Here is a 58745-nt window from a genome sequence, read left to right on the forward strand (position 1 = left end):
TTTGCCATGGAACGTTTACCGTGAGATTTGTCACGAAACGTTACTGAGCAAACATAAAACATCATATTTTCCACTCCATCTGTAAATGATAAAAATTCTTGTTGGAATCAGTCAAGACAAAGCCCAATTAGCGTTCTTGAACAAGATTCAAGATTTTCAAGATTCAAGATTCAAGATTTTATTCATAACCTCAGACACATACTTGTGTACAAGAGGACAATATATACATACATATTAAGATAATACATAGCGAGACAGGACAAACGGAACACAAATACATAGTATATTTTAAAAGACAATTGGTATAATTAAATAAAGTATTTTATGATTTTCTTCACAAAAATTGATAAATTCCTTTGAACTTGTACGTTACAAATAGACAACAAGCCAGTGAACTTGTTCTTGCTTGGATTCATTACATAGTAATTTGGTATAAACTTTGATCTAAGAACAAGAAATAATGTTATTCGGACCTTTTGATTTCAATAACGACTCAAAAGACTCACAAATAATATAATCTATTACACAATTAACTTCACACCTATGAGACGGCTGACACTGTTATTGCATAAAGAAACATAATTATGACACATAAATTAATTTTATGTTCTTCTTTACTTGAAAAAATGATTCGTCAATTAGATATCTTCATATATAAATGTACAAATCACTTAGCCTAATTAAAGATTGGACCACCACAGACATTTTGGTAGACTGCGAAGAAACAAAGAATTGATTACGTAACTATTCATTGGTCGAACTGATGGCCCAAGGACGAATATAGTCCCCAGTGTAAACAGTGTATAACTTGCATGTTTTATTTGATATACCTTCCCAATTTATTTCTTGATATTAAATGCATGAAATATTAAGTTGGGGGATGTAATTACATGTCCAAAAAATTTTGGTGCTGAATCCATATGTTAAGTAGTGAGTTGGTCTAGTTCTAAAAGGTCAAATTTTATCACGTCTGAAGCTGTCAAACTGAATTTTCACCCCCTTAACACAGAATTGTCAATATTTTGAGTTAGAGCTGGTAGAAGTTTCTATAATTTTGATATTATTTGTCTCAGTGGTAGTACACTACACTGTAAAAAGCTTTTTGAGAAAGAGCAGGCGCGATTTTTTTAATTTGAATTTATTGTCTAAAAGAAATGCACTACGAAATAACTGTGTTCTCGGGCCTGATGAGTCAAAATTGCACACAAAACCCGCTATGTAACTTTAACAGTTAAGGTTCCAAATTGATGATAAGGAATTCAAAGTTTTTCGATTCTGGGTGTCTCAAAGGTTAAAAAATAGCAAATTGAAATAGTTTATAGTTGAAAGTGCGCCAAAGGACCTCCTACTCAAACTGCTTTCATTTGAAAATATCTTAACGTTTAAAAATTGAAGATTTAAGCTTTATGTGTCATATTATATTTTTTTTTGCACATTTATAAAATCGACAGCTTGAAGAAAGAATATGATTATGCAAATTTTGTCATCGCACATATGCAGCAAATAAATTATATAGTTCCGTTTTTTAAGTATATAACATATACAACATATACAAATAATAAAAAAATAGAAAAAAATAGAAAATAACCAAATAAATTTGGACTAATAAGATTATTTCTAATTAAAGGGGCAGAAGTAATTGCACAAGCATTATTTTGTATGTTCGTTGTAATTTACGAATATAATAACCTTGTGCTGTGACTGAGCTGGTTTACATTTTCCGACAACATATGTTAAATACTGGTCAACTGAGACAAATAGCTGTCACAAATAACACTTGAATGTTTTCATACATGCAAATATATATCAAAATGTCACTGAGTACAGCATATACTACATTTTGATTAATTTCCCTCATTTAATGATAATGAAAATAATAATCAATAGCTTATATTTCGATGTTGATTCAATGAATATAAATTACGTGACGGTGTGAATAATTCGGTGATACAAAATATATAATTTGCCAAATACATGGTTATTTTTAAATCTTCCCATGCATTAACACAGGACTTTGAGAGATTTATTGTTTATTTACATTGGTGAGGGTTTTTTTTAAATTAATTTAAGACATTATCTGAGGGAGATGCAGCCTTTATATAAGTGAAAATACATAATTGCTGATAGATGAATTTACAGATGTATTATTTGAATCATGCAAATATTTACTGCATGGTTTGATACTCGTGCAGTGTGGATTCAGTATAATGTATCCCCGTGCCTGTATAGTGTATGCCCTTATATTTTTACATTTAGTTTTTTTTTGCTTGCGAGAGAGCTGTCTACTTATTCTATTGTCATTGGTTTCTTGTACCGTGGAGAGTTGTCTCATTGGCAATCATACCACATCTTCTTTTTTATAAATACTGAAAAATTAGCTGCTTGTTGAATAGTATTTTGGAGCACAACTGAAACATTAGATGTTAGGTGATCGGTATCTCCCAATACTGCATGAACATCAACAAAACTGAAAAATAGGCTAATGGGTTGAATAGACCATCATTCAGGCTCCTGACCCAGACTGATTATCCAAAGTCACTGAGCACCAAAACTGAAATATTGGCTACTAGTGAGTTTTACCTTTGGGAACCGATTATGTTATTGCAGCAATACCGAAACATTGACTGCTGAACCTTCGGAGACCGATAACTTGACAGCAGCAGTACCGAAGCATTATCTTTTCACGGTGAACAGTGGTTTATCCAACAGTAACAATACTGACACATTCATTGCTGGACGATGATTGTTACCACCAGAGACTTGAAAATCAAAATGTAGCAACAATCCAACTTTGTCTGCTTGGCAAATGATATATCACTGGATATTATCCACCAGCACAAGTTAAGCCTCCATGATAGTAAAAAAGTAAGATAAATAGATTCATTAAGTAATGTGTAATTAATAACAATTATTTTTTAAAGCTAGTTTGTCTTATAAAAATAAAAGTTTATGTTTAAGTCTTTTTCCTGCGGAATTCAAAGTTTTCGATTGTCTTCGAGTTGCATTTCTTTTCATTGATATATAGTGAAGTGGTTTTGCCTCAGAAATTTCCGCCGTGTAGAACTTACAATATCTTTCAAACTTGGTTCGTTTATGGATATTAATTTTATTAGATTCTCTTCTTGTTTCGAATGCCAAGCAGTTGATTTGACCTGCATGATAGTTGACATTCCGATATTTCTGCGATATGATAAACCGATTATAAACACTTTCACTTTTTGTCGAGTTCCACTTTTCATGTAAATATCCTTTGTCAACCGTTTGATGAATAGCGTCTACAGTTTCTGTTAAATCAACTGTACTAAAATTAGACATTCTCGAAAATAACAATAGAAAATTGTCGTATGCCGGTCGACCAATCACAAGATCCGGCAAAGAATTCCACGGAAAAAAACGATTCGTGAAAAAATAATCCTCCGCATCAGTTCTAAACAGAGTCCCCCGATCTTTAGAGGCCTGTATCAATGAGCTAACTGAACTTGCTTCGTCAATTGTTAAATTTTCAATATTTATCCTCTTTCCAGTTAGCATAAAATGTGTTCCAGTAATCTTATCATATTTATTTATAAATTCCAAAGTTTGCTTTAAAGAAGATGTAAATAATATATCTGCATTCACATAACCAATAATAGACGCGTTATAGTGCCTAGCTATAGTGATATACATATGTTTAAGTATAGGAGTGTCTGATTTGGACACATGCTGTATAGGTAAAATATCCCATCCTCCCAATCTAAATTCCTTTGCCAGCATCGAATTATTTGTAAATAACACTGCCTTTATTTGGCAGTCTAGAGAAGGCCAATTTCTTTTTGTGTTATTATGAACAACCTCACGTTTCGTCGTAGGTTCAAAAGATGTGAAAATTACAAATCTGTTATTGCACATTAAATGAGTCGTTTTTACTTCTTGGTCATCAGTACCAAATGCTCCATTCGCAAAAAATAAATTAGCATCGTTGTTTCTCAAAAACTGTTTTAGTATGTCAACTCTGTTGATATTTTTACTATCACTCTTTCCGTTAATAACATCCATTTTTGAGTTATTATAATAATCCATATCTTTCCACTTTATATTGTCTAATTCCTTCAAAATAACAATGTTTAACACAATGAAAAGTACAACCACAATACTTGTTAATTTGTTCACATGAACTTTTCGCAGATTCCGTTGCCATGTGTCCACAGTACAGCACATTTCTTACTATTTTAGTATATCGCAACTCTAACGTATTTCACCGAGAGAAAACATCTTGACAGACAAAATAATTTGTCAGACTGAGATAAAAGGATTAAAATTAAACTCTTCCGTCTTACAATACAATTATAACTATTACGTTTTAGGATGTACACGGGATTAAAACTAAACCTATGTATGGTAAGCTAAGTGAAGCTGAATTCAGCAATATTATTGTTTTTAAAAACGAAGCTATATAATTATATATAAGGAGAAATTGAACAACTGCATCACTAATCAGAGAAACAAGACTGGTCGTATGCATGCATGCAGTTGTGACTATTTTAACTTTTCATGTCACGTGTGCCCAAGCTAAAGTGAAGCTACGTACACGCTGCCTTTACGCCATGCTCATAGTACTATCTCTGATCTCTTACACCAATGCAATAGATGTATGATTTCGACATTGCAATAGACAAACATGACACAATATCTTGTATATTGACCAAGCGGTCAATGACACTAGAAAGTCCCGCCTGACTTTAAACAATGCTTGGATGAACAAAAATTGATATTGAATCAAAGTACAAAACTCTGTATTTGTAAATTCAGTTGTTATAAAACACTTAGATTGTTTGTTTAACTTTACTATAATAGAATGTGAAAGTTGAAATTCTTTTTTTTGTAATAGTAGAAATGTAAGGATTTGAGATTATCCTATGTTGGAGTAGTAAAATGGAAAGAAAAGAAAAACATAAATCTCTTGTTACTCTCCCCTATCTATACTGATTTCCTTTGTGTACCAACTGTACACAACCAGTCAGGGGAAACGACTCTATTACTCTAATGGAAGCGCCATCTTGATGCTAAGAAATGTCTTTTTTCTGTTTACGAAAAGGTTGATTTAGCGGATCGTACATATCAGAATGACAAGTAAGTCAGCCACATAATATTTTGTGAACATGAGCTTTCGATCTATCTATATGACAATAATAATCGCACCGAAATAACTATCTAAATCAGACCATCAAAAAGTTGTGCTATAGAAAATAATTGAAAGGAAATCGCAAGGTACTTGCGATTTCAACTTTTTTCAAGAAAATGGCACATAAAGTTTAACTATTCATTTTATTTACATAATATCATGTACACATAGTGTTTAAAGTTGTACTTCTCGATATTGGAAGACGAAAATGAAATCAAACACCAAAATAACGAGTTTGCAGTTGCATGCTTACTTTGTTGTTGTTCTATTGTTATGCTAATCAAACACCACGTCAGAAAATATTTACCACACAGTCATGACGAATCCAAGATATAGTTCCTACTTCAAGTGTTGGCAGAATGTAAGTGAACAACATCCTAAAATTTTATATAATTTACATTGGTTGATATACATAATATAAACATGTATTTTTTTCACAAAAATGTACCATGTTTGTACTCTCAGTCATTGTTTAATTACTAGCGTAGGTCATTTTTAAATTGTTGTATTGCACATGGTAAGCATTTTTGCTAATTTTATAAAGGCAACCAAAGATGTGGTAGGATTGCCAATGAGACACCTCTCTACAATGACACAGAAACATTTCTATATCTCAATATACATGTAGTATTGTACATCCTACAACAATGACAAAAGCATCAACAAACGACATCCAATGAATTGCAGACTCCTGACTTGGGAAAGGCACATATACATACAGAATATGGCGGGTTAAACATGTTAGCTAGATACCAACCCTTTTATGGGAAAATTTTGGTTGATTTTATAGTGAATCACTGAAGCTGAAGCATGACTGGAGTACCCCCCCCCCCCCCCCCCTAAAGGAAAAGTTCTGGCTCAGCCACAGCTTGTTCTCTAATATTTGACCAGCATGCATTGATTTCTTTTATAGTACAAGTTTATACATATAGATCAAAATACTGGTTACAACAAATATAAATATGAACCAATTCAAGTACATCTTCTAATTGTGCACTCTACTTGAGTGACTCACCAGGTTTTTTAGAATGTTAAGGTTATTCAGTATATATAAAAAAAAAAAGGGAAGATGTGGTACATGTATGATTGCCAAGAAGACAACTCTCAACAAGAGACCAAAATTACACAGAAATTAACAACTATACATTGTAGGTCACTGTACAGCCTCCAACAATGAGCAAAGCCCATCCTGAAATGACAATGTAAAAAACTCAAAGAAAAAAATTATGGCCTTATTTATTCTAAAAAATGAACGAAAAACAAATAAATGTATGTAACACATAAACAAACGACAACCACTGAATTACAGGCTCCTGGCTTAATTGGGACAGACACTGTGGCACATACATGCATATAGTGGCTGGGTCAAACATGTTAGCGGGATCCCCCCCCCCTAACCTGGGACAATGGTATAAAATACCATTGCGTCTCATTATCACTATTTTGTATTTCATGCAATAAAACATTAAATAATATAGCTGCTTTGAAAGGAGTTTCCTCTTGGGTTACATGATCTTACATGTATGTGTGCAAAATGAAACATCTCTTATATTAATCATCTTTGCTGTTTTGACATACATGTTTGATATCATTGCACTAAGCTTTTTTTTCTTCAAACTTTAGATTTTGAGTGTTGCAGATGCTGTTCAGTTTGCAGAGGTATTTGAAATGGAAAGAGAGAGAAATATGAACATACATTGACTGCTTTGAATATAAGGTGTAAGTAAATTGTGTATGTACATGATATAATTATTAGAAATGATCAGCTTATCAGTGAGTATAAAAACATTTATTAGAGTTCAATATTTCAGTTAAAGTAATTTGGGTATAAAGCAAGGCAAGTGTAAAAGATGGTTTGTTAATAGTCATGATAGTACATTACTCATCTTAATTACAATATCATACTTCTAAAAAATCACAATTTTATTGGAGTGTTTTCTCCTGTTGAAAATACAATTGATATTAAAATGAATCATCAGTTACAAGAAAATCGTATCTTCAGAGGCAGATTTAGGGGGCAGTGGACTGACCCCCCCCCCCCCTTTTTGTGTGAAGAATTTAGTTGATTATACAAGGAATCACTGAATAATGACAAGAGAAGGCCCCCTCTGATGACTATTTCTGTATATGCTAATGATCTTTTAAACCTTATATAATAACATTTTGTTTTATTCTTGATTTATATTATCTGATTATCTATATGATTCTTCTCTTTTGTAGGTAAAAAAGAGTTACACGTGCCAAAAAATATGTTGAAAATTTGAAAACTGTTAACAAGAGCATCAACGAATAGAAAAAAGAACAATACCAGGTCTGGATATTAGTGGCAGCATGCAATTATTACCAGGAAAAAAATGTAGCTGTACAGAAGACACCCCAGATCATAAAATTGCATGTAAAAAAGGAAAGCATTCCTTTTCATAGAATCAAAGAACTCTTTTAACCAAGTCAAGATGTTATTAGACATGTTATCATATATATAGTACATTTGTATTTACAAATATAAGAAGTATGTGTGACTATGTCATGTTACATGTATGCTGAGAATATTTTAATGTCACAAGGATATGAAATGGATAAATGAAATATTGTCAACCATTTAAATAAAACAGACAGGCTCACATAAAAATCAACTGCCTATGTGAAAGTTTAAGTTGAATTTATTGTCTAGAATTAACATACCATATATCCAAAGCACAGAATTGCCTTTCTCAGAAATTTTATATGTTAAATAGAATGATATTTGTAGCTTTTATTTTCTTGGAACTGTTTCAATATAAAATAAGGGAGATGTGGTATGATTGTCAATGAGACATATTTCCACCAGAGACCAAACTAAATGTTAGAAAATACAGGTCACAGTTATGTTTGACATTGTGTAGCAATATATATGAAAGACACAAAGATTATAGTGTAAAAAAATTCAAACAAGATAAGGAACTATTAATGATTACTCTTAAACCTGGCAGCAAACTCACTGAAACTAAACATAAAAGCCAATTACAGTCAACTCATATTCACAAAAGGAACTATTTTCGGTCAACAGGGAATTCAAAATACCATCAAAGGCAATGAAGGTCAACATCTATGTAGGACTCAAATCTATAGCGGGTTCCAAATCTGTGGCAGATTCCTAATCTATGGCAAATGTGACGTTACAAACGCCAAACAACTCAAATCTATGGCAGATTTTTGTTTACTCCAAATCTATGGCAGATCTTGTGGAAAGGGTACCATATAACGTCACAATTGAATATACTGCCATATTACATTTTCGCCACAGATAACGATGGCGAAACCCATAGATTTGAACACCATTCAAGATAAAGATATTTCCCTGGCAACAATTTGCGGGTGGTTTAAAGGAAGATGTGACATATTATCCTGAAGATGGACCAAATGCGCTGTACTGGCCGAGTCCGGCGATGAATTATGGCACTGCTATTTTAAGTAACGCATATTTTAGAAAAAAGGATTTTTAGAGCCCTTTAGAGTTTGCTGTTCAGTGTGAGCAAAGGCCGTACCTTGACCTATGCTGGTTTACTTATAAATTGTAACTTTGATGGACAGTTGTCTCATTGGCACTCATACCACATCTTCCTATATCTAGTTTGTAGTAGTTTACTGTATACCGGGCTGGCAAAGTTACTATGATATATAAAATAACCAGATACAAATTTGATTTAAATCGTCAGCAAATAAAAAAAAAATAATGTATTAACGATATCGCTGAAATAAATATTATTTGAAAATTCAAACTGTTTAATTTTCTTGGCCGTTACTTTTTTAATTTTATTTTTTATAATTAGCGGCCTCCTGGTTTGTTATTATTCTGTCTTTGTTTTATTAGTTTGTTTAATGAATTCGTTAAACAGCTGGTACCATGCACAGATTAAAGGATGTTTATTTTTTACAGAGCACATCATTTTAATCTTGAAGTCTGTATTAAGGCATATGCTTTTATCATTTATGATGTTATTTTGGTTGACCATTATGGAATGTTTATTTCACAAATATTTACAGACATGCTCCTGTTGTCGTATTTTTCCACTTGCTTATGACAAGTCATTGGTAAACAATGTACTACATTGTTTTCCTTTTGCACAAAACTTGCCATATATTTGGAAACAACATAAATCCGCCATAGATTAGGAAATTACAAAACTTGCCATAGATTTGGGATGGCATGACGTCACATTTACCATAGATTAGGAATCTGCCATAGATTTGGAACCCACCATAGATTTGAGTCCTACATATTGACTTTAGGTTAATTTTAATCTACACTGCTACTTTTGCATAGGTACAAATCAAGTACTGTAAAATACAGATACATCTACCTAAATATTACAATAATTTTAAAGTAACACAATTGTACTGAAAATTAAAATTAGTACTACAGTTTTTTGTACAAATATAGTACCTATGCAAAAGTAGCTGTGTAGGTTTAATACACATGGTTACAGTTTTCAAGAACATATGGAATGGAATCGAATGTTACAGGAATATTCAGGCTGTCCAACACTTGAAAATTTGTTTTGTGCTTTGCAACATTACAAAATGCATACCCTACATAAAGTATTATTTGTGACTTCATATTTGAAAAAGTTCATCTAAATGATAGCAATAATGGAACTAAATTACTGCTACCTTATTGAATTTGTTATCCTTAATTTTGTGTATTTGTATATAAGGTGCACAAATTTCTCTGCTTTTAAAACTTCCTATATGAAGCCGTCCAGGTTTCTTACTATTGGAATTTTCTCATTATTATCTGGAAGACATCGCTTATTACCCTAGAGAACCTCATGTTTATCATTGAAGATGTGCTTCACAACGGTTACCTTGGGAGTGTACTTGCTCACAATATGCTATGCCCCAACAGGAAAAAATATATTCCATTAAAAAGTAGCAGTGATATTGTTGGCTTTTTTCAAATCAACCTCTACCCTTTTTATTGGGAAAATATGCATCTTTTTCATCAAATTGGGAAATTTAAAATAAACTGAATTTGACTGAAACTTCAATTTACAGACCCATTTTTAAGAGTCAAACCCTGCTTTAAAATAAGACCCCATTTTGTCAGTGATGACCCTAAAGTGTTCACGTATAGTCATTTTAAGCATGAACATTTTTTAAATGAGTGTTTTTCAGTTTGTATTCATGCAACTTCTTCTGAGACTGCACTGTTTAGGAAAAAGTTGTCTTTTTGGGAATAATTTTAAGCCATTTTTTTTTAAATTACGATTCTTCTCCAGGGGGAAAAGCCTTTATTCTCCATTAATTTAAGGCAAACAATATCAGTGAGGGACACTGAGTAGTTAGCTGGTTTGTATTCTGTAATTATTGCATGGAACACAAAAATATAAAAGAATGACAGGATATAAAGCAAAGTGGGGAATACAGATTAACAAACAATGTTGATAGTGCTCCTAACATGCATCTGCCTGCTGAGATAACACAATTAAGTCCATGCTAAAAAAACCTACAAATTATTTGACTGCCTATTTCCTCAAATAAAAAAAAAAGACACAATGAACCCAGTGAAATAATTGGCAGATCCAGGGTATTTTCCTAGGGTCAGAATTTCTTTTCAAAATGACTGGATCCTCGCCTGGAATATATCACAGCTTGGTGTCAAAGGGTGTTTTCCTAGGGTCGGAATTCCTTTTCAAAATGACTTGATCCTCGTCTGGAATATATCACAGCTTGGTGTCAAAGGGAAATGCTATCTTGTTTATCATATATTAAAATACAAGGAGAATAGATGATACAGTCTGTTTTTGTTAGATGTATTTCTATTTGTAACCATCTGATGATTTGAGTCTAATGGTTTTTTCTTATATTGGAATATTCTACCATAGCCCATCTAAGTGGAAGGTAGGCGCCCAATACCATGTTTAAACCCCTTATTCTGTATGTGTTTTCCCCAAGTCAGGAGCCTGTAATTCTGTGGTTTTCGTTAGTTTCTATATTTCATACTTGTTTTTCGTTCATTATTTTGTACATATCAGTGGCGGATCCAAGATTTTTCATAAGTGGGGGCCCACTAACTGACCTAAGAGGGGGTCCGCTACAGTCACACTTCAGTGATTCCCTATTTAAGCAACCAGCAATTTTTTTTCCCAAAAAAAAGGTGGGCGGGTCCCTGGCCCCCCTAAATCCGCCTCTGTATATTTACAACATTAGTTTTCTCCTTTTAATAGTTAGCTTTTGGGGTCATCAGACGTCGTTGCATGACCTATTTATAGTTATTAATTTCTTTTTCATATTGGTATCTTGTGGAGAGTTGTCTCATTGACAACCATGCCACTTGACTTTGTGTTTGTTAAGCCTACCTTTTGTATCAAAGGCGAGAAGGCGATCCTACATTCCTTCGTCGGCGGTGCTATGTCCACAAATGTCCACTCTTTGGTTAAAGTTTGTGGAATTTTAATAACTTTCTGAAACTGTTTTCGATTTCTACCAAACTTTGAAGGTAGCTTGTTTATGATGTAAAGAAAGTAACCATCCAGAATTAAATTTTGAAAAAAAGGTACGTATTCCTTATTTTACTTATGATTAAATGGACTTAGTTTTTCTGCCAGCTATCATTTCATTAACTCTGGATTTTTATGATCTTTTATGCCCTACCCACTATAGTAGTCTGTCCCGCTTCAGGTCAAAGTGTTTGGTCAAGGTAGATTTTTTATGAAGTTGAAGGCCTATCAATTTGAAACTTAGTTTATGATATGATCTTTTTAATATTAATGCCAAATTATAGTTTTAACTCCAAATTTCACAATCCATTGGACATATTAAATGATTGTGCGAGTGGGGCATCCGTGTACTTGGACACATTCTTTTTTTTTTTTAGTTTTTTTAATAACACTTAACTTACTATCCTGGATTCGTACATAACTTGGATAGACTCTAGATTATGACCAAATGCTAGTATCTAGAAGGATATTTTATGATAATTTATTTTCTGTTTTCCGTATATTAATTACTTTTAAATGGACTTTTTTCACATGACACAGGGTGCCTTAAAAGTTTGTTTTTATCAGATTCATCAAGGATTTGTATTGTAACTACACAAATCCATTAATTCATAATCACATATGGATTTTGACCACACATAGACAAAATCAAAAAATATATATACAGTATCTATAAAAGACTTCGATTTTTTAAAAATCTTTTTTCCTTATTTTTTGTTGAGCCATTTGAAAATACCTGTACCAAGTCAGGAATTTGACAGTTCTTGTCCATTCGTTTTTAGATGTGTTTTATTATTTGTTTTTGCCATATGGACTTTCCGAATTTATTTTCTTCTAAGTTCAGATTTTTTGTGATTTTACTTTCTACTACATTTTGTGCTTACACTCTTTTACAACAGAAGTAGGCGAGACACTGGGTCAAAAAGTTAAAAGAAAAATCAGAAAACTAGAATAAAATATACTACTTGTCTAGGGTACTGTCATAAGTACAATTACTACTGACAAGCCGCTTTTTCAGTGTTATAATTAAATAGCTTAATTATGCATTCATGTTTTAGAACAAGAAAACTCTATAAAAGATGAAAATGACACAAATTAAAATAATCATCACTGAGTAACAAAGTTAAGAATCATCGAATACTTCAAATAATACAAAGGCCTGCATGGTGACATGTGCACGTGTAAAGGAGCATTGCAGATAGTTTGCGTATTAACTGTCACTAGATTCGAAGAGTTATTGAGATTCGTTAATAATCTTCAAAAATGTGTGCAATATTGAAGGTTGCCATTTTACTAATCATATATAAATGAGGGGGAGGACAGGGGGTACCCTTCTCCCTCTTCCCACCCCTTTTCTCCTTTCTCCTTTCTCCTACCCCTCTTCTCCTTATTTTATTTTTTTTAATTTACCGGAAAAAAGAGATATTTTATTTTTTCATATTTTATTTTTTTTCTCCAACTTTTTCTCCTTTCTCCAAGCCTTCCTCTCCTTTCTCCTACCCCTACCCCCTTTCTCCCACGCTTTCTCCTCTTTCCTACCCCCTTTCTCCCTGTCTCCCTTACCCCTGTTCTCCCCCTCATAAATATCATGAGTCGAACAAGCCCATGGATGTAATTAATACGCGTTAGCTTGTTATCAAACTGTGTATTGACCTTTCAATTTTAGAATAATAGAGTTCAAATATATCAATATTCATGTTCTAAGTTATTGTCATTTTGACGTAAACGTTTTTAAACCAATGACACGATACGATTTATTTTTCGATTATCTCTGATATTTACTCATTTGATATGGTAAAGTCCCAACAGGTTCGAATAAGATCTTCCCAGCATATTAACATTGGTTTCCCTCCCCCTTACTTATATTCCCCTGACACAACCTTCATTATGTATGATAAAATCTTTGGGTTCAAAAAGTTTGTAAGCATTGTAAAATTGTTTCAACGGAGTTTCTCACAAAAATCAAAATACAGATGTCAGCAAAACATATCTGTGTCCAATATCAACAACAAGAACGATTTATTGAAAGATGAAATAAGATACTACGTGGATAAGAAAAACCCTCATGAATACAAATTATATGGTGTTGTAGCTGATGCTGCTTCGTTGACATTTCTTCAACGAAAGTCTAACAAACAACTGGGGGAACCATTTTCCTCGAATAGCAGTCTATGGCATTTCCCTTATTATAACTCGAATGATGAAATGCTGCTAAGAGATACATGCGATGTCAAATTGGCTATAAAAAGCATAGGAGATTACTCTTCAAATGTATATAGAAAAGGTTACGAAGCCCTTCAGCAATATGTCAATGGTGAAGTTTTAGACCAAGAGGTCATTCCTGCATTTACAGCGCTTGAAAGATTTTATAACAACAAAGGTACATGTATGTCATGTATATTTTAAAAGGCTTTTTTCATTTTACAGACTTTTGACTCCAGACAATATAATTATTCTACTCTTTGGTAATACATTTTGATACTCAGGCCAAGGAAAACCTCTGTGGAAAGTAATAAAATGCTGTTTAAAATTGGTGTAATTAAGAAAAAAAATATTTCCAATAATTTTGTGGTGTTTAGAAAACATTAAATTGGCATGGTTTATACATGTTATAAGAACTAGAAGTAAATTTTAAAAATACAAAAGAAAAGACACCTTTTAATGTTACTGTCATATTTAAATCATTTTGGCATTGCAGCAACATTAGACATGTTAGATGTGGGTTCACAACACATTTCATAATGTACATGTACATGTATGTAGATTTTTTAAAGAGCAAAAAAGAACAGCAAAAAGTACCATTTAGATTTGCAACTAAGAAATGTTCATTTGAAACAGAAAAAAATATATTGTACAGAGAACTATGTCATTACAATACACCTTATCGCTATTTCTCTGCCATTACTGATCATCACACAGTTTCCCGTAAAATTTTGACCTCATAAAAAAAATATCTGATGCCACAATGGAAAAATTATTGTTGTATGATTTAACAGTTCAAGCTACTGGGTCAGCCTGGAATATCGTTACATGTATTTAAAAAAAGATATATTCAAATGAGTTAGAATTGCAGATCTACTTATTGAACATGAATATGCAAGACAGTTTCTATTCTGTAAAACTTCTCAATGTCAGAAATTTATGTAAAAAAAATAAAATACAACTAAAGCGTGTCTAATTCGACTTATCATTAAGTAAAATAAATCAAACCTCAAACAGTAACATATTAGTAGGTGGCTATTTCGACCTAGGCCATATTGACTGGGCTGTCCCTGAAGTAATACCAGGGAAACCAGATCAAGAACAGCACATTCACTTTTAGAACTTCTTTATGATCATAATTTACACCAAATAGTTAACATACCAACACATAAAGAAAGAATCCTAGACTTAGTACTCGTCAATAATTCTTCTAACATTAACAAGGTCAGTACACTATCACCAATAGGCCTTAGTGGCCATGACATTGTCTATGTAGAATCTTACATCTTGTTAAGTAGGGTGAGAGAAAAAACCTAGCAAAATATTAAAATACAATAAAGCCAACTGGGGTAACCTGTAACATTAAGTTAGATCTAGAAAAAACATACAATGATCTACAAAACTTAGAGGACAAAACAAATGTAAATTTATATGTGGAACACATTTAAAACAAATCTTACACAATCAATGGAAAACAACATCCCACAGAAGTTCCTAACATACAAAAAAAGAATACCTTGGATTCATAACAACCTTTAATAATAAAATGATAAATTGAAAAAATAAATTATATTTATATCAAATGAAACAAAACACCAAGTATGCAGACAATAACAAACATCTGAAAAAAACAAGTACAAAAGGTAGCATATTGGGGTTGAATTGATAAAAATGGGATTTACCAATTAATGAACCGGACTAACCATGTAACAATCAGTCAAAACCAAAAAAACTGTTTTCCTTTATAAAATCACTGTGCACAGATAACACCAGTGTAGCAAAAGGCAGACATCCTCAACACACAGTTCCAATCAGTGTTTACAACCGAATCAAATAACTCCATTCCAGACAAAGGTCCTAGCTCTCACCCTGTGATAACACCACTTGAAATATCTTTACCTGAGGTCGAGAAACTTCTACACAACATAAACCCTCATAAGGCAACTGGCCCAGACAACATCAGTGGCAAAATATTAAAAGAACTCAAATGTCAAACAGCTTCAATTCTTACACTAATCTTTAAAACATCATTTGAAACTGGCATTACACCAACAGACTGGAAACATGCCAATGTAGCACAAGCATTTAACAAAGGGGAAAAATACAAGCCAGAAAAAAACAGCCCAATATTATTAACATGTATTTCCTGTAAACTTATGGAGCATATCATCACCAAACACATCATCAACCACCTTGAAAAGAACAATATACTGAATGACCTCCAGCATGGCTTCCGTCAGTCACGATCATGTGAGACCCAACTCATTTCATTCATACAAGAGCATGCAACAAATAACAACAATAACACACAAACAGACTTAATTATAATGGACTTTGCCAAAGCATTTGACAAAGTCCCTCATAAAAGTCTTCTATACAAACTTAACTATTATGGTATTAAAAAAGAAACACTAAACTGGGTCGCTGCCTTCTTAAATGACAGAACACAAACAGTTGTCCTGGATCATGCTGGATGGATAGTCATCTGACCTGACTCCAGTCACCTCAGGTGTACCTCAAGGCACAGTTCTGGACCCAGTATCATTCTTGGTCTACATCAACGCCCTACCAGAATACTTACAATCCAGTAAGCTCAGACTGTTTGCCAACGACAGTATCATCTACAAAACCATCAAATCTCAAAGTGACTGTGATGTACTCCAGTTAGATTTAGATGCAGCTGCTAAGTGGGAGCAAGACTGGTTGATGGCTTTCCATCCAGACAAATGTACAGTCCTTACAGTATCACAAACGAAAAAACAGTTTAAACATGACTATATCCTGCACAATCACAAACTTGAACTAGTCACTTCAGCTAAATATCTGGGCATTACACTAGATAAACAAGCAAACTTAAAATGGTAAAAACATACAGACAACATCATAGCTAATGGTAACAAATCAAAACCCAGGCATATATGGCACTAGTTCTTCCTAAGCTTGAATATTCATGTTGAACAAAGTTGAACAAACTTCTAAAATTGAGATGGTCCAAAGACGAGCTGCCAGATATGTCTGTTACAGGTACCATAACATCAGCAGTCCTACAGACATATTAAACTCACTAAACTGGCCCATACTACAGGAAAGAAGATTTCGCACAAGATTGATAATATTCTACAAAATATTACATCAAATTGTAGCAATCCCATCTGTTATCCTCATACCATCAGACAGAAGAACCCGCAAAAATCATAGTTTCATTTTCAGACACATTTCTACCAAAAAAAAATACATATAAATTTTTATTTTTTCCGTACACCATTACGCCGTGGAATTTACTACCAGTCCACACAGTAGCTGTAACCACAGTCGATACATTCAGAGAATAGTTTACACCAACTGTTCTCCACAAATTCATTTAACTTATTATTAGCCTATGTACATAGTTTTAATCACAATTTATAATTATTTTTTACGCACTCCAAACTCATTTTCAATTATTTTTGTGTTATTGTAAATATATATATAGGCCATGCAGCGCAAAATAGTATATAATCTTCAGATAATGAAGGACTACTGAAAACCTAAAGAAGAAAAGAAGAAGAGGGGTGGGGTTATTTTAGTAGATATAAACCAGTCACCAAAGATTTATGAAAACTATTCAAAGCACTTATTAGTTAATGTCTTAAACTGGAAAATCACCTTAAAATTGAAATGAATATAATCTCATAACTCAGAAATGTAATATATAAACTTTATTAAAACCAAAAGGGAGCTAAGTCAAGTTATGCTGATGATTACAATTCTTTAAGTGTACATGACTTGATGATGATGATGACTGCTATAAAGAGAAACATTGTAATAAGACCAAATTCAAAGCTCAGAGTATTTTTTTTATAATTCCTTTGATTGAATTATTCAATTTGTAATATCTAAATATTGTAATAATTAATATGGATGACCATAATGGACATTTTTTTCTCAGAAATTCATGAAAGAAGCCTACAAAAGCTAAAGAATGTAAAGCTGTCAGGAAGTGAAGTAACCATAGTGATGACCAATCACCTTCTTTCTCAACTTATTTATCATCCAACAAACTATCTAATTGATGAGAATTCATTGGAGAAACCAGCTGGAGAATGTCCCTGTGAATGTGGCAGTCAAATACACTATGGAAATACTAATATTGGTAAAAACTAATGAAATAATGTTGGCATTTTAAAAAATTTAATGCAGCCTATTTACTAATGTATTGAAGATCTTCCTTTTTGATGCTATTTGAAAGTCATATTCATAACAGTTTAAAAAAATTCTATGTTATTTCCATAAATTTGGAAGAAAATCATGCCTGGCCTTGTTTTTGCCTTCAATTTTTATTCAGAGTATGACATCACTTTATTTTGAACACATATTGATATCAAAGCAATAAAATTGGCATCATTGACCAATCTTTAGTTTCTATATATCAGTTTTAAAAATTGGATGTCTATTTTTGTTTATTTCAATAATGGGTTGTCTATTGTTTGATTTATACCATATTGTAATTTATTGCCTGAGATTGCTGTACACATTTACTTTATATATAATGTCTTATATTTTTTTCAGGAAGTCATCAGCTTTTTTATGGGCCAACAGACATAATAATATTTTCATCTGCAAAGAATACAATATGGAATAATTCAGAAAATTCATCTCTTTTCAAAATCATGGGTGGAGAGAAAGAATGGAGGCTAGAAAAAGACATTGAGGATGATAAGGAACAATCTCAAGATGAGCTGGACACCTTAGAGCTAAATATAGAAACAGAATTTACAGAGAACCAAGTTAACCAAATATGTAAACAGGCAATAGCTGTATCGTTATGGAAACATAAAAAACGCTTGAATAGTGTAAATGATGCATCTGGTCATTCAATGATACCTGTTTGTTTACTAAATAAAACTAGATATATGATGACTTTGTATAATGCAGAATATGATTATCTTTTAAGAATGGAGAACAAGGGCTTACCTATATTTCAAAATGAGGATTTTAATGAACTTAATTTTAGTGCAGTTATTGACTTGTGGATGATGATTCACCATTTCATATTTTCCTCAGTGCCATCTGAAGAAGATATACAAAAATTTGAAGGAACTTTTCATCTGGCCACAAAACTAGATGAGAAATTTACAGAAATTGTGAAAAGCTCGAAATTTGATTATGTGCTAGATGTAGATAATACATCAAGAAAGCCAAAAGATGCTTCATGGAACCGTTCTAGGTATTAAAATGTCCATATGTACTATCAAAGTGTATACAGTGTAATGTACTTTCTCATGTTTGTTTTAATTCAGTAACAATTACGTATATATTATATGATATATTGAATACCAGACAGCATAATACTGGTATAGTACATGATAAAAAGAATACAAGTTAAAAAAAACTAAGGTCATTTTAATTATATAGATTTCAGTAACCAATATGTACATCAAAATGTACATACATTTATCTTTTAAGGTACAAATGTATTCCAATGAGGACAGAAGTATTCTTTCTCTGTTAAACTGATACAGAGTTATCATGAAAACTAAGAAACATTAAATTGAAAATTTTGAATCTTGGGGAATTTTCTGGACTGGTTTGGTATTGGCCAACAAACAATCTTTTTTCATTAGCTTATAATAAAACAGTTGAATATGTAGTTGATATAATTTTGATTGTTCTCTCGGATGATATGATTATTATAGTTATTTTATTAATTGAACAAACAGATAAATCATACATTGCTATATTTTTAGTTGTCCTGTTCCAACTTGTACAACAGAAGTATGGAAAGTAAAAAAGTTACATCCTTTCCCTGAAAATTGGATGAAAATACCAGCAAAGTTCAAAGATCAAATTAAGAACGAGTTTCGTAAGTGGTGAAATACATACACTACTTTTACCTATAATGGTTTACTTTTTAAATTGTTATTTGGATGGAGAGTTGTCTCATTGGCACTCACACCACATCTTCCTATATCTATCTATATACTGGAAATTCCCTACATACCACATTAAAAATCAGATTGAAATTATGAATTAATTTCAGTTCATTTATGTTGTTACATTAATTGAATTATTTATGTAAATGACAATCCAGTTTCACAGTGAGAAAAAAGGTATATCAACATGCTGCATGACTACATTTTGTAATTTGACATCAGCATGAACAGAAATTTGATTCTGGAAAAAAATATTGAACCAACATTTTACAGGTCCACAGACAATACTGATGGATATTAATAAATATTAGTTATAAAAAAATATTTTGACCTTAAAGAATCAACATTAAAAAGTAAAATTTGTTAGGCAGGTAGCTTGTTTTAATTTCATTGTACAGAAATTGTTTACAGTTTACTTCACATTATTTTCAGAAATTACAGATGAAATGCATGCATGTTGTTCAGTGTGTTTAGATAGAATTATGAGGAGAATAAATCAGCAGAAAACTACATGAAGAGTTTGCTGGAAAGATACATAAGGTATTAGTTGTCAGATTTATGTCCTTCAGGAAGTTTGACCCAGTTAATATTCTTGAAGTTCTGCAAATTTAGAATTTTGTGTATACTTTTGTAAAATTGTGTGATCATTGCTGTTTTGCTCATATTTTAGATTTTTGATAGCATAAAATCATTTATATGCTACATTTCCTGAATATCAAGGAGAATCTCTCTTTTTGTCATGTTTGTTCATTGTTCATCAATGGAAATAATAAATACAATATAAATACTATATGCTTGAAAAGTTAGAGACAACTTAATAATAAAAGATAGCCAAAAGAAACATCTTTTTTCAATGGTAGTCATGTACAAAGCTGGTGTGTTATCATCTTAAAACTTGAAGACTCAAATGAAAATTTGCAATTTACTTGACATAGTTATTTTAAAATTTCACTTATTTTTAAGGTTAACAGTCATCAAGACAACCTTGGTTTTTCGTTTGATCTTCAAGCATGATCAATAAAAGAACTTATGTGCAGATTGACTTTAAGTCCTTAAGAACTACATGCAAGGGATTAGAAGTGGTGGAATACTTAAGAGGAAACCAGACTACCTATCCTTAAAAGATGCAATCTCACCTGCCTATCTGGACATATTTAACAATATTCAATAAATCAACTGACATTTCAATAAACCAATGCACATACATTCATTTGTAAGAAGTGGTTATTATTCAAGACTCGATAAATTAAATTATTTGGAGGAAGGAAGTCTTGTAACTTATATCTATTTCATATGCATCATTCATGTTGAAAGACATTATACAAAGAAATAATAAATCAAAGTGCTTTTGAGTACTGAAGGTAAAAGTTGCTTTCATTTTTTCAATTTTGGGTATTTTAGATAAAACATTGAATAGTATTTAGCTTGCCAAATTATAAATTTGAGTTGGAGTTATCTTCCTTTGCTCATAATTGTACATTTGTAGTAAAACCTATTTTTATTACTGATTCATACAACATTACTTATGTAAATTCTTCTTGTAAAGTATGGTTATACAAATTCACATTATATTATAACTCCAATATCTAATTATAACTTCACCATTAATAAATTGCATGCCATTGACTGGATAGAATCTATACAATGATAACTTCACTACACTATTTTGTTTGAACTATATGTTGTGATGAAACCTTGTAAGATTTAGATATCAAGTCAGTGTTTTATTATAAGAAAGTGTTGTTTATGCCCCACATACAATAATACATAAGGGGCTTTATGTTTTCTGGTCTGTGCGTCCAAAGTTTCCAAACATATGTTCGTCTGTTTGTCCCTCTGTTTGTTTGTTGGTTTGTCTGTCTGTCTGTCTGTCTTTCCTGCTTCAGTTTAAAGTTTTTGGTCAAGGTAGTTGTTGATGAAGTTGATGTCCAATCAACTTGAAACTCAGTACACATGTTCCATATGATATATCTTTCTAATTTAAATGCCAATTTAGATTTTTTTACCCCAGTTTCACTGTGCACTGAACAGGCATTACAGGCGTATGACATTAGCGCAGTTTAAAAAAAATTTGTAAGGGTTCCGCGGAACCCAGTGTCTCGCCTACTTTTGCTGTAAACCGCAGGCTCAACAAAAATGAGAAAAAAAAATCAATAAAAATATTCCTCGTGATACTATCTTATGATTGTAAGAAGCTTCTGTCCAAGTTTGGTAAATATCTAGGATAGTTGATTAATAAATCTAATAAATGTTTTGAAAACTTTAACTGCAGACTGTATGTAATGTTAACTGGAAGAAAATCTAAGTCCATTTAAAAGTAAAATACAGAAAAAATGGAGTTATCTTTTTACAAAATTTACTTCTGGATACTATCTTATGATCATAAATAAGCTTCTGTCCAAGTTTGGTACAAACCCAGGATAGTTTAAGAAAGTTATTAAAATTTTAAAAACTTTAACCACAGAGTGAATGTAAAGTTTCCCTGCAGAAAAACTAAGTCTATTTAAAAGTATAATACGGAAAAAATGGATTTATTTTTTTACAAAATTTACTTCTGGATACTATCTTATAAACATAAACAAACTTCTGTCAAAGTTTGGTTGAAACCAAGGATAGTTTAAGAAAGATATTAAAAGTCTAAAAACTTTAACCACAGGGTGAATGTAATGTTTCCCCGCAGAAAAAACTTAAGTCCATTTATAAGTAAAATACTGAAAAAGTGGAATTTTATTTTTACAAAATTTACTTCTGGATACTATCTTATGATCATAAATAAGCTTCTGTCTAAGTTTGGTACAAACCCAGGATAGTTTAAGAAAGTTATTAAACTTTTAAAAACTTTAACCACAGAGTGAATGTAAAGTTTCCCTGCAGAAAAACTAAGTCTATTTAAAAGTATAATACGGAAAAAATGGATTTATTTTTTTACAAAATTTACTTCTGGATACTATCTTATGAACATAAACAAGCTTCTGTCAAAGTTTGGTTGAAACCAAGGATAGTTTAAGAAAGATATTAAAAGTCTAAAAACTTTATCCACAGAGTGAATGTAATGTTTCCCCGCAGAAAAAAACTAAGTCCATTTATAAGTAAAATACGGAAAAAGTGGAATTTTATTTTTACAAAATTTAGTTCTAGATACTATCTAATGATCATAAACAAGCTTCTGTCCAAGTTTGGTACAAACCCAGGATAGTTTAAGAAAGTTATTAAAATTTTAAAAACTTTAACCACAGAGTGAATGTAAAGTTTCCCTGCAGAAAAACTAAGTCTATTTAAAAGTATAATACGGAAAAAATGGATTTATTTTTTTACAAAATTTACTTCTGGATACTATCTTATGAACATAAACAAGCTTCTGTCAAAGTTTGGTTGAAACCAAGGATAGTTTAAGAAAGATATTAAAAGTCTAAAAACTTTATCCACAGAGTGAATGTAATGTTTCCCCGCAGAAAAAAACTAAGTCCATTCATAAGTAAAATACGGAAAAAGTGGAATTTTATTTTTACAAAATTTAGTTCTAGATACTATCTAATGATCATAAACAAGCTTCTGTCCAAGTTTGGTAGATATCCAGTGTAGTTTAAGAAAGTTATTAAAATTTCAAAAAACTTTAACCACAGAGTGAATATTTGTTGACGCCGACGACGACGGAATGTAGGATCGCTTAGTCTCGCTTTTACGACTTAAGTCGAAGGCTTGACAAAAACCAACCTATTATTTCATTTTCGCAACACACCAAATGAGTAGTATTACATTGTGGCAGATGACCGAAGGACAGACGCTAAAGAACTACGGGTACGGTCTAGGAAAAAGTCTGGAGATGTAACTTGTATGCCTTCTACCACCTCCCCGTGGTGAGCAGGGGACAACAGTTACATACATGTTATGATTGACAATTCATTACATTTGTACAAGTGGTTAACGGAAGAGGTCTATAATGAAAAATGAAAAAAAACATATTTTGGATGGAGAGCCTCTCATTGGCACTCATACCATTTACCTGTAAAAGAAATGGTGCAAATGAAAAAGAAATGGCGCAAATGAAAGAAAAAATCGGTTCAAATGAAATGCAAATCAGCAAAAAAATGCAAAACGCTGCACTGATAATAGAAAATTCTAGTGCGAGTAGGGCATCTGTGCACTATGGACACATTCTTGTTTTTAAAAGAAATACATCATTTATTCAGTTAAAAACAAAACAAAAAAAACAAGAAGGAAGTTTCAGTAACTCAACATTTCATTATTTAAGACATGCTAGAATACTTAATGGAAATAAAAATATGAAGGAGATGTGGTGCAAATAAAATATTTATGATTTTCAATGAGACAACTATGCGCTATAAGTAAAAAGATAACCCTATGAACATCAACAATGAGTATAACCCTAACAGTAAGTAACCTTTGAAAGGCAACAGATGATTCATAACCAATCTTTGCTTAGTTACAAATTAATTAACATAGGTTGTGTAGTCTAAAATCAGAGCAGTTAGTTTGGATCCACCCCCCACACACAAAATAAAAACCCATACCAAGCCAAATCAACCAAACAAAAACAAAAAACATAAGGTTTCAACTCCCCCATTGTGCAAAGTTTCAACAGTGTAATGATAATGATGATGATGTGCAGGACCATGTTACTTTGATATGAATATAAATCCTTTTTAGGAAGACACTGATGTCTAATCCTATTGTCAATGTTTTTGGACAATAAAATATGTTTAAACTACTGATGTCTACCTGGACACATTATTTTGACACTTGACTCTTTGATCTAACATCTCAATGCACCAGACACACACACATATTGAAGTTCCTATTTGAGATATATCCCTGAAGTGCACTAGGTCTCCAAGGGTAACAACTACTTTTGTGTTTAATCTTATGTATAGTTGTACTTGTATTAAAATATAACTTTTTATGAGATTACTGTTATCATCAAGCAAAATTATGAGAAATAGGACCTACTGAATTTCAGATGGGATTTCATATTCGTATTCTGTTGAATTGGTCTTATATTTACAGGTTCAATGATCTGCAAAGTAACCTAACTTTTTTTAAAATTGAAAATGTACTTTTAAACAAGTAAGTAAGTAAGTAAGTAAGTAAAACTTTATTTGGATTCGGCATATTGACAAACAATACAAACATAAGCTCTAATGAGCTTTTCACCGAATATAAAAAACATATGCAATAACAAATAAAACAAGGCATGCAGCATGCAATAAATAATAAGTAGCAGCACCAAAAATTAACTCTAAGCAAATAGCATATACATGTATCTTGCAAAATACCAAAACATATATAAGAAGCACTAAAAAATTTAAAAATTTTCTGTTTAAAAAAATTATTTTTAAATAATTTATGATTTATAAAGTAAAAATTTCAAATATTTCAAATTTTAAAAGGTAAAAAACAAAATTTCAGTTGCAACGCAGGCTGTTAATGCAACATTAAAAGCATAAATATTGTAACACAAAGTTATCTACAGGCAGATCAAAAACATTCTGTTCCACGCCAGGACTGTACAAGACTCTTAAAATGTGAGAAACTGTTAACAGTCCTGAAGTGGTCAGGTAAGCTATTCCATAAAGTAGCAGCAGCAAAACTAAAAGATTTTTTTCCATATGAGGTAGTTCTTACCTGTGGTACATCCAAAATATTGCTGTATCTAAAAGAATATTTAGTGTGTTTAATTTTTATTAAATTTTGTAAACATACAGGAGCCAAATTAATTAAAATTTTATAAGTCTCAAGTGCCATTGTCCTGATGCGTCTTACTTGTAGGGTTGGAACCTTTGCGTTCTCAAGAAGAGTTTCAGAGGATGATAAATAGTTGTCATATACAAATCGTAATGCTCTCTCTTGTATTTTTTCAAATTTTTTAGAATTTTTCTCTGTACCAAAATGGTGACATCCCATTAGTCCGACAACCATTATTCCGACAGCCCATTACTCCGACAGCCCACTATTCCGACAGCCCATTACTCCGACAGCCCATTATTCCGACAACCCATTACTCCGACAGCCCGTTATTCCGACAAATTGATGCGTTTTTCTTATGTGTATGGGTAATTTTTCTCTAAAAAGACCAACTCCGTTCTCTTTGATATTTGTGGTTGTCCGTTTTGATTACAATTATTCTTTCCATGCGGGATATTTGTCTCAGTATATTGGAGTTGATACTCATGCATGCCTATAGCAACTGCTCAGTCCTTACCCTCGTCCCACTTTCGTTTTACTTGTCTAGGTACTTTATTTATCTTTATATTTCGTTGTTTGTGTGTCCAATATCAGTCTGTGCTGTTCTAGGTCGGGGTTTTTTTTTGCATATGTGTCTTGATCTACCTTCTTTCAGTAGATCTTCGGTTCCCCCTTTAGGGGAGTGAGGTTTCTCCACTGTTAACTACATAAATAAATATATCGGAGTTGTATAACATTTCCCGCCCTTTTTGGTCGCAACACTTTCTAACCCTTGTGTCACTCATCTGAGTTTTATTTAAATTGATTTTGTCACAGATATAAGGGACTAATGTGGCGTCAGTCAAAATGAGAAAATCAGAGACACATTATACACACCCAGATCCTAAAAAATAAGATGACAAATAGGACGAAACATTTGCTCAGAAAATATGAGCAATTCCAATTATGAATACGGTATCATGTTCGGGAATGTGAATCCACGAAATACGGAGACAGTACACAGCACTTCCAATAGCGATCGATCAGACATAGTCTGAGTGATGAAACTTTATATATTTGTAGGGATACCGATTTTATGTCCTGAGCTTATTTTAAAATCTAGAAAAATATGTCTCTTTTATTATGGTTAGTGGAGAAGCAGAAATGATGATTTACAACACAACTTATTACGAAAAACAAATATGACGGACATGAATATTTCGGCAACTTCTACTTAAATATTCATAAGGAAAAGTGCATGTATCGGTTCAGTGACTGTATATGTTATAGAAATATACAGTCAACACATTTTGACTGCTCAAATAGAACGAGTGCAGTATAAAGCCAATAACAAACTAGTAAATAATCTAAGACAATGTGTGACATTCTTGTCCCGCTTGTGTTTTTGTCAAATTGTCTTATTTTAAAAACTTAGTACATTATGTGTTTTTTTGGAAACTTGACACTTATTTTTCATTTAACGATTGTTTTCAAGAAGAAAAACATATTTAGATATCATTTATTTTAAGAAAGGTAGTTCTTATGTTAATTCAGAATCGGTGCTCTTCCATTACATTAAGAATTGAAATTGCTAGATAATCAAAAAATCTTATTGCTGATAAAGTTGAGGATAAGCGTCATTTTTCAATCAAATGCTCACTTCATAATAATTTGAGGGAGGAACTCTTTCACCATATTTCTAGCACGTAAGAATTTTAAAAAGTTAGATAAATATGATAAATTTTCGATGAAAAACACAGGAAAACTTTACTATTATGGGGTGAAAATGATGAATTCATTGTAAGTTCTTTTGAATTATGTAGTACATGTCTTGATACTGACTGTTATTTGATATCAATATGTTAGTTGATTTTTCTATTTTCCTTGGCTCCGATTGTGACTGAGGCTTATAGTGCTATAAAGATAATTATATCATATTAGCATTGTAATGTCTTAATGTTGGCCCAATCAAGTTGACCAAATTAGACCGCCGCTTCGAAAAAGGTGGGGTTATACTGTTTTACCATTGTCTGTCCATCCGTCCGTCCATCTGTCTGTTCGTTCGTACTTCAGTTCGTCCGTCCGTCCCATAAATATATTCGTTGCATCTTTTTCATGAACTACATTACAAGGATTTCTGAAAGGTCTATTGAAGTCGGCTATATCGTGTGATGCGTTTTCAAATTCATTACTCATTACATGACAGCCAAGTTGAAAATTTTCGTCACATTTTTCTCCTGAACTACAATACAATGATTTCTGAAATTTGGTTTCAATGTTTATATAAGTCAGTTAAACTGAGTGATGGTTTTTCGGATTCACAACTCAAAATCTTCCTGTCTACCGAAATGTTTGGGCGGGATTTCATCAGTAGCTCGTACCATCAATGGTTGTTCTTGATTTATATGCTCTTTAAAGATCCTTTAATTTGGAAAATGAAACATTCTTTTCTTTTATATTCTATATACATATTTCGAATTGAGTATGTAGACAGTATTCGAACTACCTTAGCCTTATGTTATATATACGTCATAATACGGAGTTATTTCTTAAAATATGTTATTACATATCTAAACGTAATAATACAGACAGACAAATTTAATTTTACCCTGATACCCTGATACTTGACTTGATACATTGTAAGTGTCGGACTTATGGGTTGTCGGAGTATTGGGCTGTCGAAGCAATGGGTTGTCGGACTAGTGGGTTGTCGGACTAGTGGGTTGTCGGACCAATGGGCTCTCGGACTAATGGGCTGTCGGAATAATGGCGTGTAACCACAAAAATGCCAAGCCAAAGGGCAAAAATTAAAATTACTCAAAATAAAAGTATGAAAAATTGTAAGTTTATTTAATCTGTTTAAAAATGATCCAATTCTCTTGAGAACATTCAGCTGTTTAGTTGGTAATCAATATCAATTCCAAGTAACTTTACTGTTTCTTCACATGATAAAATATTTTGCTGAATTTGTATAGATGGATTTTTTGCAAAGGTTCTTTTCCCTACAGCAATAACTTGGAATTTATCAGGATTTGCCTGCATCTTATTTTCTTTAACCCAATCAATAAGCACTTTAGACTCAGATTCTAATGTTGATATGAGCCGGATGGTCATAATCCGGACTACTAAAAGACAGAGTATTGTCGTCCGCATAATTATATAATGTACCATGTTTAACAAAAGAAAAAATATCATTTATGAAGATATTAAATAAAAGGGGCCCCAATATAGAACCTTGGGGTACCCCTTTTTGGATGTCAGCCCAGCTACTCAGAACACTGTTTACTTTAATTTGCTGTTTTCTATCAGAAAGATATGATTTTAATAAAGATACTGAATGTGGAGAAACACAATATGCTAGTAATTTATATAGTAAAATTTAAGTAAGCAGTCAAAAGCTTTTGATAAATCCATAAGAACTGCAGCTATATATAAGTTTTTGTCTAAAGCTTTACGCCAGTCTTCCAGTAATCTTAGCAACGAAGTCTGACATCCATGTCCTCTACGGAAAGCACTTAAATAAGGGTTAAAAAATGGAATCAAAGAAATCGTATAACTGTATTTCAAATATTTTTTCGTAAAATTTTGAAAAAATAGGTAACACACTGACTGGTCTGTAATTTGATTTAAGTAGTGGATCACTCTTTTTATGTAAGGGTGTAACTTGGGCTTCTTTAAGTTTGTCTGGAAATATGCCCGTGTCCACAGTCAAATTTATAAGACTGGTTAGCTGAGGTGCAACGATAGATTTACTAGCTTTAACTATTTTTGCTGGTACCCATCTGCTCCAGTTGCTTTTTTGACATTAACTTTATTTATGATTTTTTCCACTTTTTCTGATGTCACTTTTTGAAATTTAAAAGTTGCATCTGTTTTCAAGTGATTTTGTTCATGTATGGCATTTATGCTATGATTGTTTAATGGATCATATATAACATCATGTCCTATCTTCTCAGCGACAGTAGCAAAAAAATTATTAAAAATATCTGATACATCTTTTGAATTATTTATAATTTTGTTTTCTTCAAATAAAATAGTCTTTTGCCCTTGGGATTTGCATTTTTTTTTAAAAGAAAGGTTTGACAGTATCCCAAAAATCAGCACTTTTTGATCCTCCAGAAGAGCGTTCTAAAAAATATATTTTCATAGATTTCTTTTTAACTTATTTACCAAATTTCTTTGCTGTCTGAATTTTTCCCAAGTATGATTATTTCTTTTTTTGGTGTACTGAGAAAATAGCATGTGTTTTTCTGTATATGGCTTTTCTTAATTCTCCATTCATACATGGAAGAGGACTTTTTCTGAGATAAAATTATGGCAGTCACTAATACCAGTTGGAAAATTTAAGGTTTTAAAACAGGATGACTTTTTGTTCGTCAAAATGACGTCAACTAAAGATGGTCTACAATCTTTTTTAAAACAAGTTGGTTCTTTCACTAATTGATCTAAATAAAAAATATCACAGATATCACTTAAAGCTAGGTTGACATTTGTCAGAAATTAACATGTCAAAATTCAAATCACCAAGTACAATATAAATATCATATTTTACAGTTATTTTATCCAAGTTCTTTGAAAAAGATTCTGAGAAAGTATTTTCCGTCATTGAAGGGGGTTTGTACATTCCCATTATCAACCATTTCTTATCATTGATGTACACCTCGTGTGATATATTTTCTATTGTCTCACATTCTAAGTTGATCTTTCTGCTGGACGGAATATCTGATGATATGATGGAAAGGATACCACCACCGCTGGCATTTCATATTCGTTTTCAAATATGTTTTCCAAACATCTTCATTACATTTTTCCCATATCATCATGATATAATCATCCGACTGAATTTTTGCCTCGAAGTATTTAAAGAAATTTCACAGCGTATTGCGTCAGTTTTATCCGGATATTGTAACCGAGTTTGTGTGAATGTTTACACACGCCTACATCTGGTACTTCACCTAGGAAAATTAGCTGGAGCGAAGGGAGAAAACCTTAAAGTAAAACCAGTGTAAAGTTTGTAAATAGCTGACTGCTGTAATATTAATATTAAGGTATATAATCTTTTGAAAGCTTCGTATTGAAATCTTACATATTTACTGTTGCATAAAATACACGAGACCATGCTTTAAGAAATACAGAACCGATATAGACACCAGAACAGCTGAAATTTAGTGAAAAATACACGTGCCCATCTGATTTGAAACATGATATGCTTTCGTATGTTATATGAATTCGTATGATGCGTGCTTTTCAATGGAAATTGTGACATTAAAATTTGCTCTTTATAGCTAGAAAACCAATAATCAGGTTGGACCACCTAACAGAGGTATTCCCCTTTACCCAAAAATACTGGTTTCTATACCCATGGGAAGGTCGATACATATTACTTCCTATGAATAAAACAAGTGCCAGTACCTTAATCCTCTTGTTGTCTGAGAAACACTTGTCCACAACGACTGTGCCAGAGGGACACATATGTCCATGTCTTAATTTATGCAACCTTAATATCCTCATTGCTGTTGTCTATCAAATAAAAAGGGGGAAAAAGGGGGGGGGGTCAGAAGAGATCTGATTCCAAAAATCCTCAGCTTAAAAACATGAAATCCTTAGTTCCTTAATTTAAAGAAATTAAAATCCTGACATCTCTAAATTCAACATGATAAAATGAGGAATTCCTTGATCCTCATGTCCGGAAAAAGGTTCTGCCCCCCTCATTATAGTATATTATAATTTTCTTCAATGGGTTCAAAATGTAATGATCATTATGGCGTGATGTCAACATTTTTGGGCCTCTGAAGTCACAGACGTTGAGCTGTCATATTTTCTGCATATGTTATGCAGCCTTAAAAAACTTGATGCAAGAGAGTTAAATTAGGACTGTCCCTTAGACGGGTTTATTTGGCTGTTAACAGCTGTGATAAGGAAAAAGTAAAACTTATTAGATTTTAACATTCAAAGGAGAAACTTCATTTCCATGATTACATTTAGATCTGTGCTTAAGTGAAATACATGTACAGTCAGATATATTCCTCCCATTTATGTTTGAATGACCTTTTTAAAAATACTAAACTGACTAAAATTAAACCAATAATTTTAACCAGTATGAAACAACAATTTGATCAGAAGGAATACCCTATTACATTTTGTTACTGTACTGTATATGTTGATTTGTCATTTGTATATTTAGCTGGTTACAGACTGACTTTTAATATTGGATTAACAGACATTATTTATAGTGACCACACCTGAAATTTTTATTTATATGATATTATAAATATTAACTCCTTTTTTAGAATAATGTAATAAATGGCTGGACGGAGGAAAAGAAAATTTTCAAATACAGCAGCTGAGCTACAGTTAGATCCAATTCTTCGTCAAAAAGTACAGAATGTTTTTGAAAAGAAATTCACATATTCCAAACCCCAAGATGGCATTTGGAAGGTGCCAGAAAATTTTACCAAACATAAAGATGATTGGGAAATTAAAGAGTTAATGACCTTGAAATCAGATTTAAATAGTCTAAAAGACAAACTGAGTGATAAAGACATTGTAAAATGGCATCAGCACACAACATTTATGAATCTTGCTGGGAATGTAAATTCAGAACTACGTCAGACTGTACGTCCAGAACTTTGCACACAAGCATGGTGTAAATTCTATGAAATGGTATCAGCTTATGACCTAGTTGACCTTAAAAATGATAATTTTAATTCTGTTCATCTGTGTGAAGCACCAGGAGCGTTTATAACAAGCCTAAATCATTATCTTGTTTCTTCTGGTAAGAATTATAAATACTGAAATTATTAACTAAAGCTACAACACTACCATGACTACATGGAAATGTGACAATTCTTTCAAATGCAGACAAAATCAAATTGATCTTGTTAAGGTATATAGTTTGATCAATTGGATGTTAGTTTGATCAATTGGATGTTGCAAATAACGGAATAATCATTAATTTTATCTACTCATAATCATGCATCATGCCCATTGTAATTGTACTGATTAAATTAAAGGTACCAAATTTCTTACTGGTATCCTGTGTTTGATCCTCATTAGAATCATACCTTACTTAACATCAGCTAAGTCTTCTGAAGCAAAACAAAATTTAAATATATACATGTACCAAAGATTGGCAAAGAATCATTATGAACATCCTACATGTCCTACAGTGTGAACCCTTTTCAAAAATGTTGCAGCTTGAATAAGGTAAAATTTCATATCGAGTTAAAATGTTACTACAGTACATTTACAGTCAATGTATGCCCATTGAAATGAACATACACACAAAGAATGAGGTATGCTACATGTAGCTATAGCTAACATTTACAAACTGCCTGAATTGGGTTAGAGAGATATTAATAGAATGTATGTATTAAAAACAAACAATTCCTGATATTGGTTATAAGTAACCTTTGTCTCTACAGATTACAGTGGTACATGGAACTGGATGGGTACGACACTCAATCCATATTACGAAGGTAACAACCCTAGTCAAATGATTGATGATGATAGATTTGTACGTGGTAGCTATGATAACTGGGACTTTGGTGTAGATAATACTGGTAACCTCATGTCCTGGCAGAATATACAACAAATTAAAGAAAAGGTTGCAGTTATGGGACCTGTTACACTGGTATGTATGATAATGATAGTATATGTAATGTAACAGATAGTGCAAATACATGTATTAAGATTTTTCTTGTCATAACACACTGAGGATGTACTTGTCAGAATTAATCAAACGAAAGACCGACAGTAGTGTCTAGCATGTCAAAAATCTGGCTCAGCTTTCAGTTTAGCACAAAGCTTGGAAAGATATTGATCTTACATAAACATATTCTTGTCCTGAATAATTTGTTGCTGGATATAAAAAAGAAGATGTCAGGTATGATTGCCAATGAGACAACTCTCAATAAGAGACCAAATGACACAGAAATTAACAACTATTATATAGGTCACTGTTCGGCCTTCGACAATTAGCCAAGCCCATACCACATAGTCAGCTATTAACATGATAAAGGCCTGGATGTTTAGCACCAAAATATTATACATCATATTTGTTTTTATGCCCCACTTATGCCCCACCTACGACAGTAGAGGGGCATTATGTTTTCTGGTCTGTGCGTCCGTCTGTCCCTCCGTTTGTTGGAAAGTCTGTTGGTTCGTCCGTCTGTCCCACTTCCGGTTAAATTTTTTGGTCAAGGTAGTTTTTGATGAAGCTGAAGTCCAATCAACTTCAAACTTAGTATACATGTTCCTTATGATATAATATTTCTAATTTTATAGCCAAATTAAACTTTTGATCCCAATTTCAGGGTCCACTAAACATAGAAAATGAAAGTGTGAGTTTCAGGTTAAAGTTTTTGGTCTAAACAATAGACAAGATTGATGGTAACTCTTTTTTTTTTTAAAATGAACAAATTTGTTCAAAACAATATAAGGTTTCCACATATAATCTGTATTTTACTGATTTATAGGTTACAGCTGATGGCAGTATTGATTGTCAAAATAATCCAGCAGAACAGGAGAAGGTCGTCTCAAAGTTACACTACTGTGAGGTTTTGTCATCCATTTTGATATTGTCCCCTGGAGGAAATATGGTGTTGAAGAAGTTTACAATGCTTGAATGTGATACCATTTGTTTGTTGTATCTTTTGAACTGTTTGTTTACAGAGGTAGGTGAAATGAATTATTAAAGAAAAAAGACATGAATAATTCCATACATGCAGTGAATGTTTAACTGATAAGATAAGATAAGATAAGATAAGATAATTTTTATTAACCAATCATGGTGCCCAAAATTTGAGCTATACAATCAAATGAATGAATTACAAAATAAAGCACAGAAAATGATTAGAATGATTAAAGTACATTTAGACAACAAAAAAAAAACACAAAAAAAAAAAACACAAAAAAAACACACAAAAAAAACAAAAAAACACATGAATACACATTTACACTAATTAACCTGATATAAACCAAGTTATTGACAAAACATATTGATCATGTCCTAGCACACATGTTCTCAAACAAGGCATTGGAATACAATAAAAACAAAAACTTGACATTTTCCTTTTCTTAGATAAAAAACCAAACAAAACAATGAAATAAAAATATTTATTCAAAGATTAAAGCATAACACATGTGTATCTTATTTGCTCAACACAATGAATTGGCACAATTTTTTTTAGATAATAGTAACCTGTCCTCCATCACTATGTCATACTTTTGGAAAAAACATAAAAAGTAGGGATTTATACATCCTGGAGAACAACAAAAGAACTTTAAAAATTTTGTCTCCATAAGTGTGTATTATATGTTAAAACTATATGGCAAAACTTTTAAGAATTTTGGTCCATACTGCTCTTCAACTTTGTACTTTATTTGTCCCTTTTAACTTTTTGGATTCGAGTGTAACTGATGAGTCTTTTGTAGACGAAACGCGCGTCTGGCGTGTATACAAAATTTAGTCCTGGTATCTATGATGAGTTTATTGATGTAATTCATATGCGCCACATCTACTTTTACTCAAATGATTTTCAGAAATTGAGATAAGGAGATAAGCAATATTTGTGGTGCTTAAGAGCAATTCTCTGTAACCACCAACCATTTTATATAGGGGGTCCGGCACGCATAGTCACCGATTTTCATGAAACTTAGCCAAAACATGTGATCATGTAAAAAAGTAAGAAAAATACTTGAAAAATTTAAATTGCATTTAAGTCTAAAATGACAAAATCACAAAAAATAAATTAAAATGCATACAATAATTTCAAAATTTGCAAAAGATGTCTAAAATTTAAAATGTACAAGGTTTTTTATGGAATTTTTATGAAATGGTCAGAAAAGTGAATTAATAATTTTTTAAAGTAAAATGAAACAGATAATGGAAACTACATTTTAAAAGGCTGAAGTATTTCCCGTATAAATTAGGTTTATACATTTATTTTTTGTTACATTATTTATGATACTATAATTTATCTCTTAAATAGGTGACTGTATTTAAACCAGCTACAAGTAAGAGTGGTAATTCTGAGGTTTATTTAATGTGTTTGGGATTCTTAGGCATAGGCAGTATACAGGGGCAGATAGAACAGTTGTGTGAAAAATATTTTAGTAAGTAAACAGTATCGATAATTTGGTTTTATATATCATTGTTTAGTAGGAGGCACTTACCATCCCAAATTCTAATACTGTGGATTTATTATTATTCGTTGGATAACAATTTTCGTGGTTTTTCTTGGGTACAGGTGAACCACGAATTCAAATGTTCAATGAATTACACATTTTCTATAAGCTCTGTTTGCAGACATTGACAAAACCACGAAATCAAATACCCACCAACATGCTGTGTTTTCTCAATCCACCAAAATAGATGATTCCACAGTACAAATAACGACTTGATTTTTAAGGTTTTGTGTCAACGATGGATACCCATATATATCCTTTATTTTCTATGATTCATGCAGGCAATGCTTAAGATAAACAGTATACAATAACCTTAGTCTTAAGATAAACAGTATACAATAACCTAAGTCATAAGATAACTTAAGTTAAACAGTATACAATAACCTTAGTCATAAGATAAACAGTATACAATAACCTTAGTCATAAGATAAACAGTATACAATAACCTTAGTCTTAAGATAAACAGTATACAATAACCTTAGTCTTGGATTAATGTAGTAACAATTCTAGTTTACTGATGTTGAAATTAAATCGTTTGGTTATGGTTGATTGAATCATCTCTGCTTTTAGTCCAGCTGTAAACAGTACACTCATATTCAGGATGATGTAATTTTAATGAGATATAAACATGTCCTTCTTTATACTAGAACCACAAGTTGAGGGGGGTTTTACGCTTACAAAGTAGGTGTTTGCAGAAAGACATGTCACTCCTTAGACTACTGATGAGGTAAAGACATAATATAAATGTTTCTTGTAGAGTAAAACTTGCGCATTACAAAACTTCATTTTTATCATAGATGTTAATTGATAATATAAAATGTTCACTAGATGGATGTATCATTTGAACATGAATTTACATCTGTTGTAATCTTCCATTACAGGTCCAGCAGAGTCCAGCACTGAGATTCATTGCCTATTCAGTCAAGATGAAATTCCAGAAGACTTTCTACAACAACATATCAAATGCTGTAACTACTTTACTTCACTCCAAGAGGAGACAATCAAGAACAACTTAAACTACTTTGAAAAAATATCGGATGACTTCAGCCAAGAAATCATTGGAATGAAAGTTTGCTGCACTGATTTATATTTCTCTAAATATAATGTCAAATCTATACCAATTTATTTAAAGATCACACAGCCACAGGTCATTATTTTCTATGTATCTTTAGAGTGCCAAATATTTCTGATTTATTTCTTTGCAGATTCAAAATAAAATAATGAGCAACACATTTACTGATCTTTTTTGTATAGAATACTTATATATAAAAGAATGAAAATTTAAAAACCAATAAAAAACAACTTGCAAGCTAATAAAATGTCTGCACACTTCGTTTTTCTTAAACATCGTGTTGGCTTGAAACAGATTATAAAAGTATAAAATGACATTGAGCTTGCTAACAAAGAAACTTAAAACTTAGAGGAACACACATTACATTAGCTTTTGATGCAAAGAAAATAAGATTTGAATGAAGTTTCTATGGTTTTTCTTTTAAATCACAATTTATGGTTAGCAACTAGTTCAATGTCTCATTTTAGTAACGGGCATTGGTGGCCCAGTGGTCTAAGTAGTTACTACTGATATCACTATCCAGTCAACATTGAGGTTGTGAGTTTGAACCTCGCTCCAGTAGGTTTACTTGACTCCAATCTCAATTGACTAGGATTTGTAGTTTTCCTATCTTGGTCAGTGGTTTTCTCCAGGTACTCAAGCTTCCTCCACCAATAAAAACTGACAGCCACAAAATAACCAAACAGCGTTGCTTAAAAGTGGCATTTAAACACAAAATAAAATAATAAAAATTCTAGTTATATTAAAACAGTTTCAATATAGTTACAATTTGCCCCAAAAATTTGGACAATGACAAAAAGATCTGAAATTGACCTATATTAATAAGAACAAAGTATATATTTTTTTTTACATGTCATTGTGAATAGAAAATGTAAAGATATTGTTGGTTAACTCCAGTTTAACTGTTAGAAAAGAACATTCATTAAACCGGATGGAAAATTACTAAAAGGAGTTGATGGACATATAACAATGAGACAGCAACCAAACAGCAAAAGAAAAGTAATTTGGCTTCCACACCAATTTAAGGATTTATTTGAATAAACAGTATTATTTTGTTTTACAGAAACAACAAAAGAAATCCTGTAATCATCGTTATAGGGAAATCAAGAGAAATGAAGGGACATACAATGATAGAGTTAGAGTTCAGGCACTACAATGGGAACAGAGAGTGCTACATTATGATACATATGACATTGATGACAGCTGTGTGGAATGGTTTCGAGTATGATCATTTATTTCTTAGAATTTGTTGTCATAAAACAAATAGAAGTATTTTAATTCTTAATGTCTCTGCTTATATTCTACACCTCTTTTGGCTCTTTTGAAATGGCAATATAGAAAAGTTTGTTTTAATGTGATACCTTAAACATAAAGCTATTTGTTACTGGAACTTGTGATAAGTCTCATAGACTTGAAAAAGAAAACTCACTTGTATTTATCCAAAGGTGATCACACTGGGCCAAATACAAATCATGCTTCTAAATCTCGTTTTAATAAACTAGAGTGGCTCCTTTGAGCTGAAAGGATATAAAAGCTTCAGTAAACCTTAGCAACATGCTATGATAAAAAAAGGTGGTGAAAGGTGCTTAAGTTTATATTGAATTCCTGAATTCCTAAACACAATATAAATTTCCATATAAAGGGTTGCTATCAAAGTTAAGTATTGTAAAAACTGTTATAAATTTAGTAATTGTAAAAATAAACAGAACTTTCAACACAAATAATGCAGATAAATCAGTCAAAACTTCGTAATTTAAAATGTTGTGTTAAAATAGAAGTAGTTATAAAACCACTATTTCTATGTAAAATTTGTGTTTTTTCAACCAGAAAAACAGAGGATTAAAATACCATAAAAAGATTTTTAAAAAAACCTTAAAAACTTAAAGAAGACCCTTGAACTTATTTTTACAATTTTTTTTAACAGATCTTGTATCCACCTGAAGAAGAGGAAGTTAGGAAGTGGGCATGTGTAACAGGATGTCAGGTGACTACAATCATGAGTTCCAGATTTTGTGATGGAAAGTTTGTTCAACAAGCAGAAGATATTGTTATCAACTGGAAGGTATACATTTACCTCTAGTACCTTTTTTTTTTGTAATTTTAGCTTTTGTTTAATTAACTGATTTTTACTTGTCTGAAGAGAATAACTACTTTAAAAAAACCAGTTTTGATAAAATTTTTCCTGTCAGAAAATGTCGTAACAAATCTTTTGACCAAGGCCAAAGTAATATTAGTTAGTACCTTTAATTGTCAAATTCAAGAATCAATTAGATAAGAACTTATAACCAACTTCCTTTTTCTTATCCATTGATTGGTTGCCATGGTCAAATATTTAGAATAGGATGAAGAAATTACCAAACCTTGCAACTCATCTGCTTCATGTAGATTATACACTGTAATTTGAACCAATTTAATCTTGACAAATGTCATGTTCTAAATGACTATGAATATCTACAATTCCTGTACATGTGTTTTTAATAATCACTTATTTTTGTAAGCAGCTTCCAAACGTGAAAATGTGAGGTATAACAGTCACTTGTTTCAGCATATTCAGCAAAGAAAAGTATGATTTACAAGGTTTCTTTAGTTGAAATATTATGTACCGGTAGTTGAGTGTCTGAATATTTACGTTATTAGTACCAAACTAAGTTAGAAAAAGTATTTTATAGAATATATATTATAGAAGGTCAGCCATTTGTAAGTGATGATATAATTTTTATACAACTGCAAAAATTACAAATTTTTTGGTCGTATATTGATATCACATCATTGTCGTCAGCGTTGTCCAAAGATTGATTGTTTCCGAAAAATAAATTTTGAATAAGTAAAAAGAAATAAATAAAATTCAACACAATGTTTATAATCACAAATGGAAGCTTGGGATTGATTTTGGGGGTTATGGTCCCAAAGGTTTAGGAATGAGGGGCCCAAAGAGCCCAAAACAGCATTTATCTAGTTTCAGAACAAAAAGTTGTGTATTAGTATTTCAATTGTTCTGAAATTGTACCACAATGTTTAATACCATAAGTAGAATGTTGGGACTTATTTTAAGGGGTTATTGGGCAAACAGTCTAGGAATGAAGGGGCAAAAAGGGGCCAAAACAAGCATTTTTCTAGTTTCAAGACAATTACTTGTGTGTAACTGTATGGATCTCTCTGACATTGTAACACAAGTTTCCATATAACACAGGGAAGGCTGGGATTCAGTTTGGGGGTAATTTTCCCAAATATATAGGAATAAGGGGCCAAAAAAGGTCCAAAAAGAAGCATTTTTCTAGTTAACAGACAATAAATTGTGTTTAAGTGTATGGATCTCTATTAATTTTTACAAGAAGGTTCAATACCACTACAAAAAGATTGGGATTGATTTTGGGGTTGTTAATCCCAATAGTCTAGGAATTAAGAGCCAAATGGGGGGCTCAAAATAATAATTTTTGTAGTTTTCAAACAGTAACTTATGTTTAAGTGTATGAATCTCTCTGAAATTAAGGTTAAGTTTTCATACTATGAAGGGATGGTAAGTTTTGACTTTGGGAGGTTATGGCTCAAAATGTTTTGGAATTAGGGGCAAAAAAGGGGAAAAACTAAGTATTTCTAGTCAATGGACAATTAAAACAATTCAAAATCAGTATAAGGGAGGTAATTCTAAAACATTCATACAATGTCGGGTATTTTCAGATTAACCTCCCTTACACTACTTGTACGTTATGTTTAAAGAAATGTCAGGTTAGGGACTAATTGCAAATAAAAAAAGGTGGTAGGTAGTTTTTTTCTTCAAATTTCTCAAATTCCAAATTTTTGAAAAGTTAAAAGAAGAAATCTTTAATTGCACAATATTGTGCAATAGATTTGTAAGATTTTGACATTTGTTTTGTGTCAGAAACTCATATTATGTCAAAAATTTGATCTTTATCCAAGTTCAGAGCTGTATCAAGCTTGAATTAAGTGTTCATACTTGCCCCAACTGTTCAGGATTCAACTTCTGCAGTCGTATAAAGCTGCGCCCTGCAGAGCACCTGGTTAACAAACATTTTCAAGCATGATAACCTTATTGTAGGTATTTTTGCTGCCTGACTTTTCTAATATGATATGATGTGGCTCTAACCATAATTGGTAAACAGAAGAGTCTATTATTGTTGTCTTCTTTTACAGAATGAAGAATCCAAAATTACTGACCCTACAGCAGACTACAATGTGTCATCAATCATTTCATCATTAGATATATTGTTTAACCAATCAGTGTATGATTTTCCATGTCATGTGACCATTGTAACATCTGCTGAATTGAAGTGTGATGAAATTCAGAAGCAGGAGTATGTAAACAAGGTAACCATAGAAATAGTTTTAAACTTTTTTACCATTTACCGTTGACAAAAATACTTGTTTAATACTTAAACTTTAGCTCTTTTTATATGATCTTATATGACGTCAATAAAAGAAATACTAATTAAATTTTTGAAATAATGTTTTGTTTCCATCAGCATATTTTCAGCTGCTCATCCATTTTTTGTATATGTAGATAAATTAAAAAAGTTCTACTTGCCTTTACATATTTTATTTTAAGAGATAAAAAAATCAAAACAAATTTACATTTTACATAATTACATATTTTTGTTCATAGGTAACCACGGTTGAAGATATAACTGAAGTGTGTGATCATACAATACTGGTGTATCTAGATATATTCAACACAAGTACTGAAACAGATATAACATCACAGAAAACTCTGCTGAAGAAACTGACCAAGATGTTTCAGGTATAATAAAAATATACTCATGATAATTGACCTGGTTACTGTAAACTAATTCATTTTTTTGAGGAATTTAATTTCACGACTTTCGTGTGAAGAAAACTATCATAAATATAAATCGTCACGAATATGTGAAACTTGCATTTTTCTTTACTCAACTACAACTCGCAAAACTGTTTGAACAACTGAATACCTTTTTTTTGTAATTTATTTTTACACCAAGTATATATTGTGATATATAGTTATATAGTTATTTCATAAAACATATACTGATATTAAATTTTTCAATAACAGTCTAAAATTAAAAAGTTAGTTATGCTAATTAGTCTAAATTTTCTACCAGATCATACACATCTTTTATCACTCTGGATTAGAATACCGGAATATGTTGATAAGGTTAATGATGGCATCAGCCTTCTCCTCTAGCCACATGCATCACTGCCTATACAATGATGTTGAACATGAGAGGTACCAGGAGAGGCCACCAGAGATCATCAACAGATAACATATTGGACAACATGTTGGACAGAGTCACATAAATAAATGTCAACCTAAGTCAAGGGGAGATAATTCAAATACAATCAAACAAAAATTAGTATATCAATATATATAACATGTATAACAATAGCAATAAACATAGATAGTACTTTTAAGATGCACACAAATCACTGTCCAGTTGTGATGTGCATCAACATATAATTAATTCTACATGAACTATTATAAAGCCTTAAGTAAGTACAAAATAGAAAGATCTCTCCTCACATGTGAACTATGTTTTTAATTAATTCCCATTTACAATCAAATTTCTCTCTTGCTCTAGGGGATCTGTAAAAGGAGGTAGATATTTTTTCTATTTGGTAGGAATTTTTAATCATAGCTATGACACCCGTAAGAGTCGGTAATGAATTATTAAAGCGACATGTATAAATGTAATATTTAACCAGAATAGTGAATAAGTTTAGGGAAATATCCCAAGACTCTGACCCAAGAACAATGTTTTCCACATTAAGAATTAAAGTTATATTATTTTCAACTTGAAAAAGTGCTAATACAACTGAATACCTAATACCAGAAACGCTAACCGGTTAACCTGACATTTTTTTCAATTTGATAGATTTGATATAAATTTGGATTGAAATCATTAAATAGTCATGATTTTCTTTAACAAATGTCGTTGTGGTAATTAATTTGATAGGTCAATTGTCCAGTATATTGATTGCTATTGTTAATCCAAAAATATAAAATTAATTAATGTGTCTCTCAGCTCGGACCAAGATCTAAACGAAACATAATTAGTATACATGTTTTTTAACAGTAACTTTAAATCAGTAATACGATTAAATTATACGATTTTCTTCATTATTTCATTTTTATACAACCCCAAAAATACTGCAAAAAACTTTTGAGGTCGTATATTGGTATGATATTGGCGTTGTCGTCGTCGTCTTCTGAAGACACATTGGTTTTCGCACTATAACTTTAGTTTAAGTAAATAGAAATCTGTGAAATTTAAACACAAGGTTAATGACCACCAAAGGAAAGTTGGGATTGATTTTGGGAGTTTTGGTTCCACAGTTTAGGAATTAAGGGCCAAAAAGGGCCCAAATAAGCATTTTTTCTTTGTTTTCGCACAATAACTTTAGTATAAGAGAATAGAAATCTATGTAATTTAAACACAAGGTTTATGAACACTAAAGGAAGGTTTGGATCGATTTTGGAAGTTTGTGTCCCAACAGTTTAGGAATAAGGGGCCAAAAAGGGGGCCCAAATGAGCATTTTTCTTGGTTTTTCACACTGGGATTGATTTTAGAGTTTGGGAATTAAGGGCCCAAAGGGTCCAAAAATAAACTTTGTTTGATTTCATAAAAAAATGAATAATTGGGGTTCTTTGATATGCCAAATCTAACTGTGTAAGTAGATTCTTAATTTTTGGTTCTGTTTTCAAATTGGTCTACATTAAGGTCCAAAGGGTCCAAAATTAAACTAAGATTGATTTTAACAAAAATTAAATTCTTGGGGTTTTTTGATATGCTGAATCGAAACATTTTTTAAGATTTTTTGCTTATGGGGCCAGTTTTCAAGTTGGTCCAAATCGTGGTCTTAAATTAAACTTTGTTTGATATCAACAAAAATTGAATCCTTGGGGTTCTTTGTTCTTTGATATGCTGAATCTAAACATGTACTTAGATTTTTGCTTATGGGTCCAGTTTTCAAGTTGATCCAAATTGGGGTCCAAAATTAAACTTTGTTTGATTTCAACAAAAAATTGAATATATGGGGTTCTTTGATATATGCTGAATCTAACCAAGTATTTAGATTTTTGATATTTGGGCCCAGTTATCAAATTGGTCCACATTAAGGTATAAAGAGTCCCAAATTGAACTTTATTTGATCTCATCAAAAATGGAATTCTTTTATATGCTGAATCTAACCATGTATTTAGATTTTGGATATTGGACCATAATAGGTAAATGTCCAATTTAAAATTTTTAAGTTTTTAAGTTTAAGTTATTAGACCACATTCATTTTGTGTCAGAAACCTATGTTGTGTCAACTATTTAATCACAATCCAAATTCAGAGCTGCATTAAGCTTGAATGTTGTGTCCATATTTGCCCCAACTGTTCAGGGTTTCGAACTCTGCGGTCATATAAAGCAGAACTCTGTGGAGCATCTGGTTGTTCTTATATTTTGTAAACCTACATCTGAATGTGCAATCTCCATCGTGCAAGGCTTTGTCATAATTTAAACAAAATGCTAACTCAAAAATTGTGCAATGCAAACCAATGTGAATGTATACTTGATAGTACGAGTAACAAGCTTTGGCTTAATCATTTCAAATTGAAACACTCCAAATTATTATAGCAGACAACAAGAGAAAATGAAAATGAAAATTCAGACATATTAAAGTAAATTCTATAAGATCAAGAATTTTTTTTTTAATTTTTCAATCTGAAGTTAGTGCAAACGCCATAGTTGATACAGTGTTTTTGATTATTTAAAGTCAAACTTCGCCAGGAATCTTCACAGACAAGCCTTATAATACCAAATGACAAACTTTAATTCATTGTATTATAAAAACGTAAATGTATGACTTAAATGGAAGGTTGTCATATTGACACTCATACCACATATGATCTTCTTATATCTATGTGTAGAGTACTATAGATAAGGCTTCAAACATCAACTTAAACTACCGGTTAACCTGTTAATCAGTCGAACAATTATCCAAGTAACCCGTTAGGCAAAAGTGAACGATTTGACACCACTAGTTATTATAGAAGGATTTTTTAATTAATCAATGTTCTTTTTATTACTATTTCATGGATATCACTCACATTGATAGTGATGGTAAAAAGTAATTTTAAAGTTATTTTTTCATTTTCTTCATCCATAAATACAGAAATAATTGTGATATTTATATTATTGCGAATAATGCAAAAGTGTTAAAATTGCAATAATATAAACTCACATTTTGAATTTTTTTATATGAATTAAACAGAATTTTTCTCAATATTGCAAAGATAAATCGCAATAAAAAGTGCACACAGTAATTTCTGAATTTACAGTAAATTGCAATCCAACCACATCTTCTTTTGTGATATTTTCATGATGACAATACAATGACAGAAGTTTGACTATTTGCTTCAGGTGTTGTATGCATGTATATCACCACTCAACATCTGATGGTATTTTTTGCCTGTATTTTTCCAGGTATTGCCAAAAGAAAACACAGTACTGATACAGATGCCAACATGTCTAACCAGATTTACTGCAGGGATAATATATCTTCTAAGTTCCTGTTTCCAAAAGGTTTGACTATGATTATTTGTACAAACTACAATTAAGGCTTGTTTTGTCATATGAAACACCCTTGTTTTATCATAGTTTATATGTACAATGCAATTTAACATAATATCAGAAAAAGTTCAAATAAAAACTACAACATTGAGTAAACGAAAAAATATGCTAAAGAAATTTTAAAAGTCCTATAAAACTTGTCACCACCAATCAGCCATTCTCTGTCTCTGTGAGACTCTTGTTTTGAATAAGACATTGTAATTAAGACTGCTTTGAAAAAAAAAAAATGTTTTTCTTCAGGTTGGATTTTTAACACAACCAGGAAAAGAAAGTTTGCTGCAAATGTTGATCTGCTATAAATATTCTGGTGTTTCCGACTTCCTGTTAGAACACTGCTGCCATCTAGTGGATGAACATATTTCTAAAGACAGCAAATCTGCCAATGTGTTGCTGGAAACAGTACCAATACTTTCACTGATAAATGGTAAGATTATAAAATTTATTATGTTTTTTTTTAGAAAAAATAAAGGATAACAGAATACAGAGGAAATAACAATAAAAATGATTAGAAATGTTTTTCATAAATTATGGATCTTGTTGTAGAACTGTTCAATAATTTATAACATAACTTTCTTGAATTCTCTGTTAATATATTTAGAAATTATTCAATAACTTAGGTCCCTACTCCTGCCGACAAAATACATTGCAAAATACAATTATATAAACAGAAAGAAAACTAGATGAAACAATTTTGAAAATGAATATGAGAAAATAGCTTATGTCATATAATTTCAGAAAAGGCCATATAGAATTAGGTCACGGTTGTCGTTTTCTTGTAACATGGCACAAAATGTAAATTGTTGTATGATCTATTGTGTTTTTAAAGGGGCACTAGCTATCAAATTCATATTCACCAATTTTAATCAAATTTTCATATTTGATTTATAACAATGTAAATCATTTATCCAAACTATTAAAAGTCTAAAATAAGCAAAAAACAGGGTACTGGCATGAAAATATGTAGCTTCGTTTCTTGTGTATTTAGTCTGAAAACCATCTAATTATTTATCGAGTTAACCTCTAAAGTCATCTGATAACAGTATAAGTGATGTAAACATAAATAGAGATATAAAAAGATTAAGCAAACTTGTGTAGTGAATTTCATATTATAGATGAAAAATAAGTGTTTATAATCGTTTTTACCTGGATAAGATTTTTTGTGGATCGAAACAGTCAATCAAATGATTTACCTTTGTTTCTCTTTCAATGTTGACCTTCTTTTCCTTTAAATAACTATACACAAACAATTCACTTGTTATCCATCTCAAGTTAAGGGGTTAAATTGAAGTTCACATGAATACAGATTAAAAGAGGTCGAAGTATTCACTTGCAAGTGAATAATTCATAATCAATGTTATTTTGCTTATTTTGACAAAATTGAACCACACTGACTGCTAAAAACGAATTATTATTTTACTATTTGCATTTCATTAATGGTTGAGCCTAAAAAATAATGTATTAGATTTTTAACCGGATTTATGTGACAAAAATGTCGGTTATTGATTTGGGGATGCCCGGCGGGTGGGCGGCAATCAAATGTTGTCTGTGCATTAACTCATGAACCGTTCAACCAAAGCTTTTCAAATTTTGATATGTTGTTACTGACAACTAAATGAAGGTCAAGTTCAATAATGGCGATTTTGACTTTTACCGTTCAGGAGTTATGGTTCTTGAAAGATGGAAAAATGGAGTTTCCAGTCGTGTCCGTGCATTTAAGCATGAACTGTTCTACCAAGGCTTCCCAAATTTTAATATGTTGTTACTGGTGACAAAATGGCGGTCAAGTTAAATAATGACAATTTTGACTTTTACCGTTCAGGAGTTATGGTTCTTGAAAGATGGAAAAATGGTTTTTCCATTCACATTGTTGCATTTACTCACGAACCATTCAATCTAAATTTTAATATGTTAATACTGGTGACAAAATGGAGGTCAAAGGAGTAGGGGCTATAATGGCCTTAAATGGCCCCAAATTTACAAGATAATGAAAATTCTAACAGAGCAGATTTTTCTCCATAAATTATTAGAGTATAAGTCAATGATTTGAAAAAAATGTTTTTATCTACCAAAAAAAGGTTCAATGACGTCACAATGGTAGGTGCAAATGACGTCATAATTGGGAAAATAAGCAAAAATACAGAAATTTTGATGGTTTTTCTAAATTTTGACCACCGCACCATGCTTGCACCAAGAAGAAATTTAGGCAGTTTGACAAGTTCATACATATAAAACTTTGGTTGAAAAATCTTTTTGGTGCAAGGTTGGTGCGATAGTTTATTTTATACTTTTCATTGCCAAGCAGAGCAATAACAAGCTGAAATTTGACGTCCAAATTGGACCTATTCATCTGACAAAGTTTAGTTAATACATTCTTATGCCTATAGGAACTTTATTTTTTTGTTTAAGAATGTACCGTGTATTCCTAATATTATTTCCGTAAGTATATCTAGTTAAATTTCTTTAATAAATACGAAACCAATCATAATGTAATGGAGTCAATAACAACTTTGAGGACATTTTTTTTTTAATTATGAAATTTTAGATAGACCTTCAATATAATATAATCTGTACATTACCTATATTTCTGCTAATCATCAATTCAAAATTTTGGTGTTTGTATGGGGCAATCTTCTCTCTCTGGTATGAGGGTTGGAACCATGATTTATGTTAGGAAAAAGGGGGGGATCTAAAAGATTATTTTCCTTAAATTTACATAATTGGCGAGAAACCCGAAATTTATTTTGAAAATAAAACTACCTATATTCCAATTGGATGTGTCTTTGTTGATTATGAGCATAGAGCACATGTTCTATAAAAGGAGTAGGTCCGGTAAGACCCCTTTTTGGCCCCAAAATATAGCAGTTTTAAAAAATTGTTAAAATGTAAACTTTTAATTATCTATTGGAAAGTACAATGCTTCTGCTACATAGATATGGGTTGTTTTTGGCAATTCAAATTCAATGCACATATATCGAATACTAGCAACATTAAGTCACGCTAAATTACTGAAATCTTCACAATTCTATCATTTTAGTTAGATTTTAGACGGTTTTCGTGTAAAACGAAAGTGGCCGCATAATTCATGTTCATCGTTAATACTGAAATGTAAGTTGTATTTCATGATAACACATAACATATATAAAGATTTTGGATGAACACGTATGCGGCCACTTTCATTTTTGACAAAAGCAATCTAAAAATCGGAGCGTTTTTAATGACAAAATCAGTTCAAATATATCACATAAGCCAAAATCGGTCCTTACCGGACCTACTCCTTTGATGGTAAGAGAACGGAAACAGCATAAGGTAGACTATCCGTATATATATTTATGGATAGTTACCTTCCCATGCATAGAAATAATTACCTGAAGTCTGTAAGCATCCTACATGTCTGTTATCTTTTTAAAGGTTATGTTTTGAATGTTATCTTTTTAAAGGTTATGTTTTGAATAGTTTTATAATGATAAGTATAAATAAAGTGTAATTTTAAAAGTTTTGTTACACCCCATTTGTGGGCATTATGTTTCTGGTCTGTGCATCTGTTTGTCTGTTCGTCCAATCGTCCTTGTGTTCCGCTTCAGGCTTAGGTTTACGGTCAAGGTAGTTTAATCTGACATCAGACTCGGACCTTTTTGAACTAAGTTTTATTGTGCCTATTGTTGTGTTTTATTTCTTTCTACTTTGGCTATAGAGGTAAAGGGAGAGGGGGTTTGAAATCTCAAAATAACATGTTTAAGCCCGCCGATTTTTGCGCCTGTCCCAATTCATGATTCTCTGGCCTGTGCTAGTCTTGCGATTTGGGCATCCATGTACAGATATATTCTTGTTTTCAACTTTTTTGACGTAATATATATATATATATAATGAATATTGTCATGATAATCAAAGACCAAGGTCATAAGACAGTCACACTAAGGTTATAGTAAAGGCGAAATATAAACTATAAAAAAGAATATGTGGTGTGATTGCCAGTGAGACAACTGTCCACAAGTGATCAAAATGACACAGACCAGTCACAGTGACAAGAACAACAAAAAAACAAATATTATATATAATGAATATAGAAAATTGTTAAGAATACAGATTTTGTTTAGATAGTAGCATGTACAAGTTTTGCAATGCTATAGAAGATATGGCTATAAAGCTGGACATCTCAAATATATAATAAAAATAAGATGAATTTCCAAAAGTCAACCCTAACGATCCTCTACATATGTATAGATGGGGGTACTTCAATACTTAATTGATAAGGGTGTCACAGTTTTGTCACCTCACCCGGTTTTACATCTTAAAAAAATATATACGTTTTCATATATTGCATAGGTAAAAAGTTACCTTTTGCCATATTGATTTAGTTTCATGTGGTTTTATGTAAAAGAGGAATACTTAGGCTTAAATTAAAATATTGTTTGTTTGCAGTTTACCGACCGACCCTTGAAAATCCTCCCGACTGTGAAAATTTTATTGCTTTAAATTTGAAGAAATTTTTTTTAATACCTCTATTGACGCGATCTGGAACTTTGGGTCCTTTCCGGAAATGATTTAAAGTCTGGGTCAATTACGCATTTCAAGTTCGGGTTTTCTTAGCTTCCCGTCAAGCGTTCATGTGACCATTTACTGATAAAGCACATGGAAATTGTTTACAGGTATCCATGAAGTCACAGAGGAGTACTTTACGCTGTCGTCTTTGTCAATTTTAAGACAAATAACAAACAAAAAAGTTTATTAGTAAACTGTTTATACAGATTCAGGCACATGTAATGATGTGTGATGATATCATTGATGATGATGCAGCAGATATTCATAACTGACACGATAACCATTCTGTCTCAAACAAATCGGGTTCAGAATCTGTGGAGCCTGACTTTATGGAACCAATTTCAGTGGTTAAATAATTCTACAGCAGCTTGAAGTATGGCATATTTTCTACAAATCGTTGTGAAGACGACAAAGATGAAACCACTCCTCCGTGACTTAAATCTTCATGGATATCTGTAAACACGCCTGTACGGAGGAAGGGCTCATTTGAAATGTTAATGGATATAGATCATGCCAAATCAATAAGAAGCAACCATAACTACACAAAGATGTAGAGAAAATGAATGGTTAGCTTGAAAAATAAATATACTCTCTCTATATTAAATCTATCTTCGATTGCAATGAGTATGCTCCTTTAGGATAAGGGGGGCTGCCCCACTCATTGCAATTATTCTCTTTCTTACAATATTAAATATACCCAAACTGTGTGTCCTGTGTGAATTCAATTAAAACATGTCCTTAGGAGCTATGCTGTCAATTTTTTTTATGCATTAAAACTATTTCAGTTCAGACCAATTACTTGTAATGGGGTGCTATGGATTTCACCCCAAACTTTAGATTTCTTTGGTTTTCATTAAAGCCTGGCAAAAATATAACCTTATCACATATAATTAAATATTGTTAGAAATATGAAAACAGTCGGATGTCTTAATACTTTTTTTTCAAGTTGCCTTTTTTTCAATTGATGAAGATTCTGTAATGGTTATTTTTTTATTATTAAAAATACACTCTTTAATAATTGTCTTATAAATCTATAATATATACATTTTTCTGATGAAAATACTCTATTCATGAAAACATTCTAGTCAAGAAGCATACATGTCTGAATATATTTCTTTAAAACAGTTCTAGTCATAATGACATTCCTTGTTTATAAGTGTTCCAGTATTTAATAATTTTACCATATTTTATGTCATAAATTGGATAATGACACTATGTTAAAGTTTCAGTTTTGGTTAAAAAGTTTTTTATCTGAAAATGCCTGCTCATTTGATGTTGGTTTTCAGCATGTCCAGTGTTTGTTGTTTTAAAATGTTTTTTTTTTCTTCACAAGAAACTTGGTTTAGTGTAACTGCTTGTTTAAACTGTATTTTGGCTGATAAAATAAAATATTTTTCCTACCTACCGACCCTTCAGTCTGAAGGTACAGTCGGAAAACTGCAAACAAACATATTTTTAAGGTTGGCCTTACCGGTAAGTGTCAAAAGAAAAATAAATTGGCTGATAAAGACACAGCGGGAACACTCAACAAGTTGACAGTCAAAGAAGTTATGGGAACTTTATTGTCCTTTTCTTATATACATGTATCTGATAGTTTTCAATTTTCACTTATTTTAAGCTTAAAAAAGGTGAACTATTTCAGAGGCACGTCCTATGACCTTGTTGATTGAAGTGGCCCCCCTCCAACCCCAACCTGAAACATCACTACTGTAATGCAAATACACCAAAATTTAAAACAACCCATTAATGCATGTGTCTGTATCTATTTATTTTAGATCATAAATATTAAGATTTCTTAGCGCTAAATATATGTTCTTGTCTTTGTGTTATTCTTCTTGTAACTGATAAGTGAGACCTCACCCGGCACTAGATGCACAATCTGTATATGTCAGCAAAATCCGGTGTTTCTTTTTGTTTGTTGGTTGTTCAATATTGCTTTTCCCTTAAAATTTACTTTGGAGTCTATTACTTTTTACAATTTGCATCTCAAATTGCCTTGCTGTTGCAACATATTTAAAATTAAATCTGGTAAAATAGAAAACTAATTCGGGTTGCCATGGGCACAGATGTGTTGCTAGGGAGTAACAACAGTGAATTTGGCAAAAGTGTGCATTTAATTATGTAATATTTAAAAATAGTGTACAAGTGTAAAGTTCACTACATGCTAAACAGGTTTAATATCAAATATAGATAAATTAAAGTTGTATAATAATCATATTTGATGAGTTTAACTCCACCATTACATTGGTTGCTAGGCAACAGAATAAATGAGTTAGTCCCAAAATTCAATAATTTTCAGAAGCTCTATGGTATAGACTTACGACATTACCAATTAAATGAAATTTGGGGGTGGGGCCAAACATGGCCCTTATAGCTCCTAGTCAGTAATGGTTCTTGTGATATTGCCAGGACACAAATAAATGTTAATAAATCCGGTTTGCTGTAGTTGTGACAGCCTCTTGTTTATACATCTCATAGCTAGTGCTCCTTAAAGTTGTATCTTCTCATTGTTCTGTAAATCTTTTTAAAAAAAATTAGAAAAAAATAATTAATCAAAGTATGCTTCTTTTAGTAAAAATTGAATTAATTTTTTTTAACTCCTATATGGCTGCCCAAGTTTGTTTTAACCTTATACTACTTTGATATTATAAACTGGTCAATTCAATATGAAATAAGGAGATGTTGGAAGATTGCTTCTGTACTTCTCTTTGCTGAACAGTAGCATTTAAATTTTATATTTTTCATGTTATTTATTTTAATGATTCACCTTTTTTTTTCAAATTGTTGTGTCTTTTTTATAGAAAATTATTGATCCAAAGTATATTAATGTTACATTTTTATTCTATTTTTTAGATCCAGAGTTTGTACAGTTTCTGATGAATAGTAATGAGAATTTATTAAAGTCCTACATAACCACCATTGTGTCCAATGTGAAACAGAAAATATCAGATCAGACATGAGAGAAAAATGTATTCCTTGTCTTAGTGTCAAATTGATCAAAGACTTGAATAATGCATAATCCATGTCTTTACATAACTGTAAATGATGAACTAAAGAGTTAGATTTACATGTGTAAGATAAGTGATGTGTAAAGTAGCAAAGATTTGCTTGAAATATTAACCCTGCTTTATGTGTCAGAAATAATAGGAGACCATACTGTGGTTTGAAGTGAAATGGTGTGTACAATCGTGTATGAAATAACACAGAGAAATGGTGTGTATAATCGTGTATGATATTACACTTTGAAAAGTTTGTTTGTGTTCAATGGAAAAAGTATGAATTAGTTACAGCTATATTTGTAAGTTCAGGTATATAATACAATGTGATGTCTTTTTACAATTGAAGCTAGGCATTGCAGTTGATATTATATACTAATAAAACAGTCTGTTACCATTTTTGAATGTTTGGGTGTGAAATTTTGTAGAGAGAAATAAAGCTTGTGGTTGAGATATAAAATTTTCACTTGAAGAATATGACAACTATTAGTCATTTAACAAAATTATTGACTTTGAGTGAAGTGTTATACACTTGTTTATCACAGATATGAGTTACAAAAGTGAGTTTAATCGAGAAGTAATAATGGAGAAACATTTAACTTCTTGATATGTCATTAAGCTATAGATAGTGGAGTCAAGGGCTATAACTGAGTTGAGAGAAAGTCATGTGAGAACTGTTCTATAAAAACATACATAGGACCCAGATAAAGCACTTTGAAATCACTTCTATGGATGGGTGTCAAATACAGTACAATTGTAATTGTAATTCTTAATTTGCTTCTAGAGGTGGTTATCCCATTTTGAAAGAGCCCTTCTCTGGGTACCATGTATGTTTAAATGGAATAGTCCTGAGATAGAAAAAAGGAAATGATTATGGTGCTAGTAGAAAACTATATACATGCTATGTTATACAATCACTGTTTGTAACCCAATTTGTTATCAATTGACAGCAAGAATAGTTTGAATTATGTTTTACCTCAATATTATATATGCTAAATTGCTTTCCAACAATTATATTTTTTGTTATTCATTTCTGTACATACATGACATAAATTGAATAACTTAGTTTTACTCGGTTCATGAACTGAGACAGATGTTTGTCCTGTTTGTATTAAAAAAAATAAGGGGATGCACAGTGATTTGACTGACAATGAGATAGCTATCCATAAGAAACAGAATGATCTATTCAAATATCAGTCCCCAAGCAGCCTTATGTTTAGTTAAAAAATCTACATCACAATCCTAAAAGAAAACCAGTTTGAAAATTATTTTCTTCCATTAGGTTATAATCATTACAAGCAGTGGCGTAGCTAGATTATTTTTCAGTGTACGCCCTTACCTCGGAGAGTTGGTTGAAGGCCTCAATCGGATCCAGATTATAAAACCTAGTGGGTTCGAGATGGGGGCTATTTCAGTCATTTCAAATTAGTCAATAGCAAGTTGAACATAGACTATTGGTCCGGGAACACAGTTATCGTACTTTGAAAATAGACCATAGTGAGAACAATGTGTTTCCTTGTTACTTGACAATCTTTTTATACTACTTTCAAATTTATTTCTTCATGTTTTATGACTAAATAACAAGAAGGGGGATGAAATTACACTGTAAAACAAATTGTTTCATGTAATTCAAAGTAAAGTAGTGATTTGGTCCAGCTAAAAAAGGTTAAAAATTATCATTTCGGAAGCTGTCAAAAGATTTCAAGCATATTTTTAATTAGAGCCGACGAAGGTTATTATGATTTTGGATATAATTTGTCCAAAAATTGTACTACACTCTGTAAAAAAAATATTGAGAAAGCGCACAAGGGCAGGTTGGATTTTTTTTTATTTTCGTTCATTATCTAAAAGAATTACACTACGATATACATGTAACTGTGTTCTCGGAACAGATAATAAGGTGCATTATGAAAATTCGTAAAGAGTTCCGATTAACCGTGGTTCTCGAGGCTGGGATTACCGCTTCATTTTAGTCCGTTTATGAGTCCATTACAGGATTTTAAATAAACAAATATTTTCTTCAGATTTTTTTTTCTTGATCTTGAATATTAACCTCTGTCTTAATTTCACGTCAATATCTGAAGGTTTTTAAACTAATCATTTAGAAAATATTAACAACAGGGCGTGAGGCCACCTGTGAATTGCCAAAGGACAAGTCCGTATGCCAAATTAAAAAAATGTACTTTCAATATTTTGCTTAAATTTATCACAAAAACGATTCAACCAGATTTCATAACTAGAGGCTCTAAAGAGCCTGTGTCGCTCACCTTGGTCTATGTGCATATTAAACAAAGGACACAAATGGATTCATGACAAAATTGTATTTTGGTGATGGTGATGTGTTTGAAGTTCTTACTTTACTGAACATTCTTGCTTCTTACAATTATATCTATAATGAACCTTGCCCATTAGTTACAGAGAAAAATATTTGGTAAAAATTTACATAAAATTACCGAATTAATGAAAATTGTTAAAAATTGACTATAAAGGGCAATAACTCCTTAAGGGGTCAATTGACCATTTAGGTCATGTTGACTTATTTGTAGATCTTACTTTGCTGAACATTATTGCTGTTTACAGTTTATCTCTATCTATAATAGTATTCAAGATAATAACCAAAAACGGCAAAATTTCTTTAAAAATTACCAATTGGAGGGCAGCAAGCCAACAACCGATTGTCCAATTCATCTGAAAATTTCAGGGCAGATAGATATTGACCTGATAAACATTTTTATCCCATGTCAAAGTTCCTCAAAATGCTTTGGTTTTTGAGTTATAAGCCAAAAACTGCATTTTACCCCTATGTTCTATTTTTAGCCGTGGCGGCCATCTTGGTTGGTTGACCGGGTCACGCCACACATTTTTTAAACTAAATACCCCAAAGATGATTGTGGCCAAGTTTGGATTAATTTGGCTCAGTAGTTTCAGAGGAGAAGATTTTTGTAAAAGATTACTTAGATTTATGAAAAATGGTTAAAAATTGACTATAAAGGGCAATAACTCCTAAAGGGGTCAACTGACCATTTCGGTCATGTTGACTTATTTGTAAATCTAACTTTGCTGAACATTATTACTGTTTACAGTTTATCTCTATCTATAATAATATTCAAGATAATAACCAAAAACAGCAAAATTTCCTCAAAATTACCAATTCAGGGGCAGCAACCCAACAACAGGTTAAACGATTCATCTGAAAATTTCAGGGCAGATAGATCTTGACCTGATAAACATTTTTACCCCATGTCAGATTTCCTTTAAATGCTTTGGTTTTTGAGTTATAAGCCAAAAACTGCATTTTACCCCTATGTTCTATTTTTAGCCGTGGCGGCCATCTTGGTTGGATGACCGGGTCACGCCACACATTTTTTAAACTAGATACCCCAATGATGATTGTGGCCAAGTTTGGTTTGATTTGGCCCAGTAGTTTCAGAGGAGAAGATTTTTGTAAAAGCTAACGCCGGACGACGACGGACGACGGACGACGGACGACGGACGCCGGACGCCAAGTGATGAGAAAAGCTCACTTGGCCCTTTGGGCCAGGTGAGCTAAAAATCGATAAAGTTTTGACAAAATAATTGAAGTGTAACAAACTTTAACCACATAATGTATCTACTTGTTAACTGCAAAAAGAAATATAGAATAATAGGTAGTTTCGTTTTTGATACTGACTATATCATGTGGAATATCTAGACGAGCCCGTTAGGGCGAGTTGAGATATTCCATATGATATAGTCAGTATCAAAAACGAAACTACCTATTATTTTGTTTATCGGTAGTTATGACGTCTCACAATGTATTGCCTAATATTATTAATTCGTATAATTTAACAAATTTGATTCGTTCATGGATAGTCACATGTTAAACTATATTTTTGAAGGTAGAGTGAAAACGGCGTATAGCAAAAAGCATATTGACCGGCAAAAAGCATATCGCACGGTTATTTTTAGAATATCTAAAAACCGATATACTTTGTGACGTCATGTAATGAATTTCAGGAAATCGTTTAACGTTTTGAAACACATAATATCTGTGATCGATTATTTGACGAAAAAAATCTTCGAATACATAAGATATATAAAAAAAAGTAAATGAAATAACAACTAATATGTTGTTATTGTCAAGGAGAAAATGTAATATCTATAAAATTCCAACAAACCTAAATGACGATTTTGATACAAATATGGTCGGAAATTAATAATATAACAAATATAGCCTTTGTATGAGGTCAATACAGGATATATCGACCCAAAGAAGTATATCGACCTCGGACTTCGTCCTCAGTCAATATACTTCTTTCAGGTCAATATATCCTTGTATCGACCTCATACAAAGGCTATATTTGTATAATATTTTCAGTGATACAGCCAGTACGTTGATACTCGAAAATAAAACCAAAGGGAAAATATACGAATTACCGATAAATTCTTTTTATCATTAAAATAGGGGGGAAATTAAAAATATGAATTCATCATTATGTTCTGGATACATTTCATGATGTTTTTTAAAAAAAGTTGACCACATACTGAACCTTAATGTTGACGCCATCTACAAAATCTAGGATCGCTATTTCTTGATTTCGCGACATAGAATAGATGTCACAGGCTTGGATAAAATTCAAAGCATTCATCGAATCTCAGCTGATTATTAATTGCTTTAAACAAAAGGAAAGTCAGAAGAATTCCAAGTAGATTAAGACTTTGACTGACAGAAAGTAAAAACATAATATAATACGGTACCATCTGATTGAAAAGTAAATTTCGTCACCTTTTGTTCGCAGTTACAAGATTTTGAAGAAAGATTTACAAGACTGATGTGCTTTAAACCAGATCGTTTTGAATTATTGAGATTAAAATATTTTTTTAACCAAAAATCAAGTGTACGCCCGGGCGTTTTGACGTAAACGTAGCTACGCGCATGCTCAATAATGACAGGCTACATGTACACAAAAATTGACAAACTACAATTATTTTGCAAAATATAGGAAATCACTAATACTGGTAATTTTAAAGGGGATATCACTAATACTGGTAATACTGGTAATCTTAAAGAGGATATCACTAGTACTGGAAATACTGGTAATCTGAAAGAGGATATCACTAGAACTGGTAATACTGGTAATCTTAAAGGGGATATCACTAGTACTGGTAATGTTAAAGGGGAAATCACTGATACTGGTAATACTGGTAATCTTAAAGAGGATATCACTAATACTGGTAATCTTAAAGGGGAAATCACTAATACTGGTAATCTTAAAGAGGATATCACTAGTACTGTTAATACTGGTAATCTTAAAGAGGATATCACTAATACTGGTAACACTGGTAATCTTAAAGAGGATATCACTAGAACTGGTAATACTGGTAATCTTAAAGGGGAAATCACTAATACTGGTAATCTTAAAGAGGATATCCCTAGTACTGGTAATACTGGTAATCTTAAAGAGAATATCACTAATACTGGTAACACTGGTAATCTTAAAGAGGATATCACTAGAACTGGTAATACTGGTAATCTTAAAGGGGATATCACTAATACTGGTAATCTTAAAGAGGATATCACTAATACTGGTAATCTTAACGGGGAAATCACTAGTACTGGCAATACTGGTAATCTTAAAAGGGAAATCACTAGTACTGGTAATACTGGTAATCTTAAAGAGGATATCACTAGTACTAGTAATACTGGTAATATTAAAGAGGATATCACTAGTACTAGTAATACTGGTAATCTTAAAGAGGATATCACTAGTACTGGTAATCTTAAAGAGTATATCACTAATACTGGTAACACTGGTAATCTTAAAGAGGATATCACTAGTACTGGTAATACTGGAAATCTTAAAGAGGATATCATTAATACTGGTAACACTGGTAATCTTAAAGAGGGTATCACTAATACTGGTA

The 58745-nt window shown here is 31.8% G+C and overlaps 3 protein-coding genes and 1 long non-coding RNA gene across 4 annotated transcripts in view; all 4 read left to right on the forward strand.

Moving 5' to 3' along the window:
* The first annotated feature begins 4967 nt into the window (after window positions 1-4967).
* Window positions 4968-7820, forward strand: LOC134707986 (uncharacterized). The gene is made up of 3 exons (XR_010105790.1): window positions 4968-5109; window positions 6785-6880; window positions 7382-7820. It is a non-coding gene; the product is annotated as an uncharacterized LOC134707986 (long non-coding RNA).
* A 5495-nt stretch (window positions 7821-13315) lies between these two features.
* On the forward strand, window positions 13316-21121 carry LOC134707987 (uncharacterized). The gene is made up of 6 exons (XM_063568193.1): window positions 13316-14020; window positions 17771-17974; window positions 18391-19048; window positions 19569-19684; window positions 20187-20294; window positions 20718-21121. Exons 1-5 carry the CDS (start codon window positions 13432-13434, stop codon window positions 20267-20269), a joined length of 1650 nt encoding a protein of 549 aa, XP_063424263.1. The 5' UTR covers window positions 13316-13431; the 3' UTR covers window positions 20270-20294; window positions 20718-21121.
* Window positions 21122-30379: 9258 nt separating this feature from the next.
* On the forward strand, window positions 30380-53855 carry LOC134707988 (cap-specific mRNA (nucleoside-2'-O-)-methyltransferase 2-like). The gene is made up of 13 exons (XM_063568194.1): window positions 30380-30484; window positions 31727-32211; window positions 32861-33069; window positions 33914-34111; window positions 35429-35552; window positions 36506-36771; window positions 37760-37918; window positions 38621-38758; window positions 40849-41022; window positions 41318-41452; window positions 45160-45258; window positions 45547-45730; window positions 52699-53855. Exons 2-13 carry the CDS (start codon window positions 31740-31742, stop codon window positions 52803-52805), a joined length of 2265 nt encoding a protein of 754 aa, XP_063424264.1. The 5' UTR covers window positions 30380-30484; window positions 31727-31739; the 3' UTR covers window positions 52806-53855.
* Window positions 53856-56620: 2765 nt separating this feature from the next.
* Window positions 56621-58745, forward strand: part of LOC134705999 (uncharacterized PPE family protein PPE12-like) — a 3570-nt gene continuing 1445 nt past the window's right edge. Inside the window, exons 1-2 of the mRNA XM_063564712.1 lie at window positions 56621-56635; window positions 57824-58745. The exon at window positions 57824-58745 is cut by the window's right edge and continues 1445 nt beyond it. Of these exons, the coding sequence (XP_063420782.1) occupies window positions 56621-56635; window positions 57824-58745 (937 nt within the window). The remainder of the gene's footprint in view (window positions 56636-57823) is intronic.

Source organism: Mytilus trossulus, chromosome 2 (genome assembly GCF_036588685.1).
Source record: "Mytilus trossulus isolate FHL-02 chromosome 2, PNRI_Mtr1.1.1.hap1, whole genome shotgun sequence".
Taxonomy (NCBI): Eukaryota; Metazoa; Mollusca; class Bivalvia; order Mytilida; family Mytilidae; genus Mytilus; species Mytilus trossulus.

Coding starts and splice junctions, on each gene's coding strand:
- LOC134707987 (XM_063568193.1), top strand. CDS start 13,432: ATGGTAAAGTCCCAACAGGTTCGAATAAGATCTTCCCAGCATATTAAC. Junction 14,021..17,770: donor AAGATTTTATAACAACAAAG/GTACATGTATGT, acceptor TTTTTTTCTCAG/AAATTCATGAAAGAAGCCTA. Junction 19,049..19,568: donor GCTTCATGGAACCGTTCTAG/GTATTAAAATGT, acceptor CTATATTTTTAG/TTGTCCTGTTCCAACTTGTA.
- LOC134707988 (XM_063568194.1), top strand. CDS start 31,740: ATGGCTGGACGGAGGAAAAGAAAATTTTCAAATACAGCAGCTGAGCTA. Junction 33,070..33,913: donor TTATGGGACCTGTTACACTG/GTATGTATGATA, acceptor ACTGATTTATAG/GTTACAGCTGATGGCAGTAT. Junction 41,453..45,159: donor AACTGACCAAGATGTTTCAG/GTATAATAAAAA, acceptor GTATTTTTCCAG/GTATTGCCAAAAGAAAACAC.